At 49.7% G+C, this 68,350-nt stretch overlaps 12 protein-coding genes across 12 annotated transcripts; 5 read left to right on the top strand and 7 right to left on the bottom strand.

Moving 5' to 3' along the window:
- Positions 1-1,489: 1,489 nt before the first annotated feature.
- EMH_0024250 (Protein kinase domain-containing protein, related) lies at positions 1,490-3,265 on the top strand (the record flags this gene model as incomplete). The annotated part of the gene is made up of 1 exon (XM_013496793.1): positions 1,490-3,265. The coding sequence occupies one exon, from the start codon at positions 1,490-1,492 to the stop codon at positions 3,263-3,265; it is 1,776 nt and encodes a 591-aa protein (XP_013352247.1).
- Positions 3,266-5,928: 2,663 nt separating this feature from the next.
- On the top strand, positions 5,929-8,574 carry EMH_0024140 (uncharacterized protein; the record flags this gene model as incomplete). Its single annotated transcript, XM_013496792.1, has 1 exon — positions 5,929-8,574. The coding sequence occupies one exon, from the start codon at positions 5,929-5,931 to the stop codon at positions 8,572-8,574; it is 2,646 nt and encodes an 881-aa protein (XP_013352246.1).
- A 2,800-nt stretch (positions 8,575-11,374) lies between these two features.
- On the bottom strand, positions 11,375-13,269 carry EMH_0024020 (DnaJ domain-containing protein, putative; the record flags this gene model as incomplete). The annotated part of the gene is made up of 5 exons (XM_013496791.1): positions 11,375-11,456; positions 11,661-11,749; positions 11,907-12,009; positions 12,364-12,526; positions 12,858-13,269. 5 exons carry the CDS (start codon positions 13,267-13,269, stop codon positions 11,375-11,377), a joined length of 849 nt encoding a protein of 282 aa, XP_013352245.1.
- A 1,343-nt stretch (positions 13,270-14,612) lies between these two features.
- EMH_0023910 (vacuolar sorting ATPase Vps4, putative) lies at positions 14,613-18,129 on the top strand (the record flags this gene model as incomplete). Its single annotated transcript, XM_013496790.1, has 13 exons — positions 14,613-14,892; positions 15,006-15,053; positions 15,186-15,245; positions 15,517-15,603; positions 15,794-15,872; positions 16,289-16,371; positions 16,591-16,700; positions 16,796-16,833; positions 17,013-17,144; positions 17,372-17,502; positions 17,632-17,711; positions 17,880-17,930; positions 18,076-18,129. The coding sequence occupies 13 exons, from the start codon at positions 14,613-14,615 to the stop codon at positions 18,127-18,129; spliced, it is 1,233 nt and encodes a 410-aa protein (XP_013352244.1).
- Positions 18,130-20,394: 2,265 nt separating this feature from the next.
- EMH_0023800 (uncharacterized protein) lies at positions 20,395-23,580 on the top strand (the record flags this gene model as incomplete). The annotated part of the gene is made up of 4 exons (XM_013496789.1): positions 20,395-20,706; positions 20,847-20,923; positions 21,059-21,273; positions 21,500-23,580. The coding sequence occupies 4 exons, from the start codon at positions 20,395-20,397 to the stop codon at positions 23,578-23,580; spliced, it is 2,685 nt and encodes an 894-aa protein (XP_013352243.1).
- Positions 23,581-23,799: 219 nt separating this feature from the next.
- On the bottom strand, positions 23,800-28,206 carry EMH_0023690 (uncharacterized protein; the record flags this gene model as incomplete). The annotated part of the gene is made up of 13 exons (XM_013496788.1): positions 23,800-23,969; positions 24,081-24,162; positions 24,304-24,428; positions 24,570-24,679; positions 24,830-25,068; positions 25,269-25,972; positions 26,105-26,260; positions 26,368-26,598; positions 26,871-26,906; positions 27,072-27,275; positions 27,413-27,586; positions 27,701-27,994; positions 28,158-28,206. 13 exons carry the CDS (start codon positions 28,204-28,206, stop codon positions 23,800-23,802), a joined length of 2,574 nt encoding a protein of 857 aa, XP_013352242.1.
- A 1,412-nt stretch (positions 28,207-29,618) lies between these two features.
- On the bottom strand, positions 29,619-38,461 carry EMH_0023580 (uncharacterized protein; the record flags this gene model as incomplete). The annotated part of the gene is made up of 27 exons (XM_013496787.1): positions 29,619-29,875; positions 30,005-30,092; positions 30,202-30,360; positions 30,458-30,615; positions 30,978-31,140; positions 31,293-31,994; positions 32,156-32,231; positions 32,385-32,484; positions 32,635-33,003; positions 33,130-33,288; positions 33,399-33,662; positions 33,823-34,050; positions 34,148-34,171; positions 34,385-34,575; positions 34,771-34,943; positions 35,078-35,152; positions 35,282-35,502; positions 35,627-35,768; positions 35,919-36,094; positions 36,222-36,366; positions 36,532-36,686; positions 36,791-36,992; positions 37,132-37,328; positions 37,457-37,675; positions 37,876-37,926; positions 38,049-38,111; positions 38,293-38,461. The coding sequence occupies 27 exons, from the start codon at positions 38,459-38,461 to the stop codon at positions 29,619-29,621; spliced, it is 4,926 nt and encodes a 1,641-aa protein (XP_013352241.1).
- A 6,373-nt stretch (positions 38,462-44,834) lies between these two features.
- On the bottom strand, positions 44,835-45,170 carry EMH_0023470 (ribosomal protein L33, putative; the record flags this gene model as incomplete). Its single annotated transcript, XM_013496786.1, has 2 exons — positions 44,835-44,856; positions 44,980-45,170. 2 exons carry the CDS (start codon positions 45,168-45,170, stop codon positions 44,835-44,837), a joined length of 213 nt encoding a protein of 70 aa, XP_013352240.1.
- A 1,655-nt stretch (positions 45,171-46,825) lies between these two features.
- Positions 46,826-50,250, bottom strand: EMH_0023360 (uncharacterized protein; the record flags this gene model as incomplete). The annotated part of the gene is made up of 12 exons (XM_013496785.1): positions 46,826-47,043; positions 47,169-47,323; positions 47,674-47,724; positions 47,904-47,985; positions 48,201-48,242; positions 48,339-48,401; positions 48,594-48,665; positions 48,889-48,952; positions 49,222-49,340; positions 49,605-49,665; positions 49,884-49,954; positions 50,232-50,250. 12 exons carry the CDS (start codon positions 50,248-50,250, stop codon positions 46,826-46,828), a joined length of 1,017 nt encoding a protein of 338 aa, XP_013352239.1.
- Positions 50,251-53,172: 2,922 nt separating this feature from the next.
- EMH_0023250 (uncharacterized protein) lies at positions 53,173-58,324 on the top strand (the record flags this gene model as incomplete). Its single annotated transcript, XM_013496784.1, has 8 exons — positions 53,173-54,111; positions 54,249-54,311; positions 54,436-54,507; positions 54,761-54,889; positions 55,016-55,135; positions 55,298-55,423; positions 55,680-56,055; positions 56,310-58,324. 8 exons carry the CDS (start codon positions 53,173-53,175, stop codon positions 58,322-58,324), a joined length of 3,840 nt encoding a protein of 1,279 aa, XP_013352238.1.
- Positions 58,325-58,637: 313 nt separating this feature from the next.
- Positions 58,638-59,814, bottom strand: EMH_0023140 (RNA pseudouridylate synthase, putative; the record flags this gene model as incomplete). Its single annotated transcript, XM_013496783.1, has 2 exons — positions 58,638-59,575; positions 59,730-59,814. 2 exons carry the CDS (start codon positions 59,812-59,814, stop codon positions 58,638-58,640), a joined length of 1,023 nt encoding a protein of 340 aa, XP_013352237.1.
- A 2,357-nt stretch (positions 59,815-62,171) lies between these two features.
- EMH_0023030 (uncharacterized protein) lies at positions 62,172-66,112 on the bottom strand (the record flags this gene model as incomplete). The annotated part of the gene is made up of 8 exons (XM_013496782.1): positions 62,172-62,264; positions 62,367-62,415; positions 62,642-62,747; positions 63,039-63,193; positions 63,536-63,623; positions 63,894-63,968; positions 64,153-64,572; positions 64,747-66,112. The coding sequence occupies 8 exons, from the start codon at positions 66,110-66,112 to the stop codon at positions 62,172-62,174; spliced, it is 2,352 nt and encodes a 783-aa protein (XP_013352236.1).
- Positions 66,113-68,350: the final 2,238 nt, after the last annotated feature.

The following is a 68,350-nucleotide window of genomic DNA, read 5'->3' as shown; positions in this document are numbered from 1 at the left end:
ACGCATTTCCCCCCGCCATAGGCCCTTGAGGCTTGCAGCCCCAGATAGCCTGCGCCCAGGAGAGGATCTCAGCCGCTGTTTGTAAGGTTTTACTTTTGAGTATTCTGACCCGGTTGCAGCTCACAACGGTCCTTGAATAGGATCGAGGACTCTCCCTACGACTGCAATCAGCAGCAAGTTTACTGGTGTAATGGGTTGGTGCTTGCGTTGCTCTTTGATTTTGGCTGACGCGTCTGCAGGCTGTGCCGGGGTTGGAGCTGCTTGCTGAGTGTTACAGTAACAAGTGTACTGAAGCTACAGCGGTGCGCCGCTCAGATGAAACACAGAGCCAGAGAAGTTGGGATGCATGTACACCGAAATCATAAGGATGTATCAACTAGGAATATCAAATTTCTGCTAGAGAATGCGCTTATTTGTCCTTCTCTTATGCCTTGTTTTGGTGGCGCTAACAGATGGCAGCAGCGACAGCAGCAACGTACTCCTGCTTACGTCGTGCTCCGTGAAAATTCAAACGTGAATGAGCAATGATCATCAATTAAAAATTTTATTTCAATATTTCCAGTATTTAAGAGTCGTGCAGAAATGCATGTCATCGTCGGCGGCAGCCAACGTGAAGGCGGCTGGCGTGGGGCGTCGAGCCTGCACGCCTAAGGCTCAGCCTAAGCGGCACAGGCGAAAGGGGTTAAATAAACTGTTATTTGTAATATTTTGTTCCTTTTATTGGGATTGTTTTGTATTTTATTCATAATTTTAGCCTGTATACACATAATAATCCCTTCGCTGGCCTATTTTGCATCATATCTGGCGTCCGCGTCACGCCTCGTTGCCCTGTTCTCTTGACCACCTCGGTTTCTTCTCGGTTTGTCGTCAGTTTCCTCATTAACCGCTGTGTTTGTGCATTTAATGCATTTGATGTGCCATCCTAGAGGCAAATTAGAACGGAATTTCATCTCATTGCGAGGCGGCTTCTCCCGCTTGCTTGCAGGGTACCCCCCCAAGCATATGCACGAGGCGTACCGCTCCGTAAGCAGCAGAAGATATTTTTCCTTCTTCTTATGCCCTGGCGTTTGCGCTAGTCTTTGTGCTTGAAGTAAACGCACTTCCAGCGCCGACGGCACCGCGAGCTGCCGTTGCCTCCGCTGCTGCTGCTGCGTTTCCGTTTCGCCTCATAGAGTAGCAGACTGCCTGAGCGCCTTTGTAGAGGCCGAGCTTCACTTTTTCAGGCTGTTTGACAAATGCGAGCCGTATGATATGAGACTTCAGTTTCAGGAGTTGCTCATGTGTGCATAAACCCGAGGAGTTTGACGGTTGCTTGTGGTGGTAAGATCGGTTTGCCTGCGAAAGATTATTTGTACCAGATAAATATATTTATTTATGATCGGAAATCCTTCGTCATATGTTTAGTGCTTATTATGCTTTTGCTAGATAGCCTGTAATATCATCCGTTTTTGTTGCTTTCGTGAGATATTTCAGCTTTTCTGTTGCATGAATGTTGGCCCCGCGGACGTCTGCAAACTCTTCGCCATATTCTTCTTCCGGGCTACCTTCTCTCTCGTACGAAACCCCAAAAGGCGTCTCTCAGCATTCTCCTCTGAATATCAACGAATGGCAGATACCATGGCTAGAGGAGGGCAAGGCTCTCTCAGCAAGAAGAGAGAACCGTCTGTACGCCAGCAGGTTCCTGGCGGTGCTGCTCTGCAGCTTCTTAGCTGCACTAGCTATACAAATGGGCCGCCATGGCCCACCCCGGGCTCCTGTAGCGAAAGATTCACCTGAGGTGTCTGCGCTTACACCGGAAGGGAAAGCGTTACCTGCAGGAGAAGTTGCCGATTCCCCCGCGAAGGCGCCGCAAGCAAAATTGAAAGAAGACAGTGACATAAGTGACCTTGGTTCTCCTTCTGAGGGCTCTAAAGATAGTGAAGAGCAGAATATAGTCACAGAGATAGTATATATTGATTCGCTAACACCAGAAGGACCAAAGGAACCCGATTCACCCTTTAAGAAACGGGAGTCCCGTTTCTTGGGGTTGCCAGACATGGACGGAGCAGAAGCTGCAATGCCTGAAGCTGCGCTTCGTGGGAAACGTTTCCTTGCGAGTTCCGTAGGAGGAGAAGAATCTGACGATGAACAAGAAAAAGAAGATGAAGAAGAGGCGGCAATTGAGGAGGAGGGTGCAGCAGATCCGGCTTGGGCTGCTGTAGCGAAGGCCGTATCACACGGCGAGAGGGAAAAACTTATAGGGGCATCTGTTTCCCTTACATCAATACAACCAGTTGACGCCTCGCTGCCTTCTGGGGCCTCCGAGAGGACCCTGAAGATCACGCGGGTGCTGGGGAGGGGCATCAGCAGCCTGGTGGTTGAGGCGATTGATGAGCAGACGCAGGAGAAGTTCGCATTGCGGCTGCAGGTGCTTGAGAAGCTGAGCTTGCCTCTAGCTGAGACAGAGAAGAAGATGCAAACGGAAGTAGCAGGGGAAATGCAGTGTATACGCACGGCGGTTGAGGGGGTAGGGGCAGCGCGGGCAGCCACGAAGAGAGGATTGGCGGTGCCTCTTTACACAGCAACAATTGCAGGGGCCCCTGCCCTGACGACGTGTGGGGACCTGTATGTCAGTTCAAGTGTACAGTTGATGGAGCGGCTGCACGGGAGCGTGCAGGACATCATTCAGAAGCTGTGGCGCATCCCCGCCGAGGCGAAGCTGTACATTGCGCGGCGGCTGCTGCTGCAGGTGCTGCATTTGCAGGCAGCAGGCATTTCGCACAACGACATTCGCCTGGCGAATTGTTTTATGCTTCCTGATGGCTCGTTTCTGTTGGGGGATTTCGGCGCGAGTGCTCCTTTTGGCTGCAAGATGAGGGAGCTCTCGCGGGTGCCCATTGCATATGCTGAACCGCAGCTGCTTGTTGATTTGTACAGATTTCTCAATTTCAACGGCCCTTCTGCAGTCGCCAGCGCGACTGACGATCTGTGGTCGCTAGGAATTGTCCTTTTCGAGTTGTTTGCTGATGGGAAACTGCCTTTTGGCCTTGCAGGCCTTCGCAACGACTTCGCCGCCATGCAGTCTTTCGCGGAGGATCTGCTCAAGGGGGAATATGATGCGGAAGCCGCACTTGCTAAGGTTTCTGCTGAGCTGCAAAAGGCACAGGTACCTGAAAGCTGGATCCAGTTGATCTGCACCCTGTTGGAACCCCGGCGAAGCCGACGACCCTCCTGGGCCGCAGTCGCCGAGAGCTTCCCTGACCTGTTCCAGGTGGCGGCTGGGTAGTGACCGTTGGCCGGCATTCAAGCATAGTTGTATGCATGTACGAATGCAAGCGCCAACGAAGTGTCGCAACAGTGCATGCCTTTGTTTTGTTCATCATTAGCATACTTATGTAGTCATACATCCCCTTTAGGTTGCACAGCGGCCCGCTGTGCTTCTCGTCATCCAGTGTGCCAGTACACTGCAGAGCCAAGAAAAGGCTTGCATTTGAATCATATTCGTTCTGTTGCACCTTTTGGTCTGCTCCCGCTAGTGACGCTGCCTAGAAGGCGCCCACGGGTTGCACCCGTTCATGTTTCACTCAGCAGCTTTCGCCTGGAGGGGTACGCGCAGGTCAACTGGAGCCGACGTGTTCCATACAGTCGCTGTATTCAAGTTGCGTCTGTGATATTTTTGTTCTTTTGTTTCTGTTCGTGACAACTCATGTTGTTCGTTGCCATGTTTGGCTGATTTTTGTAGTTTAGTGATGTGTGTCTTCTTATATATATATATATATATATATATATATATATATATATATATATATATATATATTTGCACTTCGCTTCGACGCGACCACACTGGCGAAAGCTGTCATGGCATTAGCTTTTACCAAGACTATAATGTTCCACTGCTTCTAGTTTTAGATGGCTCAACTGGTTTGTTTCCCTTTTTGCCCCGAACTTGACTGGAAACTGCTGGTTTGCAGCAGTTGGAATATTTAACGTCTATAATTGTTGAAATATTTTGAAAATGAGAGAACGAATTGAAGGCTGAAGGAGCCGAATAGGCTTAGGAGGTATTGTGCGCTTAGCTTAACTTCTCGATATTATCTTTGCGGAGGGGTTACCAGTATGCTGAAGGAGAAATTTTGTTTCCACCATTGGTAGGCACCACCATAGCAACAGACGACCAGCAAATGCAGCCAAGGAGGTCGCCTCGCTTGCACGCAGCACCTCAGTTTATCTTTTGACGCGAGAATTCACTATTTCGCGTTTCGAGTCATTGCATGGTCCTTCATACATTTGAAATTATACTTCATGTTTTTTCATTGGCGTCATTTTCGAGATTAAACAAGACCTAGACCTCTGGCATGCTGCCGCACTGGCCCTGTTAGCCCGTGTCGCGCTCGACGCTCACGCAAAGAAAGCTTAAAGCAACTCCATTTTCGGATATGAATCTGACTGTCATATATACCACCTGTCAAAAAGAAAATTTTCTGCAACCTCCTATCGCGAGTTGTATTTACGAATTCAAAGCTAAACGAACGGGCATACAGAAACAACGCGACCTATGGTTCTCTGCACTGTAACGACTAAGAAAGGGATCCGAAAGATTCTAGTGCGTTCTGGTGACCTCAAAAAGTACAATTGACCGAAGCATGCGCTCCCAATAAGACGAAAGGACAAAGGGGCTGTCCCCCATACTTTCCGCTGGGCAGGGATTTCGTTTCCTCGAACTTGTCTGCAATTCACCAACCAATAGTTTTGCTTGCAATGATATGCCCTAAACCCAACCCCCTTTTCCGTCGGTTTCCATCTGGCCTGCTGGTCCTTCTCCCTGCTTTCGACGCACTTGACACACCGAGCGGAGAGACGCCGCCGGCACTGTGCATGTTTGCGACTAGTATATTATTACAACGCCGTAAAATATGATACTATTTTTACATTTTATGCATTTACGCTTCTACTGCCGACCAGGTACACGCTTCACCTCGTTTAATTAACATGCACTGCACGACTGCTACAGGCAAGCAGGAGCTCTCTTGCAACTTCGTGTCTAGTGGGATGAGAGACGAGTACCTGCATCCCTCGCTTCAGCTGCATGCACACCAGATCAATTCTTGCTGTCCAGTAAACAAATCCAAATAGAAAACCTTCCAAACTCTACAGAACGACGGGGACGTGCAGTTTTAGAGCTGCGCCTTCTACTCTTAGCCGACGACGGAGCAGCAATCATTCATATGTGTTCTTTGCAGAGCTCGATATTACCTGAATATATGATTCAGCTTAATTAACCGGCAAAATCTACAACAGATATATGGACCGTGCACGCAGCGGTCTTCCACCAATAAGACAGAGCCACCAACGCAACGGCACTACGGGCTGCTACTTGAACGAGCGCGTTAGAACCTAATCAATGATGAGCAAAAAATTCAAATTTCCGATTATTTACAGTCGTTTGGTGCAACTCAGGGGAATGAAGGGGATCTACGCACTAACTGCCAGGGGCCCACGGAGGTGAGTCCAGCTGCGGCAGTGGTGCACGAGCAATAGTTGCAATAGAAATGACTCTTGCAAGTGCAGGAGAAAAAATGCGATTTGTTTGACTTATTAAATGGATTAAATGTAGGAGAGCATCAAACTGCTCATACACTAAGTGGCTGCCACACGCCACCACTGTCTGTGCAGCCCAAGTGGTCTCGGCGGCCGCGCAGGAGGGCTGCCGTGCGCGTGAGCGTCATCGTTATTGTGTCTCTTTGGTGTTTTCTTTCTTGTTTTTAGTTTTTATTTCGGCTGAAAGCAGCCGATTGCCGCTTCGTTTGATTGTATCGTTGCCATGCGCGCCACCGTAGCAGCACCAGGCGGGTAGGTCCTCTCCTTCGGTACAAGCAGCAGTTCCCTGTTTTCTGTCCGCTTTGCTCGCTGCAAGTTCCTCGCCTTCTGTGTTGGCGCGTTTAGCACGCAATGCAGCCGTATAGACACGCCGGATTCCCTGGAAGCCCGGCTCGCGAGGCGGCTGCATGGAAGGGCCCCAACCAAGGGACGAAGTTCAATCGTTTCAGAGACATGCCGCCTCCTTCACCTGCGCCGGAACCTCCTTTCCTCTCACCCGCCGGTATGTACGCTGACGCAGCCCCCCCGGCGCACTGGAGCCCCATGTCTTGCCGCGGGCTACCCCCCGCCCCTCCAGGACCCCCGGGCCCCCCTCACCGGGGGCCCCACGCAGGCTGGGGGCCTCCATCTGACGGCGCCAATGCGCCTTCAGGCCCACCCACGTCGTTCATGCAGCCGGAGGTTCACCCCGAGTCGCCGGGAGACTGGAGGGACGGGGCAGCACCGAGGGGCCCCCGGGGGCCCCCTTTTCAGTGCGGCCCCCCTTGTCCCCCCCAGCGGTCTTGGGATGGTCCCCAGGACCATTCAGGGGCAAGAAGAAACCACCGCACGTCGGGATCCCGAGCAGTGGGCCCCCAAAAGGGCAGAGGAGCCCCGCCGGCGCGCCCGGCTGGGCCCCCTCCTCCCCTGGCCAGAGGGGGCAGCCCGTGGCAGCCTATGAAGGATAACCCACTGTCTGGTGAGTCTCCAGGCCCCTCACAATCAAGCGGAGATATGCTTTGGCCCCCGCCTCCTCTGGCATACGACAGCGCGCAGCAGAAAAGGGGTGCAGCACCAGCAGGCAAGGACGCTGGGGGGCTCGGGGCCCCCGACCCGGTTGGAGGCCGCCGGTCCTCCTTTGGGATCCCTCCGCCTGCACTTCCAGCTGCAGAACCGCATTTCGGTCGGCTTGTCCACGACGGAGGCCCCAGGGAGACACGCCAAGGTGGCAGCTCTTCAGGGGTCCCCCCAGGGCCGCGGGCGCGGCGGCTGCGCGGGGGGGGCTTCGTGCAGGAGTGCGAGGACAGCAGCAGCAGCAACAACAACAGCAGGAACAACAGCGGTGGCTGCAACGTGCCTTTAGCTCCCCCGCCTCCACCTCCGGGCACAGAGTTAGAGAAGGGGGACGAATTCAGCGGCCCCAACGCACATTTCCTTGGGGCCCATGACAACGGGGTCCCTAGAGGGCCCCCAGGGGCCCTCCCCAGCATGGGCCGGACCCTCTGGGGCATCAGAGGATCCGCAGAAGCAGCAGCTGCTGAAGCCGCAGCAGCAGCAGTAAGCCGATGCATCGCAAGCGGCCAGATACCCCAGAAGCTGCTCTCTTTCCCTTCCCCCCCTCCTCCTTCAGAGCAGGGCCCCAGCTGTGTTATGGGACCCTTGGAGGGCCCCCCGCTGCTGCTGCAGAGGCCCCCCTTTGGGCCTCCTGAGGGCTCTTCAGGGCCTGCCACCGATGCCAGGGACTCCGGGCCGCTGTCTGGACCCCGAGGGGGGGCCCAAGGGGGCCCCCCAGGCCGTCTCCTCCATTCGGCAGATCTGAGTGGGGGTATCGCTGCAGCAGAGTTGGGATCTTCAGACAGTCGGGGGCCCCCAGGGCCCCCAGCTGGGCCCTTGGGGCCCCCCGGGAATTTGAATGGCCTCCCATTAGCAGATTCCGTCTTCAACGCGTCTCGACACACTAGTGACGTTCGCTTCACTCCGTTGAATATGCAGCAGCAGCAGCAGCAGCAGCGGCAATCGCTGCAGCAGCAGGTGCAGCCGCAGCGTCAGCCGCCTCCGCCGCAGCAGCCGCAGCAGTTCCCGTCCCCTGCAGCAGATGGGGAAGGCCCTCTCAACTCAGTCCTCTCGAACGAAGCAGCGATGCAGTTGTTGCTATTAGTTGCGCCTAAGCTGCAGCAGCAGCAACAGCAGCAAAGCCTACCACCCGGTGTGAATATTCCCGCAGTTGGCAGTATCATTCCTGCAGCTTCCCCGCAGCAGCAGCAGCAGCAGCGCGCTGTTTCTGAGGCGCTGCTTCAAGGTCTTGCAATGGGAGCGCAACTGCAACTGCAGCAGCAGCAGGCTCCAGGGGCGGGACCGCAAAATCCTGTGGCTACGCTGGGAGGCCCGCAGCAGCAGTTGGCGTTGCTGGAGTCCTTGCGTTCTGCAGCAACAGCAGCTGTTGCTGCAATCCGCAGCAATCCTGAGGCTGTCAGTGTATCGCAGCCGACAGGGACGACGCTGCTGCAGCTGCAGCAGCTGCTGCAACAGCAACAAGCTCCTGCGGCGTTACAAGCCCTTTTATCGCTGCAGCAGGCGATTCAAACTGCGGCTCCTGTAGCGCTGCAGCAGCAGCCACCGCCACCGCCGCCACAGGATCAGCAGCAGCAGCAGCAAACGCTGCAGAGACCGGCGGTCCAACAGCAGCAGCAGCAGGTACCACGGGCGCAACCTTTCCTACAGAACCAGCTGCAACAAAGTCCTGCTACCCTTCAGCAGCAGCATATAGTAGGCGCGTTACAGGGGCAGCAGGTGCAGCAGCAGCAACATCCTAGTGCGCCTGCTGCCGGCGATGCACGCGTTGCTTATGGGGGGGGAGTTCCGCCGGAGCCTCAGCAGCAACCGCCTCAGCAGCAACTGCAGCAGCAGCAACAGCAACAGCAGCAACAGCCAGAGCAGCATCAGCAGCCGCAGGCTCATGGGAGAATTAAAACCTCAGTGAGGATTCTTGTCATTCGCTGTTCAGTTGTGCCAGCATGAAAATCCTTAGCAGCAGGAGCAGCAGCATGGGTAGCAGCACGAAAAACAGGAGCAGAAGTGGCATCAACAGGGGCAGCAGGGGCAGCAGCAGGAGCGCGTACTGCCTGCGCTGTTTATGCAGACTTGCTGCACAGTTCTGTATTTCACTTTCCCTTGCTTTTTTTCGGTGCTTGTTGGTGGCATTTGTTGCTGCAGCTGCTGCTGGAGTTGTCGCGGGTGCCGGAGCGCCTGTTGGATCCGCAGGAGAACGACGCAGCGCACACCTGGTGTTATTTAGACGCTTTTAACAAGGCAAGGCAAAACAAAGGAGAAGTACACACAAAAAGGCAAAGCAGCAGAAAAACTTGCATGCATGCATGCATGCATCTATGGCATACATATTTTCCGAAAGGTGTTCATTTTGCAGGCCCCAGTATCCTGTTGATTTCGCTGCTGCTGTTTCTGGCGTGCTTGCATGCATATATATATATATGTATATATATATATATATATATATATATATATGTACTTCTGCTGCTGTGCTTGACTGCGTGCATTTCTTCTTTTGCTGCTGCAGTGTCAAGGGCCATTTTCAACGCTTACGATGCTACAGTGGCTAGAGTTGGGGTACTTCGACCCCACGCGGCCTCTACGCCGAGATGATGAGAAGGGGTTTACTCCTTTACATGACGGTTCCCGTATCAAAAGAGCGGCCAAAGACATTGTGCTCTCAGCCCGCAGTCAGAAACATGTACGCCACCACCGCCAGGCGGCATATAGAGTACTACTTATTGTTGCTGTTTCATGCTTTTGTTTTGCTGTGGGGCAGCTGGCAGCTGTTCTTATGGGGTTCCCGAAGTTTAATTTCATCTTATTTTATTCGCCTTCATCTGCTTGCACGTGGCTGTGTGCTCGTTCGCCTTAGCTTCCGGTGTACCCTGTTTGCACAGATTGGCTTGCTCCAACAAGTATTGTTTTCTCTGCTCCAATTTGCATCTAGTTGCATGCAGTTAGATGGGTTTCGTGTTTACACAGTGTGTAGAGGCAAGCCACCAGTAATAGCAACAGCAAAACTGCGGCGGGCGGAAACAGCCGCAGTGGCACGAACAAATACATGCAGCAATTGGCTGTATAAACACTGCAGAGAACGTAAAAGGCCGATGAGTATGTTTACGCGTTGAAATTGGGAGTTGTCGGCGATATGTTGTTTTCTTGCAGAAATCGTCCACGGAAAATGTGGAACATCAAAGAACCGCGTAAGTCTGTGGCCATTTGTTGCACTGCGAAAAGTGTTCAAAAGATGCAAGAAAACAAAGGTGCAAATTAAGTGTAATTGTTTTTGTCGTACACCCCATGCATATATATATATATATATATATATATATATATATATATATATATATATATATATATGTATATATATATGTATATTATGTAAATATAACCACCGTGTGGACTCAAGTTTACACACGGATTAACACAAAGCACCTGATGATGCAATTGCCGCTCTAAAGTAGTTGTCTATATTTCCCTGGAAGCTGAACTATATTTATGGATTTGAGGATTTCATGATTTCATGGACGCAGTTGTAGTACGCAGTGGCAGCGTGCCCGCTTATTCATCTTGGGAGTTTTTTTTCCTTTCTCCACTTTGCTGCAGCCTTTCGTTGCAGGCGAAGGTGCAGTCCGCCCAGGCAGCGTTAGCTCCACTTTACGTCCTGGCCAAAAAGGTGAGGTATAAGCGGTCGGCTGCATGCAACCTTTGGTGCAGCCTCGTTGCGGTCTGTGGGGTTCATCATTTTGCGCGGGTCTGCGCTTGGACGGCTATGTGTACAGGACAGGGGACGGCCTGGGACCCCGGCGAGTCGCAGCGAGAAGAAGCGGAGGATGTAACGATGTGTTCATCGGGGTGTATATACACTGGATATACGTATGCCACGGCAGTGGCTGTGTAGCCGTATGACTTTATATTTGTAGGTGTATAACGAATATGCGTTCCCACATGTTATGCGCTGCACAGGCGTCGTGGGTGCTTCGAATGTTCAATTGTGATTGTTCGCGGCTGTAGTGTTCACAGTCAGCGTATATAAATATGTTGGTCGGCGCGGAACGTGCGTCCTCTGTAGAGTTTGCGGTGAATCAAAAGTGTTCACAGAGACGAATGCAAACAAAACAAAACTGACAGAGGAAAAAAAGGAGAAAGGCGGTTCGCCTCCTCAGCCACGGCGGCGCCGATTGCAACAGTGGCGAGTACACTGCACAGAAGCTGGGAAGATCGCCATGCCAGATTTTCTATGTATATGTATCTATTGTATAGTACACATATATGTGCGCATCCACATGTATAGAAATATATCATTCTCCAGAAGTTCTGCGCGTCTGCACACTTTGTGCGTGTGCTTACATATATATGCAAACTCGATGTTGTTGTCATCTGCAGTGGCTCAACGGCTTCATTGTACTGTGAGGCCCATGACCGGCTTGCAAATGTAACTCGGGCCGGGTTTTGTTACCGCGATAACGCGAAGAAAGATGCGTGAAGGAAGTTGTTTAAGTGTTCTTTTTCTTCTTTGAGTACTTTTGCTCCAGTTCCTCCAAGAAACGATTTGATGCGGCTTCCCTCTTGCGCACGTTTCCCTAAGAAGGAAACATATATATACATTATTTATATGCATTTGTATATATGCGTGTATGTTGATTCATAGAGCAGTGTTTGGATCGAGCTTACGCATTGCTGTGTAAGTCGAGGGACACTTGCTATTTATCTATACTTTTAAATTCCTTTAATTGTTATTTCCGCTGTTGTCTATTGGCGTCGTGCTTTAGTCGCGTACAAGGATGGACAGAGCGAGGGCAGCCATGTCTTCCTCTTTCTTGCCGGCATTGCCTTTACGTGCAGCATTCCTGCACAGGCACAAGCGCTCTCTACGTGCTGCAGCTTAAGCCCATAAAAGATTAATGAAAATATGAAAACACAAGCCACGCAAGTGCAGGAAGGAGGGAGCCGCCAGAAAATGTACACCAGTGTGCGGTGCCTGCGTTTGTGCTCTCGGAGGTGGACATTGGTAGACAGCGTTCCTTAAAATGTATCTTTAAATCATTGCTTACTTCTCTTTCTCGAAGCGTTTTTTGTGCTTTTCGGCGATAGCGTCGAATTCGCGGAATGACTTTTTGTATTTTTCAGTGGATTTGATTTTCTGTTGCGAGCAAGCGCAGAGTTGAACGGAAGTGCACCGCGTGTATTGTGCTGAATGTTCGACGGGTCAGGCTATCTTGTTTCAGTTCTTGTTCGCGTTGTTCTTTTTATGTACGCGAAAATTGGGAGGCAATGCTATGACCTTGCGGGATACTCACCTTTGCTTTGAGAAGGCCGGAAAGCACTTCTTTGTACCGCTTACAATCCGAAGGGTCGCTAAGAGGAACATATTCAAAAAACTTGGACAAGTCGCCGTCGAACCTATTAATGCATTGAGCATCAGAGACAGATGGCCCTTGAGGTTTCGCCAGTATTTCTGCTGTATGGGGGACATGCAATTTGTGGGTACTGAACATGCGGTGTGTAGGCGGGGCTATATAAGCGTAAAAAGCAGAGCTGCATATCGTGCACTTCAAACACATGGTGTAAATCATCAGTGCGGTTAGCAACATCATAAAGAGCTGAAATTGCCTGTTGGTTGAGTGAACACTGCGGTGGTTGTTGTGGCAGCAAACCGTAGAATCATAGCAACCGTCTGAATCTTGGAGTGCTCCTGGGGAGGCGTTCTTTTATGAATTAGGTCATGTGAGTGCGGTTTAAGACGTTTTTGTTTACTTGTTGACAAAGTCTTCAATGTCTTCTTTCTCCTCTTCACTACCGATGTAGCGGAGTTTGAATTCATTTATTGCTTCTTCTGTCACCTCCGGGAACTTCTCCCTGTAAAAGGCATACGCCTCCTCATAGGACTTGCCTTCGAGGCTCTCCTCCCCCGTCTCTCCTGAAGTTGACAAACAAGCAAAATACAGAGGAGGCGGATGAAGTTGCGAGTCTTAGTTTTAGAATGTTGCGGATGAACCCTAGCATAAAGAACTACGAAAGGGTAACACGGGCGCTATTTGGCACATTCGAACATAAGAATTCTGCAGGTGAACTGCAGCGTGAACATCACGGGATGGGGAACAAAGGGAGCGCTTTGCACCTCCCGCCACTTTCCCTCATCTTCCCTGTGTCCGTGTCTTTTTTCTCGAATTTTCAACAACATCTAACAACTGGAGGCTGGCGAGGCTCTGCAATTGCAGAGGGGTCTAACTCGCCTGTTCTGTCGTAACGCTCTCTTTTCTTTGGGTCGTTTAGGACGGCATAGGCGGCCTGAAGTTGCTGGAAATGTTTCGTGGCTTCTTCTACCGATACGTTCTCCGCGTCTTTCTTATCCTCACCGCTGCCCGCCTTCTGCCTTTGACGGATCTTGTCTGGGTGGCACAAGAGAGCCCTGCGTCTGTAAGCAGAAGCAATCTCCTTCTGTGAGGCATCGCGAGGCACACCCAGCAAGTCGTACAGCGAATGCTCAGATCGGGCACCAGCAGCTTTTGTATTAGTTTTCGAAGAGGGTTCAGGTCCGCTCTTTTCGTCCCCTCCAGACTTTCGATCTTTGGGGTTGCTTCTAGGCGCCTTTTTTTCCTTCGCAGCTTCCTCGCCACCGTCCTCTTGTGCACGTGCTTGCCGCCGGCCAGATCGAGCCATCTTCTTGCGTTTGCTTTGTACTGGTGGGAAATACAACTAAAGACAGTTGAATACGGAAATCAGCAACAAAACACCGACCTGGTCAACCGCCGTTCCGGCGGCATACCAGTTGGAGATCGTGGAGCGGTGGTGGCGCGAGTTCGAACGGGGCGTAGTTGTTTTGTCGCCTAAAATAAACAAGATATATTTGAATTTTAACACAATAAAAGGACTAATAGCCAGGAAGACACGAGAGAAAAGAATGGCTTCCCTCAAACAGCCCGTCACATTCAACCCCACCGCTGTACACACCGGTGGCCCCCAGAAGCCAGCACTGGCGTAGTTCGGGGGACAAATCTGTGCAATGTCATTTTAAAGTAGAGTTTTTTTGTATGTTTTTTGAGGTAAGAGGGTGGAAGTGTTGCCAAGGAGGCGCTCGAAGGAGTTATTGTGCGCATTTCTCTCTGCTCATATTTGGGGGCCCTCCAAGACAATCTGCCTCGCTGACTACTGAAACACATTTCCCCACCCAAACGCATCTGAAACCGGGGAGGGCATAATGGGCCTTTTCTGAAAAGAGGGACAAACAAACAGTTTCCTCTTCTCCTAGGTGTTGTAACGGGAAGGCGGTATTGGCTTTGTCTTGCCTCATGGGTGGCGTACCCTCTGCTGTGTTTTTCCTGCAAACTTCTGACTGCCAAAGCGGGCTTCATAAGCCTGTTAGAGTGTTCTAGTGCGACTTCGGCGGCGGAGTGTTGGCACTAGCTGCTGCCCCTAGACTCTTTTGGCAGCTCTTGAAGTTCTTTTCCTTTCCTTTGATTAGCTAGCTAGCTACGGCTCATGGAATTCGGGCTTTCAGATGAGCGCCTGCGGACGGCCATTCGCCTCAGCAACGAGGCTGCCGCTAAGGACTCAGCGGGCTATCTGCCGGAGGCATTCGAGCTGTACAAACGCGCCCTAGAGAACTGGAGGGTCGTCTGCAAATGTGAGTCAACTTCTTGCCACGTGTCCCAGGGTCTAAGTCGTCTTGGTTGGGATATTATCTCAGGATGTTGGGGTGTATAGGCCTTCTGGAGCTACTTTTTGAGGGTCTGGGGACTTAGGTTGTATGCGTGGGCACTTAGTACAAATTTTAAGCTGCTGTGCCATACCAACTCCACGGCAGCTGACGATGGGGAGACAACTGCGGGAGACCCGTGGGTTTCCTTTTGAACAATTCACCTCAAACAGAACGAAGGGAATTCTCAGCTATCTAAGCTAAGCTTATGCTCGCCTCTGTGCCTTCTGGTGTGCGCACTGGGTTTGTCTGTACTGCGATGACAGTTCAACAGAACCGAACGCTGAGGGAGCGGCTGTACAGACGGATGGACGACTACATAACTCGAGCAGAGCAGCTTAAGCAGCTTCTTCGTCAGGGCTCGGCTTCGCATTTGCAGCAGCGTTTGCGTCTCTACGCAGCCTCTCCACCGAAATCTCTAAACCGCAGTTCGGCTCACGTAGCTGTCACTCCTCTTTCCCGCTCCCCAGCATCTCCATCTTTCCATGGCACGCCAGCCAACGCCTCAGCAGCAGACTGTACAATAGTCACAGCCAAGTCAGATGCAGACGCGGCGGAGGGGGAACGCATAAAGCAGAAGCTGGCGCGTAAGATCCCTTAAACTCCAGCGTCTGAGCCATGGCACATCACTAGCCCGCGGAAACAGGACTCAGGCGCAACTGTTGTGACGCGATTTTGCTGTGATTCCTTTGAAATTCAGATGCCATTCTCACGGAAAAGCCGAATTTCAGATGGTCAGACGTCGCGGGTAAGCAATCGCTACGGAAGCCCATGGGCTTTTAGACAGTGGTTGGTGCACTACGCATAAGAACCTGATGGTCGATTATCGGCATCTGTGAATGCACATTTCTCTCCATGTGTTTATTAGGGTTGGAATCAGCGAAAGAGGCCTTGCAAGAAGCCATCATCCTCCCTTCCCGTTTTCCTAGCCTGTTTACTGGTAAGCAATGCCCACAGCAGAAAGAGAAGTCGCTTGCTGTTTGTCAGACCATGAGGCATACGTACGACGTCTCTCTGAATTACAGGCGAAAGAAGACCTTGGCGCGGCATTCTTCTCTACGGAGTCAGTCTCCCTCCCATGCACAGTGCCGGCATGTAGTAGTCATACCTTGCTGTTGCTGCTGCATCTGGTGCTAGATTGCTTGCCTCCTTGCTGCTGGCTGGAGGCTGAAACAGGGCTGCAATACATTGATTTGGACTTTTTCTAGCAGTACGGCTTTCTCTGCAGCCCCCCGGAACAGGGAAGACGTTCCTTGCGAAGGCTCTTGCTGCTGAGGCGGATGCAACGATCCTCTCTGGTAGGGTCACTTGTGTGTTGAACTCGTGGAATGCTAGTGAAATCACTTAGCCGTGGCTGCTTCCTAGGGTGGTGGTGTTGTGCTCCCGCACTATCATGGGTCACGTTTGCCATAAATATCTGTCTGTCTTCTGCCCGTCCGTCGACCTGATCTTTTTCCTGCCTCTGTACTTCGGGTGTGTTGCTCGCAGTGTCGGCAGCGGATCTCGTGAGCAAGTGGCAAGGAGAGAGCGAGAAGTACGTCGTGAGGAGGGTGTTAGCTTCAGCTCTGTAGAGGGAACTCCTTTATCTAAATGGGTCTACGAAGTGTACATCGGTCGGATACCTGAAGATCTGCACAGCTGCCTTAATAAATCTTTCAATAGTGGCTTGTGTCGTGGTTGCCGTGAAATTTACCTGCTGTATTCTGCCTACATGTCGTGGAGCGGAGTGCCAGTTTTCTATTTTCTTCCTGCGCAAGCGCACGCATTGTGAAAATAAATTGCAAGGGGGCAGCAACCCTTGCCAATATCTTTGTGGGACTGTAGACTTAGAAGGCCTCACATCTTTTTCTGTTCATTTATTTTGACTGTCATCACCAGTGTACCAGTTTGTCTCTTCTTTGGAGTCTCCCCATGTGGGCTTTCTCGAGTTGTAATGACAACCTGATGGCTGTGTTTTTTGTTGAAATGTTTGACTCTATGCAGATTGGTTCGGTCGCTGTTCGAGCTGGCGCGGGAGCGGCGGCCTTCCATAATATTTATAGACGAGATAGACTCCATGTGCGGAGGTTCGTTCCACGACCCATGCCTCTACCTCTGCTCTTCTGCACGCCCACTAGTGGCACCAAAAAGCTACCACATGATAAAAGACGCGATTGCAGAATTGCATATTCTGTATACATAGCTACTTAATACGCCTCTAGGTAGACGCAGATACACATCTTCACACTCGTGCATGCGAGACATAGATTGGAATAGGAAATGCGTTGTCTTGTTTGGACTTCCAGCCCGCTCGGAAAGTGACAGCGAGTCCTCCCGACGCATGAAGACAGAGTTTCTTATTCAGATGCAAGGCATCAACTTCGATTTGAGCGAAGTTCTTGTCCTGGGAGCAACGGTAGGTCGGGCACGTTTGCACCAAACCCTGCATTTCCAGCTAAAATTCAGGGTTTAGTGTTTAGAATTCTTGCTGCTGCTGCTGAGTCTGTGCAGAACACGCCGTGGGCCCTGGACGCTGCGATTCGGCGACGGTAGGCAGCATCTGTGGTTTGCCAACGGACCGTTCAACAGCCTCAGCAGATTCTTGGGCACTTAGCAGCATTTAAGGTCCAGGGCTTCGAATTGACCAGTTTAACTTCACTCTTTGCTGGGGTGGTCCGGTGACAAGGATTTACGGGCGATCCTTGGCGTTTACTGCGGGCCTCTGCAGGTTTGAGAGGCGCATTTTCATCCCGCTGCCCAAAGTTCAGGCCAGAGAGCAACTGTTAAGAGCTGGCCTGGGCGGCACCCCCCACCACCTCAAGGACGCCGACTTCCGCCATCTCGCGAGAGAACTCGAGGGGTCTGTTGCGCTCTTTCAATGGCTTCTTATAAATTGAACATTCAGGATACACTTTTAATGAAGTTGTGACAGCGAAGTTGCCAACTGGGGAATTAAGGCACCCGGGGTAAACCCTTTCCTTTCAGCGGAAGGAAGGGTTTACCCTGGACGCGTTCATGTTGGGAAACTGTGGTGAACAAGGGCGTGCACTCATTGTTCTGTTGGACATCTATTCTTTATGCCTTCAGGTTTAGTGGCTCTGATATTTCAGTTCTTGTTCGGGACGCGTTGTTCGAGCCCATAAGGAGGTGTCGCACGGCTACAGCTTTCAAACAAGTGATGGTTGATGGCCGCGCTTTCTACGTCCCTTGTCATCCCGGTGAGATGCAAGGCATAACGATCAGTTGTCTTCACAGAAATAGCAGGATCTGCCCTTACAACCACTAGGGTCCGTTCTTGCTTATTTTGTCTAATGTGGTGAAGAAGTTTTACTTAGCTGCTGCTGCAGATGACTCCGACCCGACTACTCGCAAAATGACTTTGATGTCCATCCCAGCCGACAGACTGCTGCCACCGGAAGTGACGATGGTGGGTGCCGAGAGCCGCACGTGCTACTCTATCTGCTTTTGACATGTGTGGATTTGAGTGCAGCAGTAATAGTTTCTGTGTGTCCAGGTAGGCTTCCTTTTAGGCATGACTAGTGGAAATTTTTAATATCAAGTCTTATGAGCTGAACTGCTTTTCGAATTGCCGCAGGAAGATTTTCATTCTGCTATGCGACACACCCGCCCTTCCGTCAGCCCGGAGGTAAGGCTCTAAGGGCAGCTCTGTCTAATATCCTTTAGCTTTCGACCAGCACACGGTGCGTTGGTTCGTTTATTATGGCCAACAGCCTATATGTGTTGCTTGCTCGTTTAGATCGAGTTAGCCTACTCGTTGATTTTGCTTTCAGGACTTGCGGATGCATGTCAACTGGACAGAGCAGTTCGGTCTGGAGGGCAGCTGACGGCTCTCAAGGCTGCCCCTCTCTGCGTTTATCACGCGGAATACAGTTTTGAACACATTTTTGGCTTTAAATGCAGCAGATCCTGTCCAGTTTCGGCTGTGCAGATGACATATTTGGCAGCTATTGGTCTGTTGCCATTCCTTGAGTGCCTGGCTATCCTCAGCATTTCGACACTTTTTTTAAGTATAGCATTTAAAGCATCCCCGACAGCTCTTTAGTGTATTGTAGCTAAGTGGGAGGCTGAACTGATTAGTGTGTAGGCACCAGCTCTACGCTCGCTGTGGTAAATAATGCTACGGTGAGCTCGCATCGGATTTAGATGGCGATTCACCAGAAGCCCACGAACAGCAGCGGTAACATAGAAGCTCCTGTGACAAGGTGTAGCATGGCCTCTCCAACGTTGGTGCATGCACGTGTAGCATGGTCTTTCCAACGTTGGTGCATGCACGTGCACTTCATCGTAGGCTGTCTACTGGCGGCAAAGTACGTGCTTAACAACTGTCTACGGTGCTGGTGCATGTAGCAAAACGGGGCCTTGTTGTGTGCTCATCTTGCCGTGATGCACTAATTGCACCACAGTGCGTTGCAACTCATGGTTTGCCGGGTACTCTCCCACATGGACGACGCGCTTGTCCAGCTGGCGCACGCAGGAGCGAGTACAGCAATTGCAGCGTGTTCTGGAAGAGCTGCGTGAGAACCATATGTTCATGAGAGAAGAGGTGTGCTTGTTATCTCTACAAAGAAGTGGCTTCTTAAGGTCCCATGACAATGGGGCGGGAGTCGAACCAGAACCGGAAGATAGAAACCAGCTGGAGGTATCCACTATCCCAGTACGACTGCACACAAGTTCAGAAGTTCGTCGATCATCGCACTACCGCAGATTTACCGTTGGATTTGCTTGCATTGGCTGCCCTCTTACATATGTACTTGAGAAAGATAACGAACTTATTTTGACGGACAGCGAGGGGGCCACAAGTAGCCTCATCTGCATGGTCTGCGTGAGGTTGGTACGAGCATCTCTAGGGGCCAAATAGGCGCTTGATAATTGTTTATAGTACTACTGCATGTCGCAAATGGAGCTTGGTTGTGATGGCATCTGGCCTGACTTGCAGCACTAGTTGCAGCAGGGTGCCCTGTAGTTCTTCTCAGGCTGCTTCATCTCGTATCAGCCATTGGGTCGCTGTTCATAGGTTGCCTGGAGACTGAAGAGGTGAGGTCAGCTGATTTTGCGTGGCTTCATGTATTTTTGAATTCTGACTCATGACAGTCCCTGGATATGATCGGGGTGTCGTAACGGGTTCAATCTGAAGAGCTACCCTGTTGCGTTCAAAGTTGGCTTGCGTGGGGAGCCTGCATATTTGGACTTCAAACAAGCATTGAAGCTTTAAGTGCTGCTCTAGTAGGGCACGAGCTCAAACACACAATCGCAGCACTACAGATCCAGTCGGCACGCAGTTTTGCAGTGGGGGTTGCATTTCTTAGGCGGAAACAGTTGGTACCCTGCAAATATATATATATATATATATNATATATATATATATATATATGCATATATATATCATATATATATCCTTGATAATACATTCGAAATTCTTCGGTCGAACTACAGTACCCCGATAACCTTGTAGTACAGTGTGGATACTGCGTGCAGCGACCTCGAAGATGTTGGAGTTGGCTGCGGGTCCAGTTGACCTGCCGGGATCTCCGCAGCCAATTAAACATGTTTTTATAAACAACACTACGCAATATTGGCCCGAATGTATTACAGACGATTCAGGCTTCTGCAGAACAATCGGAAGACGCGGCACCACGAGAACGCCTAGCAAGTTGCTCGGTCGCTCAATCGTAACAGGCGTGAAACGCGCTGCGACAGATCTCTCAATTACACCATTAAATCATACATGCGATTCAATGTAGAAAACAAACACGGCTTACGAATTTATCCCGGGCGTGTTGTGTTGGCAGTGTGGGGCCGACATATCGATTACCCGCCGCCTTGACGTCGTCTCTTGACCCTCCTTCAGAGGCTGCTGGTCTTAAGCCAGCCATATATTTCCTGCGGACTTCATGGACAGCCTATTCCAATGGTACTTCGACCCGTTTCATCTCTGGGCAGTCGGCCCATACGACGGAGTCCCTAACAGGCCAGAGACTTGCGAGTGGGCCAGGAGGCGCTTTTAGTCTCATCGCATTGCTCTTTACTTTATGAAGAGTTGTTAACTTTGCATATTATTCCTGTCTGGATGTAAGCGCACCTCGCGAACCATGAGGAAGATTGCAGTGGCTCTTGTGAGTGGAGGGAAAGACAGCGTCTATGCTATTGAATGCGCCCGGCGAGTCGGGTTCAGCATCCGTGCTGTGGCTACACTACTGCCGCGGGATAATGCAGTGGAAACCGACAGCTACATGTATCAGTCTGTGGGAACAAGTTTGGGTGCGGCGATTGCCGAGTGCTTGGGTGTTCCGCACTACAGTGCCCACGTTAAAGGGCGACCTGTAAACACAGAAACACTGGAATGCACCTTCCAGGACGACGACGAGCTTTATGACCTTCAGACTTTGTTGGAGCGCGTGAAGGTAAGAGTGAATTTTGCGGGCCCTCCAGTTGCCTTCGACCCAACATCTGAACCTTTGCTTGTCCCGCACGGCGAGGCATAACTAAGCAACAGGCAGTTGCATGATCGGTCTTGTGTGCATGTATGGTTGGATTTATTCAGAAGGCCAACCCTGATGTTGACGCTGTGACATGCGGCGCCATATTGTCGGAGTATCAGCGCCGGCGCCTGGAATCCATGTGAGTTAAGGGCTAGCACAAAGGAATAATTACCGCAGCTTTTAGTCTGCATGGTCTAAAAGTGCCGAGCACAAAGCATGAAAATATCAAAATCGTCGTTTTTTCACCCAGTTTACGCTCATTTCTGCGTTGCAGCTGTGGATATGTCCGCCTACTGCCCGTCTGCTTGATGTGGAACCGAGAACAGAAGGGCCTGCTAAAAAGTATGATAGACTGGGGCCTGCATGCTGTAGTCGTCAAAACTGCATCAATGGGCCTTTCAAAGAAGCATCTGGGCCATTCAGTTTCTGACTTGTTCCCTCATTTCCTCGAGCTGAATCGGCAGTACGATTTCCACGTTTGTGGAGAAGGTACATCTTACCCTTCACTCCAGTCTTCCACTTTGAAATGCGCATAGACTATTTTCAAGAACTAGGGCTCAGCATTAAAAGTATCGACAACGATGCCTTTTGTTCTTGCTGACCGCCGCAGTCCCCAGATGTATTCATGGGTCCTTATGCTGTGCGAGCTTGTGTATGGAGTTGCACGTTGCATTGAAGGTCTTTTGATTTCTTCTATGTGTGGGCGGCGTTGCAGGAGGGGAGTACGAAACAGTGACGTTGGACTGCCCCCTGTTCACAAGGGGTTCGATTATTGTTCCTGATTGGGAGCAGATATGCCACAGCGACGACGCTATGGCACCCGTGTGGCTGCAGTCTCCACTACAGTGGAAGATAGCGCCTAAGGACCCCGCGAACTCGTGGCCTCGAGTACAATCCGATGCAAACGTGCGCGATCTTGAGTTGCTTCGAATACAACCCTACCAGGACCTGATTGATACTGCTGTCAACGATTGGGGTGTAGATGTACATGACGGAGAATCTGCTGCTGCCCCTTCCTTTGATGGAGAGGGCCCCACTCCTGGGATTGATCCGACGAGCGCATGTGCTTGGGATGAATGCGGCAACAGGACTTGTCATGCTCGAACATTCTCTTCAGGAAGCATCCTTACTGGAGATATATGCGTTACTTGCAGTAAGGAAGGGGGGGGCACAGAAGGCGACGTATCACCTCCCCCCAGCATATCCTGGATACAAATCGTTAGAGAGTCTATGAGGACGTGGCTAGACGAGCAACTGAGTAAGACAGTGAATGGCGGGATGCGTGCCCGTATTGTTGAGGCAGTATGCCAGGTCTGCTGCCCAGACTTCATCGGCATCCCTCACGACGTTTTCGAGGCATCAGGCAGTGGGCCCGTTGCCCTCACTGTCTTCGTTACCCCGTTGCCGCGGTGGGTTCAGCTGCGGCTCAGGATCGTACTAGGCCGCCCGGAAGGCTTCGCCATTCCTCCTGTCTTTTCCTTAAAGTCACCCACAGACGATTCTCTGCTGCACGTGCACAGTGTGAACTTGTGGGTCCCTTCATGCTTTGCGCTGGGCACTTATGGCATGGATCGGCTAGCCTCGTGCTGCTCGTGTCAAGGTGTACGTTGTGAGTTGGTGTCTGAGAGTTCCCTCAGCGCGGCCTATTTGTTTCTTCGCGGCTGCGATGGCCGATTACCTTTCACCTGCGATTTCCCTGATGAAAAATGCGGTACACATCCGTTTTTCCGGAGGCGTGGACTTCAAGAATATCGAGCGCTCGTGCCAGCGCTGTACACCGCCCTGCAGACTGCCAACGCATTCGTCAGCATGCAGTACACGCGTCACCTGTGCTACACTGGCGGAGCAAATAGGGGCTTTCCCCATAACGACGGTGAACATTTTGCGGATGGAACCGAACTGGGTGGACTCGATTCAACAGAGCCGCAAGACATAAACTCAGCAACATTACGTGTTCCGCAGTTGAAAACTCCGCCATTTGTGGCTTCTTGCTTTGTTGTCTTCGTCACTCTCACAGAAGGAAAGGCGGAGACCAAGCCGAAGTCCGACAAGAATCTCGGGGTTGTAGAGCGGCTTGTGCGTTCTCTCATTGCTCGTTCCAGCTCCCGCAGTGATCATTCGTTTTCGGGCGATGATACAGGCAATCAAAGCGTCGTCATCGTGGCGGAGGCGCCCAATCTTCCTGGAAAAGCAAGGGTATTGATTCTTCCCATGTGGGACATATCACCCAGGCTTGGCGATAGGGCCTGTTCGCAAGTGTGCCGCGCTAGTCACCAGCGACAGGATGGAGAAAAGTATACAGCGACCGTCACAGTCGTAGAGCGTTTCCTAGAGGTCCGGAAAGATACAGAATCCACTGGTCGGGGTAGTGGCACAGGCATTCGCTCGGTGGTGGCGTGCCTTTCATTCCAACGAAGACACGGCTACGCTGGTTGCCAGAGTTTGGAAGAGCTAGTGGAGGAGCTGTGCAGCACACTGACACATTGGCTGAAAGCACATTCTGTACAAGAGGGCGTCGCTTCTTTGTATCTTGGAAATACTGAAGAAGCTGTAACTACGCGGGGACGCGAACGGGTAATTGAAGTATGTGTATTTTATTGCCCTTCTTATCTGTGCTCGCTCCAGATGGATTCGGAATCGTTCGAGGCAAAATGCCTGCAGCGCATCGGAGCCGGCTGCTGTGCGAGTGCGGCCGCATCCTGTGAATTCTCGCCTATCATTACATTTTTCCCCGTTTTGAACCTTTCGGGGGGGCTTTTCCAGATCGTTGCTCATACGTTATCTGCATACGCCTAATACAACTGTCGAATGCTTGCCAGAACGCCTCACTCTAAGCCAGAGACCAAAACGCTTCGGTGGCTCACTGCGGTGCCCCGTTGTGTCCATCAAGTACACGAGAGGAAACTTCTCTCATACAAAACTATTTTGTTTCCTTAATCAATGGAATCCCCGCATTGTTTGGCGGGTCCACTACTCGCTAGTAGCGACAAATTCGCCATCCAGCAAGCATTGAATCTACATTTGTTGCCAAGGCTGGGGTGAACCAAGGGGCATGGCGGGCCAGACCCTCAGTATGTCGTCTGCAATTCTAAAAAGCAATTCGCGGAGGATTTCCTCGAGCTCTTCATCCACGTCGTTGTCAGCAATATGGTTTATTAGCCTCCACACCTCCAGTGTCCCATGATCTGAGAAACGAACCGAGCAGTGAGCAGTGAGCGGGGGGGTTCTGTGTTCGATTGGGGTACTGTAGTCCAGTAGTCCTGGGCCAGCCATATTTTACCATGCGAATGCCATACCTTTTGATATGTGGTATCCCAGCTTTTGCAGGACCAGCTGGATGCCAGTGTCGAAGAGCTCACGGACCATAGGAACGTAGACCTGGAAACAAGATAAATCCCTTGGTTGAGACAATAAGTTGTAGGGGAAGCAGCAGCGTAAGCACGGCATCTCTATAGAGCAGCAGACATATATTTCGCGATATGAAGAGATTGCGAGCACTTGAACAGCACTGGTTCTCACCTTTAAGAGGACGTCGAATAGACGGTGCAAGTACTTGATGAGGTCGTGAGGATTCGCCACTGCTATGTCCATAACAGGCCGTCCTTTCTCTTGTTTGAGAAGCTCTCGCGGCACAAGGAAGTCACCTGTGCAACGTGCGTACATCCAGACCAAAAACATATGGAGGCATTTTGTACGGCTCCTGCCAAGGTAGATAGAGAGAGCATGAAAAGCAAGTTTGAGTTTTGCACGCCAGACATCACAGTAAACTGACTACCCAAGCTGACCGTTCTCTGCAGGCAGAAGGCCGTTCATGAGCTCGATAAAGAGGAGATACAAGTAAGAACCGAGACCCTTCACAGGTGCCATCAACACCTTGTATAGGCCAGAAGGGGCGCTACAGGGACAGAGCACAGCATACTTGACGCTTGTGAAAATTATGACAACTTGCAATATTTTCAGCGAAGGAATCCCTTTGGGCACAGTATACTTTCGCTTTCATGCTAGTGCAGTAGGTATGGCTCCGAACGAGACGACCGAAGCTCACCTAGTGGCAAACTTGATTTGAGACCATATTCTGTGCAAGGTGCTGGGATCAAACACAGAAGAGCGAACAGTGTCTAGAGAGCGTTTTATAAATACGAGGAGCGGAAGCTGCTTCCACCAATCCCGACTGATTGGCTCTCCGGCCTCCATTTTACCGAGCATCTGCTCTAGAACAGCCGTCTGCATCTTCAAACTGTCAACCCACGGCTGCACTCCAGACACCCAAACTGAGTTTTGCACCTGAGAACGTGGAAAGCAGTTAGCATTATGGAACGGGTTGTAAAGAAAGTTCCACTCCAGTTGCAGGTACGCCGAGGAAAAATGCTTGGCCTACATCAAGTTGTATCTATTTCGTATGAATCCACACTAGGCTTCATCGGGACGAGAATTTAGACGCCCAACTCTCACGCTAGAGAGGAACGCTAAGTTCTATGTCTTACAAGCTTGATGTTTGGTGCTGCGTCGGGGCCAATAAAGCGACTAAAAGCAGTCCGAAGGCTTGTATTCAATGCTCCAGCCCTTAGTTGGGTCCAGAAGAGAAGGGGGACGTTTACAAGGTGATCAGGAATTAGAGTGCCTGTAATTTTGCTCAGAAAGTGGAAGCCGGCAGTGCTGACAGCACCCGCCCCAATGGCGAGGAATCGAGTGTAAATGCGTTTGAGAGACCCCATGTCCTTCATGGGTTTCACAGCACCAGGAAGTTTGGGGGTCACTGCGGCCTTAAGCAATTCGCTCTCTTCAGCTGAACAGCAACCCAAGCACGAAAAGGCAAACACTCTCCACGTCCTATATTCCAGGTTTCCAGGCCTCCGACTATCCCCTAAAGTGCTGTTGTAAGAATGTCTTATATGTTTTCGCTTGCCTGCTGGAGTCACCGACGTATCTATTTTCTCAAGAGAGGCAGAAAGGGCGTCAAATGCGAAGAGGAATCTCTGTTTCTTTTTTCGGGGTCTCGAAATAACTTGCGCAGCTTTTTTGACCAGGCCTAAAGCCCGATCTATGAGTGGGGTCAGCAAAGTCCCCAGAGTGTTCTCCAGTTTGCCAATGATATCCAGCACGCCCTCCAGGTCAATCACTTCCGCGGAAATGAGCTGATCTACGTATTTCTGGGAAAGCTGAGAATATTGGTGACGAAGGCGTTCTTCTGTGTTTGTGACACAACATTGCGCAAGACAGCATTAATCGTTTGAACTAAAACTAATCTGGCAAGCAGCAAACGACAAACGGATTATCTTTTGTTCACTAAGATAAATGGATCTGCAGAAATAAAGCTCACCAACTTCTCTAACTTCACTCCCGTCTACTTCGAGTAGTGAAAGCGCGTCCAGAAGCACTTCCCCTCTCGGAACCCTGCCTGGTTTTTGGATTTGGTATAGGCGGGACATTTGATCAGCCAAAAATTCCGACAGCTTCCCAAAGACTCTCTCTTTATCTGAACTCGGCAAGGGGAAATAAGAGGGACGCTCGTATGATTGGCACCGAGCCTTGTAAAGGCCTGAATTGTGCAAAGCGATATATGAGAGGCATTTTGTTTCTTACCGCTGTCACTAGTGAATGACAGATCACTAACGTCCACAAGCTCTTGAAGGATCACTGGTTGCAACGTGCTTTTGATCCTTCCCGCAGTGACTTTGTTCCCCAATTCTTTTTTCATCAAGGATCCAATGACTTCAGTAAGCTTTAACATAATCTTGTCTGTCCAAGTGGCATTCAGACCGCTTTGAGGAAGAATCGAATCCCTGGACTGGAGGCTTTTCCGATACCCATCCACTGAAGACACAAGCCGGTCGCATTTCCACCTTACTTGACAGAAGAACAAATATCCACGTTGTTTTGATACAGGGTGACGCTGTGTAAAGGACTAACAGGTAGTTTGTTGCGTCGAGAAATCTTCCAGCCGGCGGGCAACTGTTGTGGTGTAGTCCTCCCACATTTTCAGGGCCTTTTCTGAAGATCAAATACACCAGATGCAACAGCTAGCAATACTGCGTCATGCATGTCCTTTTTATGGATACCGGTTTTACAGCAGGGCAGTTGCGTACCTTTTGGGCTCGAAGAAATTAAAGTGGTGAGAGCTCCTGAAAGCACAATCCGCACTGGCCAACACTGAGTAGTTAACATTTCACTTTTTCACTGTTTCCCGCCACGTCACAAGGAGGAGCATATACAGTTCGTGATAAGCCAACGGTGACAGGCCAACGCATTTGCTAAGTTTCCATCGCACGAGATTCCTTGCTACGCACTTCTTCGAATAACACTGTCTCCAACGAAGTTAAGGAACTGATCTACAGTGGCTTGAGCTTCCTTAGATATTGCGCTTTGGAAGATCTTTTGGTCCACTGCTTCAATGATGGTCGGTAGCAACAATGAAGCGCCAGACGCAGGAACGTAATCGTTTATGGCCTTCTGTCCTAGCTCCCTTAAAGTGTCAATATTGATGGAATTGACTGCAGAGCAAAAGCGAACAAAACATAGGTGAAGAAGGGTACTCATCTTCTGCTGAAGGGTTGCCGCCATCACCAGCCAGCGAATAATTATTAGGCAGGTGCTAAGTACCAGTGCGTTAATGATCCTGAGAGCTTACTTGCTGCTGCGAGATCTGGGCGTTGTGCTAGGGTATTGATCTCTGCAAAGAAACCTGCGAGCCCTTGCTGGTGTATCTTGTGAAGCATGCGCCAGAGACTTCGGCCCCTCCACATTGCTTCCAGCGCTGCCAGCGTCGCACTTCCCCAGGCGAACAGCATCTCCTTGTAGATGTCTGCAGTGAATTAGAGGCGCACGGCCCTGCGTTGTCTCTGACGTCTGCATTGCGCATGTGAGTGGATAGCCTGCGGTGGTGATGGGGAAAATGAACACTGAAGCGACATCTTACCTGTAGAAGCACTCGACTTAATCTTGGCCTGGAGATCTGCTTGCAAATCCGCTGCAAGCTGTTGGACGCTCTTCACTGCCTCGTAGAACGATTCTTTGTTTGTCCGACGATCAAACGTGGTCTGTAGCGAGTCCTTTTCTGACGCCGAAATCCTGTTGTAACTCTCGAGAAGTGCTAACACCTTCCTGAATTGGATTCGACTTATTTGGGAGCCCTCAGTCCTGTGGAATTCTCCCAAAACAAGGATCAAACTCATGTAAAGCTCCTTCTGCGGGTACGCTCTTCCGATTTGCTCTGAAGGGAACAGCCACCAAGTCACAATTTCACTTTATGCTGAGAGCTTCGTTGCTGGACTCCATCGTTATTTGGATCTACAACGCTTTTCCATGCTTCTACGTTATGGCGATGATATGACGATTGTTTTCTGTTTTATCGGTTCTTATTATTGGCATCGAACCTGGAGTCGTTCCAAGGGCTTCATCATGAAGAGGGGCTGGAGTATGCATCACAGACACAACACACTGCAGGCATCCTTACAACCGAAGCCAATATCGATAATGGGCTAGAAAATACTTAACGGCTTAATGTGTTTCGTGAATTGTTCTCGATTACCCCAAAGTGGCATGAGATCTTCAGTCGTCCATTCCATTTCGCCCGTGACGAAAGCTTTAATAGCGAACGTGTTGCCGCAGGTTCCCATATACTCGTACACCTCAACGCTGGATGACTTTCGAACAAGCTCACCTTGTTGGAAGCCTGCGTGTGCATGCGCAGAATGACTTGCCTACATAGAAGCGGCGCTTACCATCACACCCCTGATACCTGGTCCTGACTGCTTCCAAAACTTGACGCTAAAGGGGAAGTAGCTAATAAGTGTTTCTGGCCGTTGGTGACCCGTTCAGGTGTGCCCATCGTCAAATCGAATGCTGCGTACCGCTCAGCCTGAATAAAGGTTTACGGGAGAGAACCGTTTCGCCAGAGTCCTTCCGGCGTAGACTTGACACGCAGCCAACCGATCCAATTAGGGCTATATCGAGCAAATCGTAAGTTAAGAAGCCTTCAGAAACCACGACTGAATCGCCTATAGTGATTTTCTCAGCTGAGGCAGCGAAAAGCAAGGGCAGTCAGGATGGATATTCGTGGGCGCAACTCCATGTAACTGTGTGTGCAAATAAGCTGTGACGATTCACACAAGAAAAGCCATCCATATATATATATATATATATATATATATATATATATATATATATATATATATATATATATATATATATACATTTGCATAAGCAAGCCGAAGGGCCTTCATGTCTTCATTCGCACGAGATATAAAATGAACAATTACTCCGAGCTGTTGGCTAAACAAGTTTTCAATAGCGTACCAGAAAATATTGGTTCCGTCGTAGCTTCAGGAGGCTGTGGTTCCCCAAGGGTCACAGCAGGCCTCACGAATTTTATGCCCTGTTCAATTTTTTCAACAACTACCAGTGTATAGCCGCGCCAAGCTTTGTCGCCAACTTGTACCGGCGTGTCTGCACAAAAGTTGGGAGGGAGCCAATGGTTTTGCAAAGTGACCTTACACCAGTAGTAAAAGCTCTGGCACGGGGACTCCCTGCGTGTGGCTCCAAATGCTCACTGTGGGATAGTGCCTTCATAACCTCCCGGATGAAGTAGTTCCGTTGACTTTGGCATTCTGCAGTGCTACCCATTTGGCTGAGGGCGCCGTCTACGTGCCGTGTTACGACATTACGCCATTTCGTAGGTGACCCTGGGTCAAGCTCAGGCAATGACTTTTTCCACACATCTCGAAGCACCGCTACACTCGTTGAAGAACCCGGGCGACACTCTGGAGAAACAAAGCGCCCCAACGCAGTACAGCAAATTTCAACAAAAAAGGGGGTCGTATGCATCGACTGTCGTCCTAAGATAACTCGGCCCGCTCTGGAGTCAACTCGCCTGTTGGCTCGTCGAATCTGTAAATTTCTTCGGAGACTGCGTCTTCCACATAGAGAATCCCTTCAGAGACTCTTACTGAAACAAGAGACCGACTACCTCTTTTCTGCGCTCCGGATCTCTCTACACGCTCAGAAATGCTGCCGAACAAGGCGTCTCCGCTCGGCGTCACTAGCACTGAGTAAGGGGTTTGGCCGGATTGGAACCGAAGGAAGCCCACAGGCACTGAAAGCAGTTTTAACAGCGGACAGGTACTGATTAACGTTCAGAAGAAATGGTAGATGCACTTATTCGTGCCAATATGCAAATATTTTATACTGTATAGCAGCCGATACAATTCAATACAATACTTACCAGCGTGAGTATCAAATCCTTCCACCGGCGGAGGCAGGAAAGATGCCACTTCGGCGAAGTTTGCGTCTTCCAAAAACAGTTGCACTACCTGTACCAAGCATCACAGCAATAACATTGCATCAAGTCCTGGTGTGCAATCAACAATATTGGGCCGTATACCGGGCAGTCGAGCAATACCAAGTCTCGGTAAGCTATACCTGCTGAATTGTTTTTTCTCCGCTTCCCAGTCCCAGCTTCTTCAGTCCCCAGCGGAGGTTCTTGAGTGCATCACACTGCAGTTCATACGTGGCTGCAGGGTCACTTTGCACCAAAACCGTTTGGCGCAGAAGCAAACCAAGGAGAGGCCATGCAGTCTCCTGAGATTCAACACAAGAATTTTTCGAAAATGCAGGTAACCGGCAGGATATTGCTGAATTCATCAAGCGGCTGTTTTGGGGATCAACATCAACGCACCTTTAAGCTTTCCTCGGCCTTCCCGTCTTCCAGGACAAACTGAATAACCGAGTTAGAAAAAGAAGTCCCTCTAGCTGATATTTGAATGAGGAAGAGCCCTGTGAAAAGTAAGATGGTCCTCTCCTGCCTGAAACCACTTTGGTCCTGTATGTTGCTATCTGCAGCAAGCGGAGCAGCAGGTAGAGAGACAGCACAGAATAATCGGAGAAAGACGCCAACGTATGCTGAGCAGCAGGTAGAGCGGCAGCACAGAATAATTTGAGAAAGACGCCAACATATGCTGGCCCTGCTCATGCAGTCATAAACATCAAGATATGCAGGGAAGGTCCGAATATTGACTTGCCGTTGTAGCCAAAAGGGAGATATCCCTGAATTAGTTGAACATGGACTCCAGGAACAACTTCCTTTGCATGACGAGTGGGTTGTGGGGGCCTGAATGGGCATTGCTGTTGCATCCTCATATCAAGGAACTCTTCTTTCTGTCTGTGCTTGAACGTCCCTTGCCAAACAGAAAATGGACGGTAAAGCGCAGCGAACAAGTCATCGACTTCTTCATCAACATCTCTAAACTCAGCTGCCTGATGGCGGTACTCTTCCGAACTAGTTGAAACAAAGCGTGGGGAAAGCCGTGAATATAGCGTCGCAGTAAATCTCTTTCGAATTTCCTGGATCACGTCATCTACCTGAACAAGGCAGTGTACATGAGTACCCCAACGCGCAACTGATCTCTAAAAACGGAAGTGTGCGTTGTTTACAGCACCCCTGAGGGCACCCTGCTGTGAACTGCGGAAACGGCTGTGCCTGCCTAGTGTTTTCTTCACACCTACAGGCTCACCTGCACGTGTGCGGCGTCAATAAGCGACTTCATGCGCATGAAAGCATTTGCGGCGATATCCCTTCGCATGCATTCCTCGGAATCTGGTGGAACAGTGGGATTTAGGAGGTCGGCCGCGTCAGGTAGTTCATACGTGCACGGTACAGGGACATGATTGTCTTTAAGAAAACGGAGTAGCTCCTCCATGTTTTTAACACGCTGCTTCCCAGTAGTGACTGCTCGCCGTCTAATCAGGAGAGTAATGTCACTCATTATTGTGGCTAAGATTATGATGGCGGACATCTTTGAGCAGGGGACCGTAGCTTCTTGCTCATACGGAAGACGCAGGAGGGTGAAGAGTTTTCGGAAGCTTTTTTGAAATGTACAGATGCGACTTGTCCAGTATTCCCCAAGAGGAGTGGTTGAAAGCGCTTTGGCGAGGATAAACTGCTCATGTTGGGGGGTCAAGGGCGGTTGTCCTGCTTCAGAAAAGCGTCTCACCATGGACTTGAGTTCGTTTGCCTTCAGCCACCAGGCCGCGCAAAGGGGGCCACACGTCCTGTTCCTGAAGTGCTGCTTAACTCCAGAAATTGCGGACTCCTCTCTTTCTTTGCGAAGCAGGTAAGCTGCGTACGCCGTCTTTGAGACAATCTGTTCCGTTTGTTGGAAAAACGACAACTGCGCAGAATTTGTTGGAGCAAGTTCGCTTCCGCTCGATGCACCCTAAAACGAAAATCACATGCAACTAAGCTTTTATATGAATTTCTATTTAAATGCAGCGTGAGGTACACAATACTCAGGACCCCGAATCTTCGTAGGGAGCAACCCCTTCATGTGGAACTTTTGACTCGAACGTGTTGCGCTGGTTTCAAAGCAAAACTTACAGGAAAGAACGCTTCGAAGTTCTCCAAAGATGCAAAGCACCTGTTTGGGACGGAAGCGTTTGTCTCGCGGCTTCGCCTGAATAGTGCCAATACCCTAGGGAGACGCGTTGGGGAGCTTGGCGTCAAGAACTTCCGATCAAGCGATAGGCTTGCTTCTTCTGGAAGCTCCCAGCAGGAGTGTGCAAGCTCATTGATTGTGCGCTGTGTCCAAAACTTTTCCTCCAGCGACCTTACGAACAGTTGGCTTGAGATAATACTGAGGTATTCGGCGTGCAGGCCGTTGAGGAACAACCATAACCAAGGACCTGTCCAGGCGGATGTCGCCAGTTCTGAACGGCAGCGCACCAAAGGATACTGGGAGAGAGTTCCTGCTTCGCCGTTACTTCACAAGGTAAGCAGGTGCAGTCTAGTTCCAAAATGTGTAATACTAGCATAGCACATACAGCAGCCAGTATGCCCACAGCTGCTGCCTCGCCTACCTGGAATGGCATAGTGCACCATAATTGGCAAGTCCCGGTCGTCTCTGATGATGCAGGCAATGCCTGTGTAGCAGTCCTGTACAATGCTCTGCTCGACTTCAAACTCCGTCAGGTAATTGATCTTCAGCTCAATAACAGTATTATAAGCCGCTTTGGAGTCAGATAAGACCCAGGTACCCTTTGAGAGCTTGCTGCTTTGATAGGCAAATTGGCCAATCGTTATTGGTGTTGTTTCCTCCGAATGCAAGTCAAATTGATAGCCATGCCTGTCTCTGACTTTGCAAACTCCAGTAGTCGCATCCTTTTCTATAAGCTTGTATTGCCGGCGTAGTACGTACTGGTGTGAAATTTGGTCTCCGTCCTCGAATCCTGTAGCAACCGCAATACTTGCGGAAGCGAATTTCTTTTTACCAGCGAACGTTCGCGATGCAATATATAACCCTACGTTTTGCTGCATTCTTGCCGAGGGAAATTTTTTGCCTTTCAAATGCCTACTTCGCACTATATGGAGACTGGCGTCGGTAGCCAGTTGGGAACGGTTGGCATCTTCAAGCAGAAAAGTGCAGCGATCTAGACGCTCAACCATTCTGTATATGCCACTGTGTTGACTGTCTTCTTCACGAGGGATGCGCACTAAGTGACCCTTGGGCACGCCTACACAAAGATAATTGCACTCAACAGCATGCTGCTGAACACCCCTAGCATTTCTTTTGTGGCATAAAGGTGCTCGCTTGCAGCAGCGCAGTAAAGTGCGTTTGCCGTACTTGCAGTAAGGAGGAAGCGTTTGACTTCTTCGAGGTCCGGAACCGGAGCCGTTAAGTCTTTCTTTTCGTAGTATGCTAGTAGTGCGACGTACTGCGCGTATGCCTTGCCATAAAATGAGGCAGGCCTGCACCTTTTGCTCCGAGAGTTGCCTTGAAGTCGCTGCAGTAGCCAGTGCTCAAATTCACGAGCAATCTGCTGTGAATCTGAGTCAATTAGCTGTTGAAGAAAGGCGCCTGGGCTCTCAATGTAGAGCATCCGTTTGTCTGCAGCACATACAACAAAACCCAACATCTGAGTACTATTTATCATCTCCAAGACAACTTTAAACGGATACCCAGTGAATGCTGCAGTTGTAATGCAGCCATTTCGTTGCGAGTCCTAATTTGAGAAAGGTCCTCTAAATTACAACACAGTGTAACTGACATGCGTGGTCAAAAAATGTCTCCTGCATTCTTTTCAGCACATGGTCGACGCCAGCTACCAGACTCAGCTCCTTTTCCACTGCAGACGCCAATGTCGCCAGTTCTCCAAAGTCTTGCACATATTCTTTCACCACCATCTGCTCTTGATTTGGTACGTCGAGATCCAAAACTTCCCACCTGACGTTCTCAGCGGTTTCACTGCAGTTGAGAATGACTGTCCACGATTCCTCTGAAACACGATTAGAACAGCACAACCTTTCAGCTCATTACCGCATCAGCTGATTGTGGGGCACAACTGAGCTACAACTGGTGTTTGGCATTCTTACTGAAAGGCCTTCCGTCGACACCATCTGCAGACACAAGGCAAGCCAAAACAAGACGAGTAGGATGCCCCTACGTTTCATCGTCTAGCTGGAGCTGCAGACGCTACTTCCTCCAGGCTTATCATCTTTATCTACCCGTGCTTGGCTTTACTTTCACTCCCAGGAGGCTATCTCATACCGATTAAACGCTACCGTAGCAACGAAGAGCTCTACGTGGTCTTGCAACAAGCAGCAACTCACTTAGCCTCAGCATTTTCTCGAGGTTCCTGCGACTTGGATTGTGCCATTCGGAAATGTCCTGCTGAATCTCCAAATCTCTTGCTTCTGGGTAAGCAGAGCGCAAGAGCTTCTTGGTGTGATGCCATTCCCGGAGAAAATTAATGGTTCCTTGCATCCCTCCAGCTGTTGTCAGCTGGAAACTTTCCCCATTACTGAAGCGATCAAGAATCGTATCTACGACGTTCTTTGGAAATAAAAGCCGGAGTACGTGGGACAACGTCGTTCGAGTTCGAGGAGTAGGTTTGCCTTTTGCATATGAAACTTCCACTCTATTTGCAGGCAATCCCTCCCAAGGAGTGCCTTCCCGACGCGCTGTAGTTTCGTCCTCTTGAAAATAATTTACATACGACTTCATTTCTTTCCCGGCCTCGCATTGAAAGGGATCAATGCGTTGCAGCATATGCAAGGGCCTTCCTACAAGCTGCACTACTCTGCCTGTGGCTTCCAACGTTATTGTCAAGAACTCGGGTGCATCTTTAGCAGGCTTTATCCTCATAGATATCTTCGGGCCATGAGCTTTCTGGTCGCAAGAACAAAATAGTACAATCAGGTGGCAATGCGTTGAACCAGTTGAATTATCCCTTCAAATTATGACAGAATGCAACTAACATTGGTAATACAAGGCACCATATGCTAAACTCCACTTATAATTACCTTGAGCCGCTGAATTAGACGACCCCATGCTTGTCGGGCTAGAGTAATGAGAGTCAAGAACGGAGACAGTAGTTCCTAGAATGAAACATACACACACCGGGACACGCAAGGGTTTCGCGCGATATTCGGATCTATGCCGTTGGGACTCGCTTGCCTTGAGGTTTTGTCGAAAACAAACTGGCCATTTGAACAGCGACAACTCACCTTTGTTCTCGTCACTAGGCCCCTTCTAATTCGCGCAAAAAGACCTGCCGGTTGAAGAGAGAGAGGGCGTCCTTTGCCCGCATAACCGAACGGTGATCGCATCGGACGTACAGTCTTAGGGAAGGACTGGAGAATTTTTGCAGTTTGCGGGTTCGGCGGCTCGCGAAGTTCGAATTCCAGGGGAACGGCCACTTCGCTTACTGATAGAGTCAGCTTCGTTCCTGCGTACAGCACAGGTGTACAATTGGAACAACACGGTTCTCTTGTGGGTGCGCTTGCCAACAGCACTCACCAACATGCAGCAGCAGGGCCGGCGCTGAGTGCGTTTGGTGCACAGCTTCTCACCCTTTAAGGACGTGAAATACAGAGGCAGTCTGCTGCAGTCCTTTCCCTTGATGAAGCACAAGTTAACTAGTTCCCATGTCAAAAAAGAGTAGGGTAGATTAACGCGATCCAGCATAGCCTTCAGACGCGGGCTTCCTGTAGACTGCACGGCCAACCAGAGCACATCTGTAACTGCACGCCTGAGCAACAACTTAGGAGCAGCATTAGTGGGTGCGTGCAGGATATTGTTTGTTCGAATCTATGTTCTCGTTTCGTCGTGAAGTGGTTGGTATGGTTCCTCGCAAGAAGTCACCTGCAGCCGAGCAACGAACTGGCTCATGCAGCTGGATTTCCCAGGCCGAATGACAGGCTGTTCAATCCCCCTTTGAAGAAAAGATATTCGAGCTGCTTGTTGAAGGAAGAAGAGGTACATCTGCTTCATTCTGGCGGCATCTCTCCAGTTCAACCCATGTGAAGAGTACATCTCATCTAAACGCAACATGGTGTTAGTTCAAAGTGTGGTTTGCTCCACATGGATGGTCAAAGGACGTGCTCACCAGGCACAGCTACGTGAATGCTTCTGCATAAAGGCGTTTCTTTACAGCGAATATGATACCTTTTGCCTCCCAGTTGCTAAGTGCGCCGATCAAAGGAACCCAGTCGGTTGCAACCAGAGCTCTGTAGTCCACATCTCTGTTTACCCACTCCAGCAGGTTTGGCAGCTTATGGACCCGGGCTTTCATCATCGAAATTGCTAGGTCCTGGGACAAAGCAAAACCCCTCAAAACCCACTGCAGTTACATATGCCCGCCTTTCAGCATATTGGCAACAATTATGCACAACAGTTGACACAAAAGTTGCATGGCAACCTTTTGACGCGCTCTGCATGTCCAGGAGGTTAAATACAAGAGTTATCATCGCCTCACTTGCACTTTGACGCCCATTTCCACCATGATAGGCCGTATTTGGTGACTAACTACTGAATCCCAGTGGCTCGTGCTCTGGCCGAGAAATATCGGGAGAGCTATGGACTGCAACGACCGTAAAAGTTTGTAGTATGTCGTGCCAGGCTTTCGAAGCTCTGCAGTAAAAAACAAGCAACAATACTCATTGCCGCGCTCTTTGCTAAGGGGAGAAATGCGGAAGGGACAAGCGCAGTTGCTGAGAGGTGTACGCAATGCCCACCAGACGTAAATACGTGAACAGGCGTCTCCACATGGTGCGGCAGGAATATGAAAGGGTGATCTGCCTTAAACTTGTCCATGCTGATGGTCTCCGTAGAGAAATCAATGAGTTGGATAGCCGCAGGCTCCGAAGGCACGAGGGCTTGGTCTATTGCGTCTCCCACATTCTGGGGGTCAAGGTAGTCCCTTACAACCATCACCATCTGCACAGTGACGCAGAAACGCAGTTATTCACTCGCTGGGCCTTGTGACACTGCACGTGGACATTAAATGAAATAACTAGATGACCAAAATATGTGCAGAAAACAAAATTGCAACATTTGTGGACGCAGGAATCCTTACAGATCTTTTGAGATTTTCGAGGACCGTTGAGTGCGTGTAGCTGTCGAGATTTTCCTTATCCCTTCGCATAAATCCAGATAAGCTCTGCTCCACTGTATTTGGAAGCCGCAGGTCTGACACAAGTCTAGCATACATGTTATGCTTCGCGCTGTCCAAGAAGAGGCTTGCCAATGTTGTAACAAGAAGATTCGCGAGGTCTGCTCAAAACAGTTACAAGTGACGCAGTCCCACAATACCCCTGAGAAAGCAAGGCGTTACAACGCTAACCACAAATTATTGATTGCCTCCCAACTTGCAATCGAGGAAGCCAAAGCGCGGAACGGACTTGCAACTTGGTCGGCCTTGCTGAAGAGGAATCCAAGACCATATGCGACGGCGCAGGCTCGAAACAGTGAGTAAAGTTTATAGTAGGACGATAGAACCAAAAATATGTTCCTCAGAACAGATTTGCTGATGAGCGTTCGCAAAGTCGTCAAGAGGAGTCCGAGTGCACGGATTTCCTTGCTCTTCAAGGCGGTATTGCGCACCTCCAGGGGTATTTCAACTAACAACGAAATGGAGACAACACAGAGTTTGGACCAAGGGTAACAATTCACGAAGTACCCACTGACATCCTATAATGTGAGTTTTAAGTCATCATTAATAATACCCAAGCACATCGGTGAATCCATTGAACCTGGGGTTTATCTAGCTGTTCTGCTCGCTGCACGCGCTTCTTCATGGAAAGTAGACTCTTCGGCTTACCATTTTGCAAGACAGGATCGATGCGACGGTTTTCAGGCGGAGCGTTTGGGGCTGAAATAGCAGCAGCAGCACACATGCGCACACCCTGTTGTTCTGGCACCGTGTTTGTATGGCTACACGCGAAGCCAGTATGATGAGTAACCCAGGATCTGTCTTCTGGCGCTAATTCTTACAGCTTTCCAACTGGAGTCCCGAAAAATCTTCATTGTTGGTACTTATCAACTCGTCAGCATACCCTGGATTTCGCCAACAGCACAAAAGAGTGGGTTCGGACCCTCATGACATTAGTAATATTTTCGTGCATCTCCACACAGTATTTCATTCTTAAGTTCATGTTCATAAGCGCCTACGGAGTGCTACGTTATTTGAAGTATTCCTTTTTACTCATTTTGAGCTGAGAAATTCGCGTGTTCTTACCGACGTCGGTGGGTACGCCTCTTTGAAAACCCAAGAGCTCAAACGATCCAACTAGACCCAAAGACGGAAGCTCCGCCAGTCCTTCATGTTTTCGCACCTCAGTCGTGTTCACAGCAAAACGAGAAGAGTGCCGTGTTGTCTTTCGTGTTGAAATGACCCCTCTTGTCATGGACCACACGGTCAACACGACCAGGGGCACCCAGGCCAGCCGACCACGGCTGGAGTAGAACGAAGTCATTATTCAATTTCTCGCATGTCTTTGCGTTCTGGGGCTTCCCTGAGCACTCTTTTTCGGCTAATGTCGCCACAATTCTCGTCCGCCAGTGTTCAGGGGCTCGCTGGGCTTTAAAAAACAGGTTCACGCATCGGTAGCATGCATAATGAGTCCTACACAGGAGAAAAATTCAATATCTACGGTGTTTCGCCATAAAAATGAGTATTTCAAGGTGCACCGCCCTGCATCATCCGGGAAGCCTCTGCCGACAGTCCTTGTAGTGCACAGGCACTACAATGGAGCTCAAGCGGAATCTTCAGAGGCCTAGTTAGCTGTGAGCGAATGAATACAACACTTATAGGGACAAGTTTTATTACTTTAGATAGAAAATTAAGATAACCAAGCCAAGAATGCTTGGCAGCCACCAGGGTTGGAGGCTGGTCGTGAGGCTGATGCCGCGGTTGAGACAGTGCCTCACTGCAGTCAGAGGGAGATTTATAATTCCCGGCTTTCCTTTCTAAGATTATTGGATTTGAATATGTTTTAAGGACGATTACTTGAATATTTAGGTCATAGTACTAGAGCTAGGCTATGTTTAGTGTATAGATATAGAGAGTGCACCGTGGTAGGTTGACCTAGTTTACATGCGTAGTAAGAGCAGAGCCCGCTGTTCACTACAGTCGCAGAGCACTGAGTTGTTGCGGTCGCTGTACAACCATTGTGTCCTGCCTCATCTTGGCTTTCATTGACAAAGTATTGGTCGTAAATACATAAGATTTACATGCTACCAAATGTCAAATTATTTCAACGCGCGGAGCGTTACACGGGAGTGAACTGAATGTCTCAAGGCCCGCTGAACACGCGGTCCGCCGCAGCCCTATCTAGCAGCAGGCTTGCAGTTCTAGCATCTGTAAACCCCAACGCCCCTGGCTGCACAAATCCAAATTTCTATCGCTTAAATAGTTACGACAACTTTAGCACCTCTTTAGGCACTCAGGGCTTCTAAAGATGAAGGGAGGTGTTGTTGTCTTGGGCGGTCTCGTGACAGGGAGCCGGTCAGTTGGACCTGTCCACGGTGTAAACAGCGGATTAAGAAGGTTAGGCGTTGTCATATAAATGCAGAACCTTTTGACTTCCGTGATAAGGGATCTCCCGATGATCAGGAGGTCCCAGACACGTATTGTCCACGGCACCAACCGGCTTGCGCGCACCGAATTACTCAGCACGTTTATGTATGCGCGTGCTCATGTGTACGTCTATCTCCTCCACCATACAAGCAACACACCAGCCACATATCGGTTTGTGAATGAAGCTTGTCTCAGCCCGAATCTCCGGCACAGGCTGGCTCCTTAGTTGAGTTTTGTACTGTAGCAGGTCTGCACTGCATTCATGCCGTTAACAAATCTCTTCAACAGAAGATTGACGTAGAGCATCGATTAATTCTGCCAATTTAGTACCAAGTTGTTGTATATTAAGCGCGCAGTAGGCCACACTCGAAACCAGGCGGGCTCTTAATCGCGAAAGTTTCTGCTGCAGCGCAAGAACAGAGAAAGGGCCTTTCCGTACATATATGTTACTGTTCATGTGATTATGCTAGCTCCGCTTCGCAGTATAGCGAAATATAATCTTGCAGCACTCGGGAATCAAGCAAATGCATTTCCCGGTTTCTACGTAGTAATGTAGAGTGACTCGTTTGGGCAACGTGGAAACACGCCAGTCGATGCGTTTTCTAGACCTAAGCAGAGACAGAAACAACACTCAGGCTAGAAGATGCAAAAAACACCTCAGGTCTTCAGAGCGCCAACCACTCCATTGCCTTTCGCGTCATGCATCTTCAATGCATGGTGGAACGGCCGACCGTACCTCAAACAAACGCAAACGATCAGGCACCTTAAGTGCTATATAGCAGAGTAAATTTCCCCCAATACTCTTCGGGTTGGATGAGACAGACCTTTTCCGTGTTTCCAAGTCAAAGGGGAAGCTAACACAGCCACCTGCTAGCGCGCTTTGTTAACTCTCCGTTGATTTATAGCTGACCCCACGGCATGATGAAAAGTCGCAAAAAGGTCGTTTCCCTCGGACTACTTTTGAACCAAATATATATATATATATATATATATATATATATATATATATATATATATATATATATATATTTGGGGGCGGGCATATCAGGGGGAAAAGATGCATTGTCATCAGGTACCCCCAGTTTATGTTTTTCGCATTTCATTGTGGAATGGAATACGTATTTCAGCCTTCGTGAAGGCTCACCCCGCTGCGAGTGATGCCTCGAAGCAAATTACTGCCTCACTTTTTGTTGTTTACTAGGGGGTTTTGACGGTGGGAAGAAAGGTGGAAAGCTGAATCTTTTCATCAACGTGAATAGAGTCCGTAATACGAGCAGCCGTGGGTTCCGGTACCAGACCCCTAGACTAACCGAGCATATGCGAGAACGAAACCTAGAAGCAGTTTGGAGGCAACGGTCCGTGTGTTTGGTGCATGGAATACACGAAAGTTTTGATATCTCAGCTCTGGTTGAGGAATCGAATTGGACACCAGTCGTGAAACTGGCAACTCCCAAAAGGCCTGTTTGCCTTCAGCTTCACAAAGTTTGTATCGGCGTAAAGACGTATGCCATGAGCAAAAGAATGGGCGCCTACACGTTTGTGGAATGGAGTAACCAACGCAGTGCACACTGGTGTGCATACACCCTACCGGGCTGCGCGAAGGCAAGCGCCCTACTGAGAAAAAACCAGAATGTCCCTTCAGCACCCCCTCATTCGGCAGCAAGCCACAACAATAATGCATGCATGCACTTTTTTAGCTCTTGTTCTCGCATATGGACTCCACCAGAGACGGCACGCAATCCTTGTTCAGGGAGTGCGTGTTCAGAATTCCACCAAAACGGGGACACAGTTACAGTCGAGCGGAGCGACTCTTCTGTCAAATTTAAATATTTTCGAGGAACCCCGGGCCCGTTTAGCAGCTGAGATTATTCGATTTGACCGTATGGCCAAAGGTAGGTTTAGACGTCGCTGCAGCAGCACAGGCTCTTCATGTGCTATGGAGGAGAAACTCACAGGCCCTGTGTTACTCTATCGGGACGATCACGCGCTTATATTGTCGGGGACAAAGGCGCATTTTATATCAGTCAATGATGAGAAGCACCTCGTCCAATTGGGTCCAACCAACCTTGAGGGATCCTTCTCCTCAGCTGCACCGCTCTCCTCAGCTGGCAACAAGGAGTGGTGATTCATGTTTTTGTCGCCATAAAGGCCTGTCTGCCCTGTCTAACGAGGTAATGTGCAGGTATCTGGCCCGCTTGAACACTTTTCAAGACGGCGGATCAGCGGACGGCACCTGGTCATACACAGTAAGCAGCATTCACTGCGGGCGCCTCCAGCACTGGGTGACGCTTCTTCTCCTCCCCAGTCCACAAGTGTTTGTGAGGGGTCCTACGACACATTCCTTGGAGGCCACTGGTGCGGTTAAATATCAATGCGCTTCATCATCTGTGTGCAATAAAGGCCCCAGCAAACTCGCGGGGAAGACCGTCCGTGCGGCTTACTTGGACTTGCCAGAGCATGAGAAACTGAAAGTCAAGGCCCGTGTGCATTTCTTCGACAAGTGGGAAGGTAAAGTGATGCACAGGCGCTCCCTTATATCCTTGGAGAATACAACATGCCTTAGGGGAAAGCGTTTATGTGAAGGTCAACGGCAAAATAGTTTGGACTAGTAAGCGGTTGAACAGGCTCTTTGCGCCCCAGCTTATCTCTCATCTCATCTTCCATTAATTTCTTGTGGTGTACCGGAAATAGAATCCTCTAACTGGTGTCCCCAAGTGAGTATATCACCAAAGTGCAGCACTTTAACTCGCTCCGAAAAGCATTCAATTAACTTCTGTGCCGATGCAGAGGGCTGGCCAAGTGAGTGGAGGTGGCTGAGTTGAGATACGCTGGACATAAAACTCAGCGGCTTGAACTGCCCAGGTGTGTGCAAGGCGAGGCGTTGACAGCTGTGGCCACTCCTACCCCGACAGACTGTCTGTGCGTCTTGCTTCTGCAGCAACAGCCCAGTGCAAGATGCTGAAACGGACTGTGAATATTCTGTTGTTGCAGGTGCCTGTTGAGATTGAGTTGAACCACAGAGGACCGGCGCTCTTGCTGTCCTTCGGCAGGTGAGGCGGTGCTACTCTTGATTTTGTCTGCTCTTTGTCTTTCAGTCTTTTCCCATGCCCGCAGCACATTGCCAAAGAAGGCAAACCCGTGTTCTGCATCATGGGGAATCGATGACGTCGCGATATATCTCCTCTAAACAAAACTGTAGTTCAACATTTGTCTCTAACTATATTATTGGTGTTTACCCACGGCATTTTGTTTAGTGCGCACCATTTTGCTCTGTGTTTATCACTGAAAAACGACATCAGCACAACTCCTCATCTCAAGTCAATTCATGCCAACAGCGGTTCTGTTGAAGTTGGCGTTCGTCGCACTAAGCCACATGACCGTGCTCTTCCTGCAAGCAAACTTGGGCATCAACATCCCAAAAGAAATTTCTGAGTAAACCCTAAACTCTAGACCCTCCGCCCAACGAAAACCAAAGTCCTTCCGTCATCATCGTTAGAGGCCCCAAGGGGCCGCAACCAGACGAACCCTGCGCAGAGTGGTGCTTGGCCTGGCCTTGAACACCGTCAGCGCCAAGTGTGTTTGCGTCTCTGCAACTGCAACAAATATCCAAACCGCCCCGTACTAATACTGAGCGCAGGAGAATTTATGTACGAACGTGATTCAACTTGCCATAAAAAACAGCATCCTTGGTACACGCATGTGGGCCGCTAGGCTCTGGATTCCTCTTCTTTCGGAACGTGTACAAAGCGCGTCGCGCATCCATGAATTATGGTTAGGCATGATCGGCGAGAAAGCGCCGCAGAAGAAATCCGCTGCGCTCGTACCATTACCTGATTCTCACCGTGCTCCATAAGCAGCCTAGTGGTATATGTACGGCGCGAAACGCTATCACTGGGGCTTCCTGCAAAAGGCATTTTCTTCACTGCACTACAATCTAGCGAGTAGAAGAGGCAGCAATGCCAGTTCTACAGTTCCGGTGAAGCAGCCGCACATCGGCGCATCTCCCACGACGGAGGTGCTTCTGTAGCGCCAGGCCGAGGCAAGGACGCTGTGCATACAAGACTACGTACACATGCATGTGCATACAAACATACAACACACACATTGCCATCAATGATACCACGAGAGCTCTCAGTTCAATGCAGGCATTGGTGAGTTTGAGCCTCGTTAACCATTGCAGTCGGTGAGTAGCGGGCAAGTGTTCCGGTTTAATTTTCTGTATCTGCAGGAGTGTCCAGGCACTTATGCAGTGTCCCATGCCCCTTCCAAGGGGCCGTGATGAAATCGCGCATCGATACACATACGTTTACACTAGACATATACTACTTATATTTATAGATTCAACCTGATGCGCGTTCCAGACTTCGGCTGCAAGAGACGTAGTCATCCCTGTCGCTGGTGTGCTGAAGCTGGCGGCTGCTGTGCAGTGCCGTACAAGAGCAATGCTGCGTAGACGACAAGCACGTTCTTTTTCTGCGGTGATTCAGGTGTACATATAGTGCAGTCCAAGAGCACCGTTGCCGCTACAACACTGTCCTTATGCCTGCATCCAAGTGTGCTTCCCTGAGGAGGGGTTAGTGTGAGAAACTAGAAAATACAACATACAATGAGGCTGCATCTTTGGTGCTGATGACGAGTGCGTACAGATCATCTACCAAGAACCTTCAAAATAGGCTAAGCTCCATAGATTACCTGCAATTCGAACGCAGTTTCGCCTCTCTGTAAACTACAGCATTGTTGTTTCTTGTGTCGCCAAGACATATATGCATGTTGCTTCTTCCGCCGCATGCTTCACTATAGCTAGAGCATTGTTTTAAGGTGCTATACAGAAAAATAGGAGTCTTTAGGCAACAACCACACCGGTACATCTTCTAGTTTAAGCGGGTTGCCGGACATAGGTCAAGGATTCCCCAGTCTGCAGTCTGCAGGAGCTGCAACAGGAGGTGTACTCAATATACCGGAGGGCACCCGAATGCCGATCAACACAGACGCGCAACTGAGTGCCCACCGTCATATATACACATAGATAATAAACATGTATATGCTTTTGAGTATATATATATATATATATATATATATATATTGCAGAATCAGCCGCTGCCACTGTCTCCTAGAACAAAAAAGATACAACCAAGATGCCGCTGCTGCCGTCGTTTCTGCAAACTGCGCAGTTCATTGCAGCAGCAACAACAGAAGGTCTATTACTTCATGCGGGGCAGACTCCTGCGGCACAACAAACAAATATCCAAGGGAAGAGAATTGATACAGGAGCATCGCAAAACAGCAACAATCCCTCCACACGGCCGAAGACGAGAACAGATATATACAGATATGCTGCCGCCTCACCTCCCGCGTGTATCTGTTAATGTTGGGTATCTCTCATCAAAGTACTTCTGAAACGATCCGTATTCCCACGCTCTCTCCACCCTCTTGGCCATGAGCTTCATGTTCTTCCCTGTCCAGTGTATGTATTTCTGCAGGTGAAGCGTCAGGCGCTTCTTCGAGCCCTCTGGCGGATGGCGCGTCTCATAGAACATCCTGGGTGACAGAGAGCAGAAACAAATAACAGATACAAAGAAATAGAAACGATTGTATACGAATTTCACGAACAAACGAAAACAAAAATGGCAGAATACACGACTGAGAAGGCGCCCCCCCACTGCCGCCAACATGCTTAGAGGCGCATATCTACACTTAGGAAGCACAGAGAAGCAAACGCAACCAAAACCAAGCTCAAGCACCGTTATATACAAAAATCTCACACGTGTTTGCCCGCTCTTGGGTCATGCTTCCTCAGTGCAATCCTCGTGTTCTTCTTGCTCGGTGACTTATGCGTCATATAATAGAAGTTTGAGAGGGCGGCGCTTTTTAGCTGCACTAGCAGACGCTTACTACGACTACGAAGCAGGCAGGGAGAAAGAAAAAACATTTTTCAGTTAGGCTTTATCCAGGACGTGAAGAAGTGCGCTGTGCATACACCCCATGACACAGCGAAGCTCGAGGAGGCGCCGATGAAGAGGCAAGCAAGGGGGGGAAATTGACTGACTTGTAGACAAAATAAAACTGCTACAATAACCAGAAGGAAGCGTTTTCGGCTCTATTTTCTTAAAACACTAAGAAAAGGGTAAATATGGACAGCGGGACAGATGATTCCAAGAAGAGCAGAAGAACACATGCTAAGTCTCACTCTGCCAGCCACTGCAGAATTCCTAACATCTCAAATCATTTACAAAACACACAAACAAGAGTTTGTGAATATTTCGTCCTGCAGTCCAATGAACATCTGGCAGTCATTGGCTGGGGGGCCCAGCCCCGAAGGTGCATGCATCGCTTGCTAGCGAGCACGTTGTTGACTCCTAAGGAAGCCGCGATATTCTAGATAATCAGCATCTCGTTGCGCACAACAATTGCGTTGCGCTTGCTACTATCTGTATATATGTCTCGGACAGCTATGTTTCACAAACTCTGCGGAGCTATGACTGGACCTGTCAGTCCTTAGTAGCATTGTCTTGCTTGCCAACAGCGCGCTGACAGAAGAGTTGTGACAATGAAACGCTACCATCCCATTAAGAAATGGAAAGTGATGCGCAGACAAAACTATAACAATACCTCCGTTCTGCCACCGCGCCCCAGAAACTCCCGTCCATCATATTCCACTACACCTCTGCGCGTCCTGTGAGTCTTGTCGGCCGTTAGTTGTTGCTCATATTCGTCCCTCTAGACTCCTACGTAATGTACGCTGTACTGACTCATTGAGGGGCATTCGTTGCATTGCCTCTGAGGGGTGTTCTCGTAGCAATTAATTAATTAGGCCATTTGCAGACGCTGTATCTAGTCTTCCCCCTACTCCTGCCAGTGCATGTAGGAGGTTGTTTGCTCTTCTAGCTGCCCATGTATTAGCTAAATATTATATATATGCATACATATGGATGTAGTGAAACTGCAGTGGAGCAGAGTCAGCGCAGAGGCGCTTGACGTGCTGCAGAACTAGCGCCAGAGGGACTGGTCGTGGGAAAGTCTCCTGGTTCTATTCGTGGATACTATGCTGTGGAGGACACTGCAAATCCGACGACTGTTCTTTCCGTTGGGGCAAAACAACCTGTCTGTATACAGCCCAAGCCAGCTCCCTCCAACCAGTCGGCAGCAGAGAATCCTGCCAGCATTTTCTTGTAGACTTCATCGTTGAAACAGTTCACAGTATTCTGATGCGCTTTTCTGCAACCCCTAAGCGGAGAGAGCAGAAGAACAAGAGGAGCATGTAACCCGTCATTATGAGCCACACCATGACTGCCGGCTGTAGCAGAGTCCGTATTGACATGTTTACAGCCCCCACGCAAACATTCGCAAGCAGGAATATAATCAACTGATTGTCGTTGGTTCCCCTAAGTGCCCACTGTGGGCATACGCGAGCTGTACGCACAGCAACAGGACAGAGGACGGCAAAACTTAGGTGCCCTCCAAGTAAACAATATATTCTTTTAGACTGAAGAGGCTGAGTGCTTCATAACTAATGCCGTCCCAAGATCAGCGCTCACCAGCCAAAGCATCTGCGAGGGTTGCTGTGCCCACAGCGAATAGTTCAATGCCTCCAACAAATGCCACCCATGTGAGATTAACAAAACGGCGGCGAGCTAGTAGGCCAAAACCCTCTTGCAAAAATAAACCAAAAGCTATGCACAGGAACGCAAAGCTGAGTTGCACAAAAAAGACACATGCATTCAGTCCACGGGGAATATGATACCGTGCAGAGGGAATTTAAAGATGCTGCATGAATGCGTCGACAGAATGAGGGCTGCAGCACTTATTCTACACCGGGATGCATAGAGATGCATAAATCTAAACTGAAGCGACAAAAAAAAAGCAGATATCGTGAAGAAACGGAAGACGAGGAGAAACAAGGAAGTTAAGACGGAGGCAAGGAGAGAATATATAGAAATGACACAGCAGAAAGTGAGAAGATACAGAAACAACAGAACACACAAAGGAAATGCATAGAAATAACAGGAGACAAAGTGGAAGAGCCGAGAAAATTTAACTCACGAGTAAAGGTGTAGAACGAGAGAAAACAAATTTAGGCGCTTTGGATTCGTCCTGTATAACAGAAAAACAGAAAAGGCAGAAAACCGCACTGCAAAAGTAGAGGTAAACAACAGATACAGGGGTGGCAGTCCACAAAAGCGGCACTGAAAACAAGATGAAGGAAGCCAAATCAAATGGGCAAATGAAGAGAATGCTATTAAGCATAAAGTGTTGTATCACTCCTTGCTTACTCAGACTTCTCTTGGTGCGTTGGGGCCCGCGTGACAACGAAGTGCCCCAAAGCGACGGCCATAAGGAATAAACAGAGGAAGCCTGAAGCACACGCATTTATATTATTGCTTATCCCCGCATGGATGTATGCGCGTATGCATACGTGTTTGTACTCTTGTATGCATGGGTGAGAGCGTATGCAGACTGCTGTACGCTGGATGTTGTCTGCACGCTGCAGTTGCATTCCTCCACAAGAGTGAAATAGAGGTCTGATAAATCTCAAAGCAGAAACAACCAAGAGGCACCTAGCTGCCTACCTATAGAACCCAAGATTCCTTCCCTGTTGGACGAGAAGAAGTCTGCAGTCAGTCGCAGGCGCACAGACTAAATGAGCCTTCACCCGGGTTTGGGTAAGTTATTGCTTACGCTGCGAGGGTCTCGAGTCTGAGGCTCACTTGTTCGCGGCCCCTCCATCATCCATTCATCAAGATCCGCGGAAGAAATAACAATCTGGTAGCCTGAACGCACCAATTGTAGACGAAAACAGAACGTGACCATACACCTCAAACTACCACGGCCCGAATCGTGAGGCCTGCCGCACAATACTGCCTTTCCGCTTTCTATTGGATGCGTCAGTTGTGTAGGTAAAGAAGATGTAGTGATGTGTAAACTTCAGATGCGCAAACACCCGAGAGGGGAGGGAAACTCACAGACAAGAAGCAGTAAACCGATCGACCCAGCCTTGTAGGGATGGCCGCTGTACGTGCATACCAGCTCGCCCACTGCGTGAGCAGCACAGCAGCAAACGATTACAAGAACTGCTGGCAGGAGAAATATAAGCAGCCCAACAGAAGTCAGCGGCTGAAGGGGGGACTAGACAGAGAGTTGCAGTGAGTTTCGCAGAAGAAAGTCAACATACATATTTATTCAAATAATCTTAAGGGCGTGCTAGGGTTTAGGGTTTCAGGTTTAAATGCATAGGGTTTGCGAGGGTTTGATGCGTACACACAAAAACCACCATTAGGGTCATGTAAAAATTCCATTGCAGGCCGTACTCCGTCTCTGAGACCTTCATACAAACAGATTCACATGAGGTTGCACAGAACAGCGTTAAAGCAAATAGGCAGAAAGAGGGAAAAGGAGACAAGAAAAAAACAAAGGAATTACAGAAGGATCAATAACATAGACAACTCCTGATGGTCGTTATTAGCTGCCCGGATCGTACATCGCAACCTTCACTTCAGAACTGCAAACTGAGCTGCGAGTCAGTGCTCCTCCTCGCCTATTCAATGCAACATCTATGCAACTGCAGCAGCAGCGGCGGTTGCCACAACTCACATGCAAATTTGTAAGCGACATAAAAAGAAGGCGAATAAGCCCGAAGATGCCCAACGGGCCGCTATGAAGGGCCGCCTGGCTCACGGTTGCCCAAAGAGATTCTCGTTTCTTTGGAGACCCTAAACAGAAGAAAAAAAGATGAATCGCAAACAGCGCGTAAGTACAGGAGATAAAAGTCAGATATAAAGCCTAACCAGACGGAGAACGGTGACCCAGGCAGAGATAAAGAAATCACACCCACGATAAATCAAGGGCAGAGGCTCAACAACCCAGGGGCGCAGTATATTTTGGACTTTGTTCTGTTTTGTAATTGTTACTAAGGGGATAGGAATAACTGTGCTAAATGCAGTGTCTAGACTGTCGGCATAGTTTCTGCTGCTAACCCTTGGAGTAAGATGAGACCATTCCTGAAGTGAAGATGATGCCTCCGACTCCCAAATCCATCTGAAGCGAACACCCACACCCCCAACCCTAAACCCTAAACCCTAAACCCTAGACTGTAAACCCTAGACCCGAAGTCCTTGAAAGGTGACTAAACCACGAGAGTGGATGCCCAGAAAACGGCAACACCCCGGTGACGAAAAAAACCTCAACAACCAGACGCAGTATATGCAAGATGTTCGTTATATAGTCCTATTAAGCCTTAATCCCTAACTTCTCACCAGGGTCACTCCGGAGTTGACGCTTTTGCAAAACTTTCGCGGAAACGTCAAGAAATCGACGCCCAGGATCGCTGAGGACGCAAACCCCAAACCTCAAACCCTCATATGTGCTACTGGCAACCACACCCAGAGCGCAGAAGTAAACTGGCTGTAAGTACTTGCCGTTTCGGGACTGGGCTTGAACAAAGGACGAAAAAGCAAAGATGCGACAAACCAGGAAGCAACCAAGTTACAACCTCGCAACCAACCAAAAAGAGAACGAAACAAACAAATAGCAGGTAGACAAAGAAGCAAGAAAACAAACAAGGACAAACAAAAGAACAAACAAACAGGCTTCAGGGGACGCACCGGCGCAGGTGACGATCATCTGCATGGAGCGGTGATCTGCAAATGACACAAAATGCCCATGCCTGCAACCACAGCCACAACAGCAGCAGCAGCAATGAATTGTAGGGGATAAGCAGGAGGAACAGAAACTAGAACAACATGGACTCAAGCAGCGCCAGAAGCAACAGAAGCATCAGCAACAGCAGAAGCAGAAACTCTTCTTGGCTGACTTCTTCCTTAACGTCGAGAGTTCATCTCCTCCTCTGCAGAAGCAACACGCAGATAAACCAGAGCACCAATCAAATGACCAAACACTCCAATCCAAGTCTATTACCTCCCTCTGAGACGGGTTACAGCAGCAGCGGCAGCAGCACCAGCAGCAAGCGGTGGAGTTAGCGCTAAGGTAACCGGCAGCCCATAGCAGCAGCAGCGGCAGCAACAGCAGCAAACAACATGCCCAGGGCTAGCAGCATCTGAACATTTGATTCGGGTGTACGTACAGCAGGCGTTTAAGAGAGATAATGCCTGGAGTCCCCCGACAGCTGTAAAGCCAACGCAAACAGAACATTTATTGTTTTTAAGAAGAAAGAGAATATTCAGCTACATAACTACCTCCATGTGTACTGGTGTACAGACAGCTGAATGCTGTACAGGGCCGCTAAGGCAATCACGCCGCCCACGTGTAACTCGAAATGTCTATGTAGGGAGCAAGTGTTGCTGGCTAGGACTTGTAATCAGATCTCAATTAGTAAATATACGTAGACTTGAGTTTATACATACACGTGAAAACAAACACATATATATATATATATATATATATATATATATATATATATATATATATACACAGACTACACACCCACAGGCACAAGAACATGCAAACATGCATATGCACGTACGTACATACACACATACATAAGCGGATACATACACATACACATGAGCAGAGGCCTCGACGGGAGGTAGCTATGAATAGCTGCATGCGCCTGTGCGTACACTGCAACACCCTACGTCTAGGGGCTGGAGCGTTTCTCTGTGTTGGTCTGCTGCCTTGTTTGCTTTTCGGGTGTACGTACCTGATGACCCCTAAGGCAAGGATGATGAACTGGATCCCCGCGACAAGATAGACGGGGATGGGGAAGAGAAAGGTGTAGCAAGGCATGAGAAAGCAGCAGACAAGGCAGCTCAATGCGTCTGGTGCAGCAGCAGGGAGAGATAGAAATGCTGCAGCGGCAGCAGCCGCTGCTGCCAAAAGAGATAGAGATATAGGCGGCAAGAACAGATAGAAATAAACAAAAAATAACACAGAGAGAGGAACCCACAGCCGGTGGAACACAAGCACACAGCGACGCCAAAGAGACATGGGACGAGACGAAGATACACCCAACCGGCTCTTTACAAACAAATGCAGCTGCTGGGCTATCAAGGGGGATATCTGAAACAAACAAAAACAACAACGAAAAAGCAACACACACAAGAGATCGACCCAGCATACACCTACTCCCAATACATATATATATATATATATATATATATATATATATATATATATATATATATATATACATATATATATATATATACATATATATATATATATAATCCTTCAGGCCGTGGATTCTGCTGGAGTTGTTCGTTTCGAGTGTACGTACAGCAATTAAAAAAATGCACGTCAACAGCTCCGGGAGGTTCGGCTTCTCGAATTTGTTGTAGCTTCCAAATGTCAGGATTGATTTGTACTGCTTATCCGGTGCAGAGAGGGTACAGTCGCTTAAGATTTCGCCGAGGTCCCCCAGGGAAACTGACGGGGGGGGCCCCGAGGAAGACACCTGGGGGGCCCCCCCGGGGGGAGGGCGGTAGGGGAAGCCAGCAGAAATGAAGGACCTGCGGATGCCTGGGGGGACGTAATTAGGAGACCAGGGGGCCGGACAGGCAAATGCTTGCAGCAAGAAAGAGGTGAGGGTGTTGGGGGGCCCCCAAAGGGACGGGGGCCCCTTCGAGGTGGCTGTTTCCATATCGGTTGCCCACGAGGCAGCACCACACCGCTTAAGAAGGACAGGCAGAGACCACCACAGAGCCTTCCTACTGCGCTTCAGGCCTTAGGACTTAGGAATAAATAACCATCGGAACGATGGACGGGGGCGCCGGGGGGCCCTATGAACCGTCTCGGCAGCAGTGTAAGCCTGAATCAAGGTGTCCCGCAGGAACTGAGGTAGGAAATTAAGAAGTGAAGGCAAATAAGATATTGTATTTTGCTAGGATGCGCTGAAGTGTACAGACACCCCAACTCGCCGAGGATGGGCGGGCGGCCGCCTGCTGGTTTTATCGGCCGCGCTGGGCAGGTGGTGCTGCGGCTGAAAGTGTTCAGTGGTTGGGTTTCCTCTTTTTTCATTGAAGCCAAATTGAATTTATAAAAATGCTAGAAAAAATAAAATGAATCTTGACTTCTTTTTATTTGACCCTTCCGACCCGAATTCGCCGCTTGCGGTGCGCAGACACCCGAACCGCTGCTCCTGTAGAGGCCCCTTTCCTCCGATCTTTGGGCTTCATTTTTTGTTGCAATTGACTTATGCTCAGCCCCTACTCTCGCAGCCCTTCAGGGCATCTGAATTTCTTCCCTTCTGCTCCTGCGGCCTCAGCCAACAAGACGAAACAGCTCCGCATCAATTCCTCCTCACGCCGCCTTCAGGGGGCCCCAAAGGCTCCAAGGGGCCCTTCCTGAGCTCACAGGTACATGCATGACGGGGGTTCTCAGAGAAGGCCTCAGGAGAAGTATCTTCCCCGCGGCAACACCACGAATGCTGCTGGGGTCGTACAGGGGTGTGCGCATCCTGTCCGGAGCGTGTAGGAAAGGGTTTAAACTTTAGGATTTACGATTTGGGTTATTTTGGCAACGGCTCGACGGTATTGAAGGACGAGGGGTTCAGCGGGAGTAGGTGTGAGGGGCGGAAATTTCGTAGAGATGATGGCGATCGGGGCCCCTTGCGACCTGGAAGACGGGGAGCTCTCAGCTTCCCCTGCTGCTGCTCAGGCTGCAGTAGCAGTAGCAGCAGCACACGTTGCAGTGGCAGCAAAGGCGTCATCAGTAGCAGCAGCTGCTGCAATCGAAGCATCTGATGCAGCAGATGACTTCTTCGAGGCAGTGTCAGCTCACCGACAAGAGCAAGATCAAAGATATGCGAATGGGAGGAACACTCCTCTCCGTTCCTCCATTCCTTTGTCAGGTGTACAGACACCTGAAGCTCGATGTAGAGATGAGGGGCGCCAACACCACACAGAGGAATCCTCAGCAGCTCTGTGTCCGTCGGAACCCCCAGAAAAATTCGTGCCAACAGCGGAGCCCCACCGGGGGCCCCCCAAGACTCCTTCAAATAGCAGGCCTCCTCAGGGGCCCCCATCCAAGGGGCACCTAAGGGCATCGGCTGCTGCCGCTGCAGTTCACGAGCCTCATGAGGAGGGGGTTAATGGGGGCCCCGAGGGCGGCATCGGCATTTCTTCTCAGGTTGCCCCAAGCATACCTCTTGAGGGGGCCCCTGGCGGAGGCCAACGAGGAGACCCCTTTCCACCTCCTCACAGCAGCAGACCCTCTGAAGGGGCCCCTGTACTGGAGGCGACAGCAGCAGAAGTAGAGTCTGCTGCACTGGAGCCATCGCAGACAGACAGAAGGGGCCCCATGGGGCCCCCGCAGGACACTGCACGCTCTCGGGGGGCCCTCAGTTCTGCCCGCTCTTTGTTGTCGCCAGCGGGCAGCATAGTTGGCATGCTGCAGCAACAGCCGCCGCCGCCGCAGCAGCAGCAGCAGCAGCAGCAGCAACAGCAGCAGCAGCAACAGCAGCAACCACGGAGGCTATCAGACGGCAAGCGAGGGCTCTTGCCGCTGAACCTACAGAAAGCACATGCTGTGAGCTTACATTGTTACGAGTTGCTGCCTCTGTTATTGCTGCTGCACCGTTTGCTGCGGCTGCATTCGCGTTTGCTTCTGTGACTCTCCCTGCTGTTTTATTTTTTTTTTTGGTTTGTTTTCCTTTGCTGCTGCAGCAACGCATGCAGACAATCGACATTCAAAGGGGAACAGAAGGCGTGGACGGCCCCATAACGGTGGTGAGGCACACAGGCATCCATTCCCTGTACTGTTGAGCTGAGCGTCTGCTCTGCATGCATGCATGCATGCATGCATGCATGCACATGCATTTGATGCTTTTTCTTGTATTGGGGCTGTCCACAGGCACCCGATGAGGACTTATTAGACCAACTGCATAAACTCTCTACGAAAATCCAGGCACAAGAAGACGAGAAGGTAAAGCAGCATCAACGGCTGCTGTCTTCTTCTTGGTTGCTTGCTAGCAGAACTACAGTTTGTTAGGGGAAGAAGGTCCTCATTCTGAGGGTTTAGGGTTTAGGGTTTGGGGTTTAGGAGTTGACGAGTGTAGGATCTGCTCCAGCGGGTATTGGCGGAGGTTTCAGTAGGGGAAAAGCGCCTTATGCATGCTGAGGGTTTAGGGTTTAGGGTTTAGGGTTTAGGGTTTAGTGGGGTGTGAGTTCTTTTGCAGCGGGTGATGGCGGAGGAGAGTTTTCAGCTGGAGCAAATACTGAAGCGGCAGTATCACGCGGACATTCGTCAGAAATCAGAGCAGAACAGACAGCTGGCACTCGACAACCAAACCCTGAGGCAGCAGATAGTAAGCAAATATATGTAATACTTTAACTCCTTTCTGTGTTTCTCTACCTCTTTTTATTGTTCTTTTTCTGCAACAACTTTGTTTCCATTGAAATGTTCGGGGCTGTTTATTTTCTTATGCTCGTAGGAGAAACTGAACGCAGAATGCGAAGGATTGAGGGGAGCTGTAGCTGTAGCCGAGGAGGTCATGGCTTCTTTCTTTGAAAGGCGGATGCGGCCCCCTCTAGATATGCCATTAAGCCAGCGGGTCAGCCCCCTGAAAAAATATGAACAATGCATGCGCGCATGCGTCCGGGTGTACATACACCTCATTTCGTTGGAATCTTTGGCTCGTCTAGCGTGTTTCTGCTCCTGAACTGTGGAGTTTATGCTGGTTTCTTGCTTCGTGTTCACTCTTTTTTTGTCTCAGGACGAGGATGACATCGTCACTGTGTCTACTGATTCGTCCCTAGAATGCCGACTTAATGCTTTATTTGCTTCGATAAGAAACGCAGTAGCTGATGAAGAAGAAACGCTGGACATTTCAAAAACACAGGTAATTCATAACCATCACTGCAACTCAACCAGACGGGCTGTATCAGTTGCATGCGACGCAGTTTACATAGGAAAACAATAGCTGTAGGCACGTTGGCGGGATATATATATACATATATATATATATATATATATATATATATATATATATATATATATATATATATATATATATATATATATATATATATATGGCCGGAATTCGGTCTCTAGCAAGCACTGACTGTCTGCTGTTTCTGTGTTTGTGGTGGTTCCAGGAGCTGCAGCATCGGCTGGAAGGGGCAGCTGCCTTATGTCGGAAGACGTCTGCTGCAGCAACTGCTGCTGCAGCAACAGCATCTTCATCACCCAGACCTGTGGAGAGCTTCACGGAGAGCGCTCAAGTTGTTGCCGGGCTGCCCGCTCAGGTTCGTGGGTCACCTAGAGCTGCTGCAGCGCGAGCAGCCGGAGGTACAGCAGCAGCAGGGGTGGCTCTGCTGCAGCAAGAAAGGAGGCCCCCCACGCTGCCTCGTATTGACGTTGATGCGGCTCTGCCCAGCAGCGAAGCCCAGCTAGAAAGCCTTAAACTGCAGATCGAAAGACTCCGCGAAAACTTGGGTGCCTTCACAGAAGGACTGCTGCATGCACACGAGAGTGAGATACATGCAGGGTCACTTGGGGCTGGCGAGAGGCGGCTACAGCACGGGGGGGAGTTTATGACGGGCTGGCTGTGCTCAACGGCATGCAGAGGCGCGCTGTCCCCAGTAGCTTAGGGTTTAGGGTTTAGGGTTTAGGGTTTAGGACTTGTATGGTTTTCGACACAAAGATCCAATATTGCGTGCATGCATCTGTGTATGCATGCGTTATATTTTTTTTTCTGTGGTTTGTTGTTTGCTGCCTTTCTTTAGGGCACCTGCAAACGCAGAGAACCCCCAGTGTCGCTGGGGGCCCCGAGGCCCCTCCAGAGAAGGTGGAGGGCCCCCCAAAGTATGTGGATGTCTCCCCAGTAGAAAGGGCATTTTCAAGGTCCCCCACAGCAAAGGAGGTTCAGAAGGATATACCCCGGGCAACACCTGCTGCAGCAGCAGTGCAAGTGCCAGCAGCAGCAGCAGCAGCAGCAGCAGCGGCATCGTCAGCAGCAGCAGCAGCAGTGCAAGTACCAGCAGCAACAGCAGCAGTGCAAGTACCAGCAGCAGCAGCGGGTGCTGCGAAGGGCCCACCAGGGCATATGGGGCCCCCAGCGCCATCAGCAATAGGAAAGACGAAATCTTTATGGGGTGCTGTTCCGAAGCGAGACGACAAGGCAACGCCTGTGCTTCAGCTGCCGCCGCAGGGTGAACGAGTGCGGGGCGCTGTGTTGCGTCCTGCTGCTCCTCACCAGCGACAGCAGCAGCACAACAGCTCTTGCAGTGCAGAAGGAAGCTGGGGATCATGTCTGCAGCTTAATGGGGGGGGATTCTTCGATGCTTGTTGTGAAAGGGCAGCAAAACCTGGGGTGGTGCTACCACCACTCAAACAGCGGCAGCAACAGTGCAGCAAGGGGCCCTGCAGCCGGCAGAGGGGGCCCTCCAAGGGGAGCTCCTCTCTGCTGGGGCCCCCTGGGGGCCTTCCCGTATCCGCCTCTGCGGCGAGTTTGCTGCCAGCCCTGAAGCCGGCTCCAGCAGCAGCAGCTGCTGCTGCTGCTACTTCTCGCGCTTCCAGAGGGGGGCTCATGGGTTCGGCGTCCGCAGTGGATCTGTCTGTGGTGGGGAGGCCCCTGGGGCCCCCTCGAGGGCCCCCTCCCCCTACTACATCGCTTTACACAGGCCCTAGATACGGCGCCTACCCTGCTTCTGTTGGGACCCTGCAGGGGGGCCCTGTCTTAGGGCCCCTCCCTCTGCCCCGGCGGGTGCAGCAGCGAGCTGTGTTGCCAACAGCAAACAGGAAGCAGTGGGCTGCCTCTTCTCGCAGCAACAGCAGCAACGGAAGCAGCAAGGTATTCAGCCGCACGAGACGCAGCTGCTCCCCGATAAAAGAAAGGTCAGAAGACGCTCCAGCTAAGGGGGCCCCAGGGGGTGATCCCTCCTCTGACATCCCTGGGGCCCCTCTTTCTATTGAGTCGAAGGTCAGCCCATCAGCAGCAGACTCTAGAGGGGAGGCGCCCGACGGAGCTCGTCTTAAGACCCCGCTTCTTGTTCCGGAAGACTGGGGGGCCCCGGGATCCCAGGGACAGGTGGAGGTGGGGGGGGGCCGGGGGCCCCCCTGTGCCCTCCTCAGGGGCCCTCCGCTGTATGCTGTAACACCGCCCAGGGAACTGTCGCCTGTCGGGATGCCGCCAGTTGACTGGAGCAAAGGAGGGGCCCCCTTGTACGCAGAGAGCATGGGGGACTACGCGGGCGCTAGTGCTGCCCGAGCTGCTGCTGCAAACCAAGAGGCAGCAGCACTAGCAGCAAGACTGGTGTCGCCTTCTTCCACCTCCTTTGTACATTCTTACAGTCAGCCGCCTATAAGGGCATCCCCAATGGAGGCAGTAGCACACCTGAGCCATGCTCTGCTGCAGCAGCAGCAGCAGCAGGCGTTCATCATGTCTCTGCAGTCTCCAGCAGCAGTAGCAGCAGCAGCAGCAGCAGCAGGAGGTAATGTAGGCATTCTTCGAAGCCCTATAAATGCATACAGCCCGGTGGACTGCCGATGTGCTACCCCACCCAGTATGAGGTCCCCTCCGTTTGCTGCCGTATCGGGAGGTCGGGGGGAGCCCCTGAGGGGCCCCTCACCTACCGGGGGGAGGAGTGGGGGCCCTTGGGGAGCATGCGGCTTGCTAAGCCCTTTGTGTTATTCTAATCCCGCTCTTAAGAGCCCTAACAGTAGCCGGAGCACCAGCAACATCCACAGCATACAGCGACAGAAGGAAGAAGTGGGAGAGTGGGTCCAATCGAGGCCCTGACCTGAGTCCGCATATGCCCTTATACCTCGTGTATTTATCTATTGCTTTTTATTTGTTTAAGTTTTTGGCTTGTATTTATTAAATTGTTTTTGTTCGTTTAAGTCTTTGGCGTGTCGCACCGGACGCTGGCACAGCACAGCACGCACTCAGCAGGTAAAGAGCATCATCAGACTCTTGTTTTCTGCCCTAAAGCAAAGGGGGGCCCCTTCTGGCTGTTTCTTGTTGAGGCTCCTCCGCCCGAAGCTGAAGACGCTAAGGAGGCCCCTGGGGAGGGGGCCCGTAAAGGGCCCTCAAGGGGCCCCCAAAAGGGCCCCTAATGCACACCCCAGGCAAACGGCGTCAGCTCGGGGACTGCGGGCCAATGAGGATCGACGACGCCAATCGCCTCCTGCATATCGGGCGGCAGAGGGGCACTCACACGCAGGCTGTCGGCTGTTGTAGGATGCATGCAGCACATCTCAGCTGCATGCAGCAGCGGCCGCATATGTGCCCTCCCTAGAGCCTTTGGGGGGCGAGCCGGTTGAACCCACGGTCCCTTCTGGGGGCCCCCGGGGCCCCCAGAAGACCCCCCACGGGGTTCTGATCTAAGGGCGACTGCGGACGCGAGAAATGCAGAAGTCGCTGAGGTATCGCCGTATAGAGGGTCGCCGATAATGGGAGTTTTTAGCATTTGAAGGTGCAGTCGAATCTGATGGGTCCTCCCTGTTACGGGGGACGCCAGCACAACACTCCACTTCCCGTTGCATAGTAGAGGTTTAAATAAAGTGACGGCCCCTCGTAGCTTTCCTGAAGTAACACCAGTAGCAGCAGCTCCATGTACACCCCAGATTTGACGCGCACTCTGCATCTTGCGGCGATCGGTGGGGGCCCTCCCTATGTAGGAGGTGACCGTCATTGGGCCTTTTAGCCGCCCTTGTGTAACAGCGAAATATATTTTCTTAATTCTTCTCTCTCTAAATTGTTGTCGTAAACAAGAGGCCGCAGCTACAGTCTTAGCTAGCAGCAAGACACCAGAAGTCCCCTGATCCAGTCGGTGCACAACGACATCCCCTCCCAGCGTCTGTTGGCTTTCCATGGGGGCCCCCAAGCCAGGCTCTGCGGGGTCCCCGACCTGGGGGCCCCCCACCTCGTATGCTGCGGAGAGGTTCCTGAGGGTCTCCGGAATCTGCATAGGGTCGCTCAGCGCTTTATAGTGAGCAATGACGCGTTCGATTACTGAATCTGTCCTTGTGGCCGTTGGCTTCTTGGCCGCTGTAGACACGCAGTGACAGACAGCCGACAGTTGACACAATGGAGAGTCCCATTAAGAAAGCAGACACCAAATTCGCTAGAAATATAGGAGAGATAATCCAAATGAAGGGGCTAGTGCGAGCTAAGAGAAGCGAACGGGGGTGGAGCTCCGTACCTGTGGCGGAGGGGGAGGGAAAGACGGGTATTCCTGCTGGTTTGTTCAGCGCGATCAACGCGTTGTCCTCGTGCAGGATGTCCATTCCCCCAATGCTTTTCTTGCTGCCTTCTTTGTTTCCTCCTTTAGGGCCCCATTTGCTGTTGTGGTTCTCTGATTCGTGGTTGGCGTGCGCCGGTGATGCAGGCGCTGCAGAACTCCGCAGTGGCCCGGCATTGTTGAAACTCCCTTCCAGAGGAACCCCTCTTAGGAAAATTAAACCTCTTCGTTGGTGCTGATGCTGCCACGCCAAGGCATAAGCAGCAGAGAAGAGGAGAGGGATGAATGTGACGCGAATCCACTGCAGAGGTTTCATGTGTTGGTTTCAACCAGACACTGTTTGCGGGAACATCGGCGCATCTCAACTATACATCAAATATACAGATGAAGCCTGTTGGTTCGAAGATCTCTGGTAAGAGTGCAGTTCCTTATTGCCCAAGGCGCTGTTCCTGATAATGAAGGCCACATCTCGGCAACAAAAGTGTACGCTGCGGAGGCGAGGCGAAGAGTATCAGCCCCAAAAATATATTAACATGAATAAATAAATGAAATTACTGCTCCATGCAGAAGAAATGCCACAAGCTCGACGTCAAAACGCTGACCAGAGCGCAGACGAAAGCGCCGCGCAGAAGTTCATCTCCCTCTGTCTTCGATTCCCCCTCGTATTTGTTGGGATTCAATGACTTTTTCTGATGAATATCAAAATTTATAAAGGATTACTGGAAGATGCTAACCTTTGCGCTTCAACGAATGCCTATTAGGGGGGCCCCAGTCTTGCATGTGATGGCATCGGTTGCAGCCGTGTGGCTGCGATGCAGTGGAAGAGAAGGAATTCAAATGTTGTCAATGGAACATTTGTAAATTATTTGAGTGATGCAAATGGGGCGTTAACACTCTCATGCAGATTGGATGACAAAGATCCATCGACAGGTATAACAGTAAGTGACCTTGACGCATCACCCATGGCGGGATCAGCGAGTAAATAATTGAGTTATGTGCTCACGGGCGATTTTTTTCTTGGAATTTAGCGTTTTGAGCCTCTGCAGATGCTCCTCCTTGGGAGACTTTGTGTGAATCCGTGTGAATCATCTCCGTACGGCACTGACTGTCTGCGTGTGCAGACAGTTGACTGTGGCCTTGTGCTCGCGGGGAGATGCTCCGTCACTACACATATATGTATCAATTCCCGAGTGGTGTTTGTCGCCAACTCTTTCTTACGGGGTTCCCGGTTAGCCCACGTGTGATTTGTGAGCTTCATTCTAGAGGAAAAAGAGTGTAGGTGCAGTCACAGCGAGCCGCATTCAACATGGACGCAGTCTTCTGCTGCCTCCCTGTCCTTGATTCCTTACTCAGCTACATGCCTCTGTCACCCAAAGAGGGACGCGAGCAATAAAATGCACGCATAACTGTGAGCTTGGCGGGGATGGGTTGTATTGTTTTGGATGGCTCCGATACTCCTGATGGAGCTCATGCTGAGGTGATTTTGTTAGCTTACGATGCTACCGTTCCCATCAACTGCAGATAGTCGCTAATTCACAAGCGTGAAGCTGCAGTGGGGTAGATGCTCTTTTGAGCCGCTAAGACTGACTAGGAGCCTTCAGATTCCCCTTTTAAAGAAATTTGTCGCTGAATAATCCTGAGAGACCCTCCGCTGTTTTCTCCCGGCTATTCATCTTAAAACTTCACTAAGCCAAGAAGAATATCCTGGTGTGCATTTATCATGCGGAGTCCAGTAAACGTCTCTGCTTTTCACTTGCCTGCCACTCCCGGTTACAGCCTACATGCATTGCCACTTGTGAGAGATAACCGACTCAACTCGGATGAATCCTACAAAACAAATTGCTCGCTTCATCAGTAATCTATGGCGATTTCAACTCGCACACAAGTAGCGCTGCAGTTGCTTAACTGGTTGATTGCGCATTCCTGCACGACTTCCTGATATTAATTCCTAAACACTAAACCCTAAACCGTAACAGCCCATGCAAATGCTTGAGAAGCTTCTTTCTTGGCTGCAAGCAACGCTGTAGGCCGTACTACTTGCAGTTGTAGCATTGGTCGTTCTTCCCTGCCTCCTCCGCTATATGCCAATTCAGTGCAACTCCACGCATCTCATGTGAATGTTCACGGCTTTACATGTGAACAAATAAAAGCGAGATGTCTTATCTCGAGTCGGCCTGCATTCGTCAGGGATCAGCGGCAAGCATCTCACCTACCTGACCCTCTGAATTCAATCTTTACCAGAAAGCAAACCAAACAAAAGGGGTGCTGCTTTACAGCACCATTTAAAAATGCTCCACTGGGAGACTCCAAAGGAATGCTGAGACAGCATAAATCAAACCCTGATGCCAGCTAGAGTATGTAAGGCGAGAGCAGCGAGAGCAGCGAAGTTTCCCCATGTATATCTTAAACATGGTTTTCCTCTTCGTCTTCGTCATCGTTTCCATCGTCCTGCTCGTCTGTAGAAAGCCCCAACTCTCGCATTAGTAGTTGCTCCACCTATACCCGCAACGCAGTCGGTACACCCTCATAATCTTTTTGTTTCCTGTGGTTTGTAAGCCTCTTAAAGCCAAGCTGGCTGCACTCAGTGTGCAAACTCACCGCATCTCGCTGCTGAACAAGCACAAGCCGCTGCAGACGTTCGCGTAAGCTGCACCACAGGTCGCACGCACGCAACGACACACATATAAGTATGCATACATATATATGCATATATACGTATATTCTTGTAGAGCATACGCCCATATATGTAATATATATAAAAGGGCAGTAAAGCCGAACTACGAGCTCGCGTCTTTCATTAAGAATAAGATCCAAGAGAACGAGGGCAAGCAGAACGCCTTCTGCTGTCTATCGGTTGTTCAACTGAGGCGTACTGGCGATGCTTGTAAACATGGAACGATAGAGCGACCGCACAGGTCAGTGGGAGCGCTAAGAAAACAAAGAGGATGAAACAAACGAGCAAAGTCGCATCCGCCGAATCTGCACAATCAGAACATGTCAAGGAAAGAACCCACTGTGAGTAGGCACAGAAACCCTTATATTTTGCTCCCTTCGCACGCTCCCCTCATATATATATATATATATATATATATATATATATATATATATATATATATATATATATGTTCAGCATTGCTTGTACATCTATACCAGGTAGTAATCAGGCTGTCTGCAGGAACGCAGAAAGAGATGGATATGGTGGGCTCCTAAGCTACATTCTATAGAAGATTATTTAAAGTCGTTGCACACAGTTTCAGCCTGTTGACTCACCAATGACGAACCGCACTTCCCCCATGAATAGGCCGAATGGCTGTTCTTCATTTGGATAGAAACAAATGTGCATACGGGAAGTCGGGTGGTGTCCAGGAAGAGCGTCAAACAGCGCATCGCTGTTGTCCACTCCTTCCTTCAACGCGCTTCCAAAGCTGAATACAAAGGCGCACTGTTAACGCAAAAGAATATGAAAACCCAGTTGTTCATATATATATATATATATATATATATATATATATATATATATATATATAATGTGTGTCTACTCGAATATATGTTTTCTTTGCATGTATATAAAGAATATATATCAGCATCTGTTCAGGTAAACCATCCACATGGTCTGCTCCTCCCTCTCATCATCAGTGCAGCATGCGTTAAGCGATAGCGGCATCTGTAGCAACCTCAGGAGGGTTTTTGCATGCATATATAGAATATATATCGCCCTGAGGCAAAATGTTTGTTCAAATCAACGCAGAAGGTGAGCTGCTGCGTACACAAATCTCAGGGTGCCCTTTTGAGTCGCTTCATCCCATGAATACGCATCGGGTGCCACACTCAGCAAACTGTGCTCGTCCCAGAACCCTGCATAAGGAAAACACAAAAAAGCTTAACTTTCATAAACTCGCAAGCATGTAAAACAACAGTTCAGAGGCCCTATATATATATATATATATATATATATATATATATATATATATATATATATATATATATATATATATATACAGCCGTATGTATATATCTATACATATACGCATATGTGTATGGTACTACTGTGGAGGCATAGAAAACTCTGCAGCAAGCGAAATGAAGAAACAAGAAGCTGAAAACGAAAGCCCCAGGGCAACGCACCGGCGCAAGGTTGAGCACCAACTCCTCTGGATTCCTTTATGGCCAGCCGGTTGAATCGCGAAACATTTATTCCTTCTGTTACCGGGGAGCAACACACAAGCAGCATGCATGCATTGCATGAATGTAACAGCTACCATCCTGATATTAATATCAAAGCAATGAACACGCATATAAGCTAAGCTCTATCTTAAGCATCAGTGGCTGCAGGTTCCTTTTTCTCTCCTGCAGCAGAACGCGGGAAGTTTCGAGTCCAACGTACGGATATATCGGGTATACATCCACCCCGCATTAATAAAATGCCGAATTTGAATGGCTTCGGGTTCCTCTTGTGGGTTAACATCTGGCTGCGATGCGACAGCCGGCGAGAGGTGGAACTTCAGCTCTCCGACAAACGTTGCTGCATCTGCAGGCTGATCTCCCGTTTTTTTCTCTTCCTTTTTCCTCCCCGATTCATCTCCTTCTTCCTTTCCTTCCCTGTGCAACTCAGGCTCGCCCTTGGTCGCTGCATTCTGTCCCTCTCCTCCTCTTGGAGGCTGAACTGAAATCGCGGCGGCTTTTGCCTCAATACCGTCTTTTCTGACGTCCGTGCTGGCTTTATTCTGAGCCCCTTCTTTTCCTTTGCTTCTGGTCAAGAGGCAGACCCCAACGCGCCACTTCGGTTGCTCTTCTACCGGTGAATCTGCAACAAACAAATACAAGTAAACTGTGAATGCTCCTACACAATGCTGTGAAACAGCCTTCTCAGGTGGGGGCGCATGTATCGTAAGCAGAAACTCAATGCGAAGACCTTGATGCACAGCGACAGGAGGGGGAATAAATACACCTCTAGGACAACAGCTGCGCACGCGCTTACCTTGCTCTGCAGAGAGCCGACGCGCCTCGACGGTGCGGAATGCTGGCACCTCTCCCGGTTGATGCTCTGGTGCCGCCACTGGTTCCTCTTGTTTTGTCTCCGGCTGTATTTTTATTATTTCAGGGGGTTTTCTTAACCCCTCTGCGTTGGGTGTTCTTATTTCGTGCGGTTCCTCCCATATTTCTACGCTGTAGTCAAGGGCTGCAAGCACTTTGTTGATCTTCTCCTGTGAGATGGAGAAGGTGATGTACTTGGCTGGACGGCTCAGCTGCAGCTCAGGGGTGCATGAGAGCCAAAAGGGATCAAATGAAGTTTCGCTGTTCTTCTTCTCCGATACGCGTCGCTGCACCTCTTCGCAGGATTCCGGCATCCCTGGCGGTGCAGCCGCTGCATTTGTTGATGGATCTGATTCTGGGCCCCTCTCTGAAGCGGTGATAGGCCGCTTGATTAGAGCAACGCATGAGTGCTCCATAGGAGAAGGAGTAAGAGTCTGCCTCCAGTATAAAACAGGACGAGACAGTCTTGGCTGCGGCACTATCCCCATGCGAGCAAATAACAGAGGACGTTGCTCAGGGGTATCCCAGATAGTGGAATCATGCTGCTGAAGCAACGCTACTGCTGGGTTTTCGTCCGTCAGTCTGCGTTCAAGAGCGGCTCTAGCATCTCTGTTTAACCACATATTCAACCCACGGGAATAAGCGGTCCAGCGCCCAAATATGCGTATGAAGTGCGGGTCTTCCAGGGTCCCCCCCTTTTCCTGGGTTTGCATGTGAGTCGTTTCGCTGCCTTTTTCTTCTGCAGCTGAGGCAGAAGTGGAGGGAGACTCTGTCTCTGAGTTTTTTTGTTTCATCTTCTCGCGGTCTCGCGCCAACGCGCGCCGCAAGAAGAAATCGGGGGGGATGTCCATTGGGAAACTTTGGCCCAAGAAGGGCCCCTGGGGGCCTTCAAAAGAACCAAAATCCACATAAGGTTTACCGCCCCCATCCTTCCTGCAGTGTACAATCTGGCCGCCAACAGCCAGCGGTTTGATGCATTCGGCGTACGGAATAGCGCGAAACGTCAATCCTTCACTATCTTCAGCAGCGAAGGGGGACTTCTGCTGCTGCTGATGGTGATGTACGTCTGTTGCAGTTCCTTGAACAACAGGAGAAGGAGAAGCAGAGGCTGTTGCAGTTGTTGCTGCGACTGGTGGTGAGGCTGCACTGGCAAAGCTTGAACCAGCCGGCACTCCACCAAAATGCAATGCAAGCGCCAGTGCCCCAACAGCGCGGACAACAGCTAGTTTCTTGCGTCTACCAGGTCTCAAGCAAACGCCTCTGTCTTTTTTTGCCGCTGCCGAGCGGCAGATGCCGCAAGGAGGAACCATATGCCGAAATGGGAAACTGGTTCCGGGCGGCACGTGCGTCGTCGAGAAGCTTCACCCTCTTCAGACTAGTTTAATTCAGCTCATTCTCTGCAGATTCTGGCTTCAGATATCTCCTAGATGTGTTAAGGTTCTCTGAAACCGGCAACACGTAGTTGACCTGGTGGCGGGAGATGCCGCCGGACCAGGAGGCGGGAAGCAGGAGCAGCAGAAGAGAGGAAACCTATTCACTATGTATCACAACGAAAATAAAAACAAATTTAACAACAGTTTTCATATTAGTGATCATTTTATGTTCATTGGATGCGCAAGACAGACAGGCGTCGTCTGATCTCGTTCGCATGCGGCTACTGCGGATGGTCTTCTTCTTTGTTCCTCCAGTCGTTATTCTCTCCACCGTTATTTGTATTTATTCAAACTATTCTCAAGCTGTACTACACACACGCTCTTAGATCATTGATCGTTGAGACAGCTTCCATTTCCTCTTGTTTCAAGCTGGCGCTGATCGTGAGTGCGTTGCTGGTTGGTTAAGGCATTCAATGGCGAGGCCAGTGGGGGGGAAACACACCCCAACGATCATCGTGGGGCTTTGCCTTGCCTCTGCTGTCCTTCTGACATTTGCATTGCTGAAGAGTTTAAGATCGAAGAGGAGGAGCAGAGAAGAACAGGCGGCTCAATCAGGCTGCAAGCCGTTGCTAGAGGTAACCCCGTCCATACATATGACGTCATAGGAAAAGGGTTACGCAGAGGCACAGCATATGATGCATACAGGCGGAGCATAGGGAGCATACATTCACGTACACCCAGCACTCGTTGAACCACCGTTCTATACAGTTTGTGTTGAACCCGCACTCTGAAACCTTTTTGTTGCTGCCTTATAGGAGGAGGACCCAGTATCTGTCTCAAAGGCTGCAGAAAGATTTGAGGAAGCGCGAGAAGCTGTGGAACTCTCTGCTGGGAGTTTATCAAACGCCCCTCTCCTTCAGCTTTACGGTGTGTTTGCCTTTTGTTTTATCTATATATTTGTTGTATTTAAAACACCATCTTTCTGTACCATAAACCCTAAACCCTAAACCCTAGATTCAGGTATTTATGATACAGAGAAAGCACAGGCTTATTGTACCAATCGTGAATACTTGTGCTGCTGAAAACACCGCTGCTGCTGCAGGGCTGTTCAAACAAGCGACGCAGGGCGACTGTGAACAGAAGGAACCTTCTGTATTCTCTCTTCAAGCTCACTCCAAGTGGTAAATTCTTCTATTTCTTGTTCCTTTCCTTCGTTCTTTCTCTCCAAATTCTTTTTTTTTTTGTTTTCTTCTCCTTTTCTTATGTTTAGCTTCTCTTTGCGGCGTAGTTAGTTTCCGTTTCCCCTCTCAGAAAATTGCAGCACTTGTTGTAATCAAGGCAACAAAAGTACCAACTATATATACCAATAATATATATATATATATACCAATAATATATATGTATATATATATATATATATATATATANTATATATATATATATATATATATATATATATATATATATATATATATATATATATATATATATATACTGGTTTCAGGTCAGCCTGGCACGCACACCGAGGACTATCTGCTGATCTAGCGAAAGCGAAATATGTAACGTTGGCGGTGCAGCTTGGATTGCTTCGACAGCGAGGAGAAGAAGCTGATACTTTATCTGGAAAGAGAGGAGGAGCAGGAGTATGCAGAGAACCTCTTAGAAAATTTCTTCATATATAGACAGCATCACATGCACTCTTTTTGCTTCTATGTTTCTGTATTTCCTTCAACTGCTAGCTTTCTCGTTTCTCTCTTTTTTTTTTTATTCTTCATATGCATGCATTCGGTGCATGTACACCTGTCTCCCCTGCTGCTTCTTTTCTGGTTTGTTGTACACCTGCATCGCTTGCTGCTCCTTTTCTATAATATAATACTTTTCTTAGAGTTTTCGTAATAAGCAGATAACCAACAGAACAGTCACCGCAGCTTTTGCTTTTTTGCTGCTGGGATGCCAAACGTAAACTGTCGCATCAACGAGATTCTGTATCTGAAATTAATATAATAATAATATTCTTGATTGAATAACTGAGTGTGACATTATATATATATATATATATATATATGCATATACCTGTTGCTACATATATACATTATTTATTTATTTATATAATAAATATATATATATATATATATATATATATATATATATATATATATATATATATATATATAT

This window comes from Eimeria mitis, genomic scaffold (assembly GCF_000499745.2).
Source record: "Eimeria mitis Houghton genomic scaffold, Emh_scaff23, whole genome shotgun sequence".
In the NCBI taxonomy this organism is placed as follows: Eukaryota; Apicomplexa; class Conoidasida; order Eucoccidiorida; family Eimeriidae; genus Eimeria; species Eimeria mitis.
This window is presented reverse-complemented; position numbering and strand designations above follow the sequence as displayed.